This window comes from Trematomus bernacchii, unplaced genomic scaffold (assembly GCF_902827165.1).
Source record: "Trematomus bernacchii unplaced genomic scaffold, fTreBer1.1, whole genome shotgun sequence".
NCBI classification, from domain to species: domain Eukaryota; kingdom Metazoa; phylum Chordata; class Actinopteri; order Perciformes; family Nototheniidae; genus Trematomus; species Trematomus bernacchii.
This window is the reverse complement of record NW_022987641.1, coordinates 491,915-564,003: the sequence shown is the minus strand read 5'-3', so window position 1 is coordinate 564,003 and position 72,089 is coordinate 491,915. Positions and strand designations below refer to the sequence as shown.

Here is a 72,089-nt window from a genome sequence, read left to right as displayed (position 1 = left end):
AGTAGTTCTTTTTTTCTCTCTGTTTTCGGGAGATATTACCCTTGAAGAGGCCCTATTATGCTTTTTGAAAGTTTCTTTCACCCTCCCCCCTCCTTTGTTTACTTCTGGAACATAGTGACATCACTATGTTACACTCCAGTGTTAATTTTGGCAGCTATTTTTGATGTAGCCTTAGTCTTAGTCTTTAGACGAAAATGGTTATTAGTTTTAGTCACATTTTAGTCCTTTTTATCCTTCATAGTTTTAGTCGACGAAAACTCAAAACGTTTCAGTCCAGTTTTAGTCGATGAAAAATCATTACATTTTAGTCAACTTTTAGTCAAAATGTTTTCTCTCTTTAACCTAATTCAGTTAGGCAAATACAGGTATCTGACATTGGAATCAATGTGACAGCATCAAGTGTTGAAATTTGTAAATCAACATTTCACTCTCTTAACACTTTACTTGTGTAATATCTAGGGATGGGTATCGTTAAGGTTTTTAACGGTACTACTACTCTTATCAATGCTGCTTATCGATCCGGTACTTTAACGGTATTCTTATAGGTACTTTTAGTTATTTTTTAAAGGGAAAAACTAAACAAATTGCGCCCCTTAAGCCCCGCCCCCCGAGCTCCCACTCTCGGCTCACTAGAATGAATGGAGACAGAAAATAAATCTAGATTCGACTTTTAGTGCATTTTACAACTTTAAGGACCTAATGATTCTAATAAGGGCTATAAAATAGTTCATACTGGGTAGTTTATTTAGTTAAAAAAAAATTATCCACCGATTTACAGACGTCTCTTTCCCAATGTTAGTCAATGGGAAAAAGTTGTTTTGGGCCGGGTGACGTCACGGACTGATACGGAAGTTGCAGTACCGCCGTTTGGACACAACGAATGTTGGGCACAGAGTCCGGCGCACTTCCTGGGGGCTTGAGTTACACACGCCTCTGCTCTGTAGAGTTGCTCAGGACTGACTGAGGAAGATGCTCTGAGGCTGGCCTTTTATATGTCCACGTTACCATGACACATGGGAAACGCTTGAGCTACTCAAATTCGGCTGTCTTCGCCGACACCATGGTCCCATCTCGATGTCATCGTACTATAATACGATGGCTACACGACGGCATTGCTAGGGCTTCACATAGTCGTGTTGCCTTCCTAAGACAATCGGGCAGCTTCTTATTTCCTTCGTATTGTCTTCGTGAGGCGAAAAATGCCCGATGGCACCGGTGATCACACGAAGTAAAGACGAAGATGACACGATTTGACAGGATGCCCTCACGATGGCCTTACGAAGGGCAAAATGGACACACGAATTCAACACGAAAATGAACCTTCGCAAGGTCTTTCGGCAATTTTTTGGCATGCCAAAGATTTTGCCACCGCTCAAGAAGTTACTGCCGGAGCCTGAGAAACTCCACCGGCGGTCGTACGATGGCTTAAGATGCCCTCACGAATGGCCCGATGTTGTTACGATCAGAGACGAATTTGAACATTTCCTTTATCGTGTGTCCATCTGGTGTCAATTTCGGGACAGTGTGACGCGGGCTTATACACTGATATGAACCTGAATATGAACATTATATGTCTCTTTGAACAACATCGCAGTTTGAATGGTTTTGCCTCTCTGTCCAAACCCAGCGTACCCGGGCAGTGCCACACGGCGCCATGTGTCTGCTTCAGACCCCAAACCTGCCTACACACAATCGCAGACAGACACTGCCTGTCTTTCATTCAGGGCCCGCGTTTCTCCTTTTCCTTCATCATGTGTCACCATCACCCTGGCTGACCCTCTTAATGCACACACACACACACACACACACACACACACACACACACACACACACACACACACACACACACACACACACACACACACACACACACACACACACACACACACACACACACTCCCTCCAGGCTGCCATGTTCCACCATGCCAGCCTCTCTCCTCTGTCTTGTGGTGAGTGTGTGTGTTTCACAAGCCTCACCCTGGCTCTTTTAAAATGCCTGGCACTCTGTAAAGCCATTAGGATCATACTAAAAGAGCATGTAAAACACACATGGACAGACACACACACACACACACATGGAAACCTACACATCTCATGCCCACATGTGCCTGATCCTCAGCAGTGAATTCAGGCTGCATAGTGAATTGTCTGTGATTTCTAAGGATTTCTGATGAACTGCTCAGCTGCTGTGGGTTTAACATCACTGTCAAACTTTTTTCGTTTTTAACAAACAAAATGAAAAATAGACCAAAATGTATCCACATTCTATATTGTTAAGGATGAAATGTAAGTGGTTTCATCAACTGACATACTTTTAACACAGCCAAAGTAAGAAATAAGTAGGTGTAAATTATTTTACATGTTTCGTGATATAATATGCAGACAATGAAATTAACTACCCAAGCAGGAACAGTCAGTTGTCGTGGCAAAAATATAAGATATAATCGCAGCACAATAATCACAGCACAGCATCCATCGGTCAGCAGATTTTTAACAAAATGCATGTTTGAATCTGTCATGTGATCTAAATCAAGAGCATTTTATTGAACAATGCAATATCTTGTTATGATCCTCCTCAATTCGTGCAGATTGTTGTTGATTTAAAGTTATGATCTGGGTTTGGATTGGCATGTTATGGTCCGGTTTTTTCATTTCTTCACCCCTCCTATGTCACTGAAATATTTTGGTGGTTTTTTTTAAACAGAGCTGATTGATGACTTATTAGTGAAGATAAAGTGTGTCTCTTTTAACCGCAGTAAGGCGGTTCTGCTCTGCCAAAGCATTAGGCTATTCAGATTTAAATGTAATCTACTGACGTTTGCTTAAACTAGACTAATACTAAATGCAGCGGGTCCTTAGATGGCACGCCTTTGATCAGAACTAAAGCACCAAAGAAAAGTATAGAGTGGTATGCTTTCAAATTATGGATTTGCTGACAATATTTTTTGGGCCGCCTGTTCTTTTGTATTTGTTTCCATGTCTCTCTTTAACCTCAGATGAACTACAAAAGTCAAAGAGATTCCAAAAGTGAGGTTTTGGTAAAAGAGCTGTTTTGTGTGCCAAAGTCATAATAATAACCTTTTGGCTCAATGACGCCTCTAATGAGCACTGAAGAGGACTGGCATCATATTCCACACACACACAGACACGCACACGCACACACACACACACACACACACACAGGAAGTCTTCCTCTCTCCCTCTGTTGCCCGTATTAAGGTGATTAAGCTATAACAAAATGGCTGTTAGTGTGTCTATGTGAAAATCCATACCTGAAAAGCCATCAAAACAGCCGTAGACATTGTGCATTAGTATGCATGAACGTATGTGACTGTGAGTCTATAGGGTTCAAGGTTCAAGGTTCTTTATTGTCAAACTGACATACTGTAGCTACAGAGTAATTATGTTGTTGAAAATCTTATGTCACAGGCTTCTCCAACAATGCAACATAATAACAATACAGATAGCAAGAGCAATACAAAAAGAAAAATAGTTATAAATACACAAAGACATCTGCGTGCGTTAGGTATTGTAAAAAGCATATGAAGTGTTATTGGCTGAGTCGGATGTTATATCGCTGCTCTTATGAATCCAGTATTGTCGAGCCATGTCCCTCTATCTGCTCACTTTCTGGGCCAAGTCAAGCCGGAGAAACCTCAGTGAAAACGTGGGACATATATTTACAACTCGTGATGGAAAATGCCAAACAATTACAGAGGAAAATACATATTTTGCCTTTGGCTTGCTCTGCATATATTTTTTAAGTAATACAATAGTTTACAGGGCCTTTTCAGTCAACTCAAGTGAATCAAATGACTTTACTGTATAACAAACCTCTAATGCAGGCGTATAACACCACTACGCTGCTGCAGTGACTTTAAGCTCTGCTCTGTGAACCCTTGCTAATATCAAAACACTATGAAACAGATTCAACGTAATAAATATCTCAGAGCAATTATTGATTATTATTTTAGTTTTAAGAGAAAACCAGTGCAGACTGTGAGGACGTTGTGTGGGACATGCAGAGACACTGAAACAGAGACAGTATTTGGTCAGATTGGGATCATACTGGTTATTTGCACAGGGAAATCTAACTAAATATTTGACATAATGACAAAGTGAAAACTACAAACATGTCTGAAGTGTTAAATAAAGCTTGCCCTGCATATAATACAAAAGAACACAATCAGTGTTGTTTCAGCTCTGCAGCCTGATGCCCTCTGCACAGACTGGCAGACTGCAGGGGATCTGTGTGTGTGTGTGTGTGTGTGTGTGTGTGTGTGTGTGTGTGGTGTGTGTGTGTGTGTGTGTGTGTGTGTGTGGTGACCCCTCACAGCTTCAAGGTCACTGATTGGGTACATTTTGATTGACAGAAGATACAACAACAGGAAGGGGTGGAGCTGGAATTTCAACATACAGCTGATAGTGAGAGGGCGACTACAGTACTACAACTGTACCAGTGTGTGTGTGTGTGTGTGTGTGTGTGTGTGTGTGTGTGTGTGTGTGTGTGTGTGTGTGTGTGTGTGTGTGTGTGTGTGTGTGTGTGTGTGTGTGTGTGTGTGTGTGTGTGTGTGTGTGTGTGTGTGTGTGTGTGTGCGTGTGCGTGTGTCGTTATAGATAGTTAAAATATTATTATACACATTACATTTATTGCGCTTATATATTTTAATAGTCTGTGTGTAGGTACAGACTTGTCACATGTAAGCTGAAAACATAACAGAATATGGTAGTAGGGAGGGGGAGATCATAGTGGAGAGAGTCGGACCGATTCATTTGTACTGTTGCATTGTGGTCCAGGGGTCTCTCTTGGCTTCCATTAGGCAGCTCTGCTTCCTGCTCCAAGGATGATTGTTTTCTAAATGGCTTAGCTCCTCAACGACAATACGTTATACACAGAGACAGTCAGATGCACCCACCCACATGTCCCACCCCTCAGTGCCCCTTACACACACACACACACACACACACACACACACACACACACACACACACACACACACACACACACACACACACACACACACACACACACACACACACACACACACACACACACACAGGTCTTCACTGGTCATTACAGAAGACTGGGGTTTTTATGCAGATGTATTGAATCCAGGTTTAATGGCTTTACCAGTCGAACTCGTTTTACATGCATTTGTCTTTCTTCCTTGATCTCTCCCTCTGTCTCAGGTTATCACCCCCCCCTTCTTGATTTCTCTCCTCTTTCACTCACCTCTGTTCCCTTTCTCTTTCTTATAAATCTTTCTGTCTGTCCCCCTCTCCACCTCCTCGTAACTGTTGTCACTCACTCTTGATCATTTTGCTTCCACTTCCTCTCCGACTCTCTGTCACACTCTCTGTCGCCCCCCCCCCCCTGTTGTCTGTAATGGAAAGACAAGCTGCTGATGGTGACAGGTGAAGGCCATAGCTTTAAGTTAACTCACAGAGGAGAAGCCCGCAGAAACCTGCTCCCCACTCTCACACTTTGCTGCTCTGAATCTGAAGTCTGTAAATCTGTGTTCACTGTGGCAGCCATTGTGGAAGTCCAGCTTTAAATGTTTCTCCCTCCATATAGCTGCAGAGGTTTCCCTTGACTAGTTTGAGTTCCTTGTACTGGAAGGCCGTTCATTTATTGTAGATTTTACAACCAGAAACAGAGAGAAACTCCCTCTGGAGGGAACACGGGGATATTAGCCTTTGCAGACCAGCTTGCACACACACAGGAAGTCTTCCTCTCTCCCTCTGTTGCCCGTATTAAGGTGATTAAGCTATAACAAAATGCTTGCAAAACACTACAGGGAAGGAAAACGCACGATAGAGCCTCTTTAAATGTTTGTCCTCTTGTTTATTGTGTCTACTATTCCATAGTAATGTATTCCAAGATGAGGTTTGATGATCATGTTGGAGACTGTGGCCCCTTTAACACTGAATCAGTTTCTCTACTGACTGGGAGGTTCCCCTCTACACAGAGCATGCTGCAGTCTGTCTGCTGGTTGTTCCTGCAGTCATCAGTGTGTGAGTCCAGCCTCGTGTGGTCCCTCCAAGTCTTTTTCAAACACTGTATAATCCTCTGTTCTCTGTGAAGGTGTTCCACTATAGTTACTACACTTACATTTAACAGCCCACCTCTATCTGGAGCTTACATTTAATCAATATGTGCTAAAGTGAATGTTAGTGAATTAAACTATTAGATTGAACATCCTAGACTTTTATAAAATGCTGACGAACGAGCTACACATCTCCCCATTCTCAATAATTACTTGTTCTGTGTTCCTACAGTCAATTTGGCTGAATGACCTGTTATAATAAAATGGTCGTATTGCCCGTGCACGACACACACTTCCCTTGTGTGTTTCTTCTTAGTGCTAAAGCAGAGCAGTGTTTTTCAGTCCTCCAGGAGCAGTTTTATTCCTCAGACTTTATTCCCACTGCAGCTCGTTAGCGAGCATTTTGCCTGGACTACCACTTTACATGACCGCGACAGAGCACACACACATTCATTCACACACATTCGGTCACAGGGCTCAGGCACTTTTGGACTTGGCGCAGTACAGGCGGCCAACTTATAAAGCAGTCTACATACGCTGTAAGCCTGTATAAGAACCTAATGGTTTAAATAGAGACAGGAAGAGAGACAGGGATTATGAAAGCCAATATAGGCCTATTATACTTTATCCCTTTGCTCTTACCCATAATGCTGTTTCTATAGCAGCGCTCCGGGCTGCTGTCGAGGAGTCTGGAGCCTTTTCAAACCTCCTGATCGTATCTTTAATCATGGTGTGCTGTTACTGAGGAATATTAGGTCAAACTTTGCCCTCCAGACTTTTTCTGTGTTCAGACCCTATGTCTTCCTGCTGGTTTTGTTTAAATAAGAGTCTGTCTTAAAGGTTTTTCTTTGTTCAGAAACATTCAACTTGTTCACCTTAGACTTTAATTGTTGTACCCTCCACATTTTTCACCAGGCACTGCTGCTTGCACTTTGTTCTTTAAGCTTTTACGTGCTTATTTTCCGTCAGTTATTGGAAAACTGTTAGGACTGTGTAAAGGCTAGTGAACACTTTTTATTTTCAGACAAATATTTGATGTGCCAAAATTGTTTAAGAGTGGATGACAGTTGTTGACATATTTTGTTTAATGCACCCTATGGGTAGGATAGGAATGGAGGGGGGAAAAAGTGCTTCTTTGATTCATTGTCCATGACGTAAAGCGTATTTCTTTAAAAATAAATTCTCACATGGTGGCTCCTATTAAAGCCAAAATTATTCCTTGCTCCATGAGCTAACTTTTCAATATATGAAATATTTTTGTCATATTAAAGTAAAAAGGTGAATGTAAACCATTTAATCCAATTGTAACATTTATGATCCAACTCTCTTTTGGCTCTCAAAACGATGTGTTTCATAATTGGCATTCCATACTTTAATACGCCATATTAATCATCAGTATTTTTCTCACAATTACCTGTTTTCTGTCCAAGTAAAACAAAATCAGAATCTGGAGTAAGTACATTATGTGTGCAGCCCTGATCTGTTGAGAAATGGGCCTGACCTCATGATTCACAGAACATCATTTCCCGTAAACCAATCAATACCAAGTGAAGTTAACTGTTTGAAATGCACATCCATAAAGTGAACAGAGACAGTTTTCTGATAAAAAGAGACCTCTGGCCTCAGAACAATCTGTAAATGGAGAAGCTGTAAATAACAGTGTGAGATGCGTGTGTGCACCAGGCAGTTGACTTTCACAAGAGCAGGCTAATGCACCTTAGTTAAATCATGTATTTATACTCTGGTACCCCTGCACTGTACCACCACCTCCACCCGTCTGCCCCCCCCCTCTCTGGTAATCTTTGCGCCTCTATCTCTCTCTACTAACTTATGGTTTCTTTAGAAAACATTAGCATTCCTCTGCAAAGAGGGTCAGAGTGTACACACACACACACATTAACCTCATCCTCATTCTGAAGCTGATAACCTTGTGTGTGCATGTTTGTGTAAAAGTGTAAGGCGTGTGTGTGTGTGTGTGTGTGTGTGTGTGTGTGTGTGTGTGTGTGTGTGTGTGTGTGTGTGTGTGTGTGTGTGTGTGTGTGTGTGTGTGTGTGTGTGTGTGTGTGTGTGTGTGTGTGTGTGTGTGTGTGTGTGTGTGTGTGTCTCCAGGCTCCTGATACGGCAGATAATGATCCATCACGATAATGGAGCTTTAATGGCTGCAGTAAAAATCATCTTCTACAAACCCTCTCTTACTCTGACAAACACACACACACACACACACACACATCTTATCCATTCCCTCTGTCTATCTCTCCGTTTCCCACGATCCTCTCTGTCACTCACTAAATCAGAACTTCAGCTTGCAACATACTCTTTAGCGCCAGGACGTGCACTCACACACACTTGTCATATCATACACCCAAACCACTGTATCACACACACACACACACACATTCGCCACACAAATACTACCAATCAAACACACGCACTTTTACAGAAGTCCTGAATCTGGCAATGCTAATTCCCACATTTCTCTACGACCACCCACACTGTGAATAAATGAGACATGATCCATTGGAACCATCCAAACGTATACCTCATAACTGGGAACTGTATAATGCAACATTGTTTATATTTAATTTCATCAGGCCATAAATGAGCCATGAAGTGAGTGTAGCGAGAGGGGAAGTTTATTGCTCAGCAACGTGGGGACGAAGGATTAAATTATGATTACTTTCTCAGGAAAACCGGGTCTTATTTTTCTTGTTTTGGCTATAATTCATATCAGTTATGAGATCGTTTTTCCCTCCAGGTTAATTGTAGTGATTTACGGATGTAGCGACTCTGTTCGACACAGCTTCGCAATAAAGTCCATTAGTGTAAGCAGTCGGCCAAGTGTTTAACATGTCCTCACTTTAACTACATTATCTGAAAGAAAACAACCTTTCCAGAGCTTTTTGCAGGACTGCTCTGTGGTCCAGCCCCTGACAGCACCAAGCACCGAAGGCAGTGCAGCAGACGCTGAAGCAAATGTTCATAGTGACCAAACGTTGGAACTACAACTTCTGTGTGAGTCCATGACGTCATTGGGCCCAAAAATACTATTTCCCATTGACTTACATTGAGAAAGAGACATCTGTAAATCAGCATACAATCTCTTATGGCTAAATCAACCACCCTGTACGAACACTTTTGTAACCCTTCATTAAATCATTAGGGTCTAAAAGTTGTAAAATGCGCTAAAATCCACCGTTTTTTTCTCTCAATTCTTCTGACTGAGCCGAGAGCAGGAGATTGGAGGCGGGGCTTAAGGTAAACTAAAGTGTGCATGCTCTATGGGCATAAGTTACTGGATGATGCGGGCACCTTTTGTACCTCCAATCGCTTCATTGTTTGCTTCCTGCGCCACTGAGCAACTTTTCATAGGAATAAACGGCCCTCCAACGCTGTATCCAGTTCTCTTTATAGATCCATGGGCAGCACCATGACTGTGACCAGAAATGTAGAAATAGATATTTTGACATTTAATTTCGCAAAAAAATAAGTGGTTTGAATGACCACTTTGGCACATGGTGAATGTGTTAGATTGCAAGATCAACTAGATGGCATAGCTCTGTTAATGCTGATTCCACAAGTGAAAAATCATATGTATATCCAACCCGTCATTTCAATCTGCTCCAAAATGTAATGGGTTCCTTCTTGGCACACGCTCCACCAGGTTTAATGAATGAGTACCCAACAAACCAATCGGAAATCATCACCTGTTTTGCAACAATAGTTATGGGATAGGAAAAACAAACACTTTAAGAAGTGCATTGGCAGGGCAGTCTCTCATGTCCTGCACCTTCAGTGCACACGATGCTGTCTGAGATATCTTTGACACGTTTTTCAGCGCCTTTCTGGAGCGTCCTCCGGCTGCAGGTCAAGGCTGTGTGAGTCAGAGAGCAGGAGACAGCAGACAGATACCGATCCGTTTATCTCTTCTCAATCGTCTTAACACCTTATCTTTACTGCCCTGTTTTTCTGGGGGATTGCAGCTAAGATGCAGTCATTAAGTTAAATGACCTGCATAAACACATAAAGGGACATGTGGGAAATAAGCCAGTATGTGTGATTGCTGCACAACAAAATAGGAGAATGGCCAGAGGATGTTTAGGCATTAATGATAGGGAAATCAAATATTGCAAACACACTTGAACAGGGGAGGGCGGAGTGCCAGAGCTCTCCTCACAGAGCTTCATACTAATTCTTCTCAGATCTTGTGGTGCCAGAACTTGATATGACGGTTAATCAGGTTTTATGTCAGCGTACAGTGAGCAACACCGCTGTAAGGGTAGTCCAGAATCCAAGGGGATTTCAAACAATTACATAAATATGAATTCAAATATTAATTCTACAGTAAATAAAACTGTTTTTATTGTATGAAAAATATAATTGAATGTAATATTGTGTATGCATTGACTACTCTTTGTAAACTAGACTGCAACATTACATTTAAATAAATAAATCAAGGCTTTATTGAGAACAGTCAGTCCCATATTGAGTATTAAAGGGATTTCCCTCAGTGTCATATTGAATTTCCATTAAGTTTGGGTATTTTATTGTATGTAATAAATGTAATATGGGCCAAGCTTTATAGCATATTTAATTAGACCCTGCCTGCCTTGGAAACATCGACTTTCTGTTACAAATCTCACACAAACAATTCAAACAGTATTGCCAAAGTAAAATACGAAAAGTAAATTGACACGTAACAAATACAGTAATATATGGATAAAAGGCTTTATTTGAGATATCATTTGGATTGATGATTAACAGTATTATTTCTAACAGCAGTTCCACACATGGATGAAGCTACTGTAATGTAAAGTGCCAGAGAGATTTGCTGGAGATGAGAGCAGAGGGAAGAGGTTAAGACTTAACGAGGAAACATTTAGCCAATATCTGACCCAGGCCTCACACACACACACACAGACACACACACACCATACATGTGGGTTTGTGTTACATGACTGTTTGAGTGGTGCTCCTATTGATACAGATGTATTGGTCATTAAGTCAGTTAGGTTTGACGTCTCAGCTCGGCGGCAGCCAAAGAAAATCAAATCAGCGCTGTCTCACAGAAATGTTCCACTCTGTATGGGCAGAGAGAACCGCACTGTGGTGTTTTCAGATTATAGTCTGATATGTGTGTGTGTGTCTGTGTGTGTGTGTCTCCCTAATCGTCCATGGGGCTACGAGGGGAGTGTGTCCTTCTGCCTGTGTTTGAGTGCTTGACTGATATTGGATTTAAAAGTGTTTCATCTTTTCTTTATGTCCATCTTTCTCATCTTAAAGGAACAACATGAAAACATGGAATTTAAAGGACTAGTTCTACATTTTAAGGAAATGATTAGGCTTGTTTGTGTTCTTCCCTGTAATTAGATGAGAAGATAGATATCACATCATTAAATATGAAGCTGCTGCCAGTTAGCTTAGCATAGCATAAAACTGGAAACAAGGGTAAACAGCTCTTCTAGCTCCGTCTAATGCTAATTAAATCCGCCTATCAGCACCTTGAAAAGCTCGCTAGTTCACTGATCAATTGCATTTGTTTAATTTGTCAAAAACCCAATTATAAAACAATGAATTGCACTTTTCTAAGGAGAGATATGTGGAAAGTAGTGTGTTACGTAACCCCACATGACATCTTGATTTTAGATGGATAGGTACTTTATTGATCCCAAATTGGGAAATGATTTTGTTGCAGCAGCAAAGTGTACAGACATTAACATCTTCAAATCTTTCAAGGTGGAAAACTCAATTTAAACTCTGTTAAAGCCTGTGAATTTGTGAGCTTAAACACGATACACAGATTCTGTTACCTGTGGCCGGATTAAGGCTAGTTGTTTCTCTCTATTTCCAGTCCTCAGGCTAAGCTAAGATAAGCTAACCAGCTAGCTTACTCTGAGCAAGAAAGCAGAAGGGTGTATTTCTCCAAAATGACCAGCTATTCTTTTGAATTCCTTGTCATTATGTTGGCAATATTGGTAACACATGGTTTACAACATGTCTAAATCTCCCCCCTGTGTGTATGTGTGTGTGTGTGTGTGTGTGTGTGTGTGTGTGTGTGTGTGTGTGTGTGTGTGTGTGTGTGTGTGTGTGTGTGTGTTTCTTCTCTCTCAGATGGAGGCGGAGTTAGAGCAGTGTGAGATCGAGGGGGCGGAGCTTCAGGACTACGCCAATCAGGTCCTGCAGCAGATCGCCGAACGATGCCCCGACATTCTGGAACAAGTGGTGAACGCTCTGGAGGACAGCTGCTGACACATGAACACACACACACACACACACACACACACACACACACACACACTTATCCACACACAGAAAAGCTTGTCCATTAGTTAGCGTGAAAATCAAGGAAACACACACATAAAAAAACATCAGGGGTCTCCAGCTAGCCCCCGTCATCTCCTGGTACACACATAAAAAGGACGAAGACTTTTTCTTCCCCCACACTTCAATTTTCAGAGGCACAGAAAGGAGATTCACCAAAAAAAAAATCCTTTCTGAAAAGTATTCTTCCACTGTGTCTTCAGCCGCTCTCATTTCAAACAAACAGTGCCGGCTGGGGGAATGATGTTCATTAAACACAGAGCTGTGTTGGCATGCTAGTTAATAAGAATTGATGATTGAGACATTTAACACATTCATTTCCTAACATCTCGGAAACAGAAGGAGCCTCACTGCACCCCCCATGTGTGACACTTCACAGCGGCCATCTTGTGTCTTTCCAGGCAATCAGCAGACTTGTAATCGTGACTTGATGTATTTTATGGGGGGGGGGGGAGGATTAAAAAGGGTGAGAGTGAGTGAAGCTTGCCAGTTTGTGTCTGATGCCAGACTTACACGCTGTTACCACATTGTGATTTGATTGGTTACAGATACAAAAGAGTTTATTTCAACCGCCTTTGATTCTTTACATCATTTGCTGCTATCTTTTTAACATTAAGCTTCTATTTCTACCATGTCTCTTTTTTTTCTGATGAAATGTCTAAACTTCTTTCTGCAGTAGTCTCTAGGTAGTTGTGTATATTGTAAAGAGAGCATTTGAATTAACAGGAGCTTTCATCATGGGGACGTGACACTTTCATTTTTTCCCACCATTGTTGATGAAAGGCACAAACTAGAATAAATCTCGCAATACTCCCTTTATTAAAACACACCAGTAGATGTTTTGAGTTTCTTTTGAACCTAAGAAAGCTATGCTGGAAGTCGGTTGTGTTCAGAAAATCCCTCACTTACCGTGTAGTGACAATCCCTTTAGAGTTAACATGAGGAGACTTCATTGCCCTTATCGAAGCATCTTATTTTTTCTTGGGAGGTAGAGAATATAAAATAATTGCTATATATTTTTTTGCTTTTGGTAATATATATACAAATCTTGTTTAATTGAAAAAGTTGTCATGTATTGGTTGGTATGTTACATAATGTGTCAAACGTTGTTTTCTGTGTTTGCAAGTCACCACAGAAGTGTTCCAGAGCAGGAGACTGTTATTAGGGACGTGTTGCACCTACATGAGGCTCTGTGTCCACCGGGAACATTGTTTTTCTTGTTGTTGTTTACAGCCCAAATGACACTCTGACGCATGTTTCCCACACGCTGACAGCCTTCACAGGATGTAAACACTAACATCACCGAGCACTAGAGGTTCCACTCGTTTCATACTATACTGTAGTCGTGCTGAAGGCCACATGCAACGGTTTAGCGCTGCTCCATAAAAGAAATACCTGGTGGAGACAAAGCCTAAAGATGGGGATTTAAAATGCATTTTTTATTCTGAGTTTACACCTTTGTGAGGCCCTCTGAAGAAGTGTGTAAGCACTTAAGCTGTGTGTTTAAAAAGGCTGAGAGTCACATGGGTGTAAATGAGGAGTTTCATTCAAAAATATCCTTAATATGGAAGTCTCAGTGTTTGTCGCAGGTTCATTAAATGTCACCAGTTTGAATTTGCTAAAATCTTCAATAACTTATTTTGGAATGAAACTCCATCAGATATGAGCTTCTGTTGTAAATCCAGTATTTTGTTTTATACTGAATATGTAATGAAACGGCGATGACTGGGACTCTGTTGTCGATTGAGAATTGAGAGAATGGAATAAAAAATGGATTTATCTTTTATTGTGAAAGGGTTCTGTCTGTTATTTCTATATCTCAGTCAAATGTGAGAGCTGCTTCCTTTTGACCTGGGACCCCTCCTCAGTGAGGACGTGAATTATACATTTTCACCTGATTTTTCTCTCACATATTGTTTCTTTTGAAGGATCTTTATACACTTTTAAGAGGTGAACGTTTTCAGCTTTTCATGAGACAAAAGGATAAGAAGATACCAGAAAAAGTCCCTCAACTCGTCTGGAGACAGGATTATTCCTCACACCTTCACACAGCGGAGAGTGGTTAATAGACATTTGAGAGGCCAGAATTGTTAAAGTTTTTAGTTTTAAAATCTTAGTACAAATAATAAAGACAGAGGTTAGAACATCTTCCCTTTTCTTTCATTTCCTTACTTTTTTCCGACCTCTCCCTCCTTCCTTTTGCCTCACTTGGATTCTCTCTCTCGCCCTCTCTAAAATCGTCTTCTTATCTTGTCACTTAGTGCTTTATTTTCCTATCCGCCCACAATAATGACATTATTCCACAGCCCAGGGCCTCATCCTGTCCCAGTTCTTCACACACACACACACACACACACACACACACACAGAGAAGCCATACCATTACTATTGTCTTAAATGTCCAACAACTTTATCCAAAATCACACTATTTCCAATAGCATGGACTCAAATGAATAGTGTGGACGGTTGAACTAAACAGGTTCTGGTGAGGAATGATTTAAAGAGGCCTTATTGGCTTGGGGGTTTCCCTCTCCTGTCGTGTGTTATGTCGTTTTCTGTCAAATCCTTGTTATCCCAGAGGGAGTTTCTCTCCCACTCCCCCCTGAAACGCCTCCATTGGACTCCTTTGTTTAATTCAGGAACATAGTGACATCACTCTGTAACACTCTGTGCTTCTATTGGCTCATGCTCCAACACATGTTACGTGATAGGCTAAGGGGCGGGACAGCTCTAAACGATTGACGCAACAGAGCCGGCCAGCTGACCAATCAGAGCAGACTGGACTCTGGTTTCAGACAGAGGGTGAAAAGAGGTGCTGCAGCATGAGAAAAATAAAGAGCTTTTAGAACATTAAAGAGACATGTCACAGTAGAGACACTACATACTGATATACACCTGAACATCAGCAGGAGAGGACTCTTTAAAGTAGAGACACTACATACTGATATACACCTGAACATCAGCAGGAGAGGACTCTTTAAAGTAGAGACACTACATACTGATATACACCTGAAAATCAGCAGGAAAGGACTCTTTAAAGTAGAGACACTACATACTGATATGAACCTGAACATCAGCAGGAGAGGACTCTTTAAAGTAGAGACATTACATACTGATATGAACCTGAACATCAGCAGGAGAGGACTCTTTAAAGTAGAGACATTACATACTGATATGAACCTGAACATCAGCAGGAGAGGACTCTTTAAAGTAGAGACACTACATACTGATATGAACCTGAACATCAGCAGGAGAGGACTCTTTAAAGTAGAGACATTACATTCTGATATGAACCTGAACATCAGCAGGAGAGGACTCTTTAAAGTAGAGACACTACATACTGATATGAACCTGAATATCAGCAGGAGAGGACTCTTTAAAGTAGAGACATTACATACTGATATGAACCTGAACATCAGCAGGAGAGGACTCTTTAAAGTAGAGACACTACATACTGATATGAACCTGAACATCAGCAGGAGAGGACTCTTTAAAGTAGAGATATTACATACTGATATGAACCTGAACATCAGCAGGAGAGGACTCTTTAAAGTAGAGACATTACATACTGATATGAACCTGAACATCAGCAGGAGAGGACTCTTTAAAGTAGAGACACTACATACTGATATGAACCTGAACATCAGCAGGAGAGGACTCTTTAAAGTAGAGACATTACATACTGATATGAACCTGAACATCAGCAGGAGAGGACTCTTTAAAGTAGAGACACTACATACTAATATGAACCTGAACATCAGCAGGAGAGGACTCTTTAAAGTAGAGACATTACATACTGATATGAACCTGAACATCAGCAGGAGAGGACTCTTTAAAGTAGAGACACTACATACTGATATGAACCTGAACATCAGCAGGAGAGGACTCTTTAAAGTAGAGACATTACATACTGATATGAACCTGAACATCAGCAGGAGAGGACTCTTTAAAGTAGAGACATTACATACTGATATGAACCTGAACATCAGCAGGAGAGGACTCTTTAAGGATAAAAAAGGTGGGTTTTCTGCATGTTTGTGTTTTAAAGGAAATGTAAGTGACACAGGAAAATGACGGTACAAAGTGCAAACACACATACCCTAATGTTTGCATCTTGTACTGGCAGCACATCAGTGTATTGTGTTCATTCAACTAGAACACCTGTTCAACAGAGCTGCCCAGCTTTAGACCTTGAACCTCGACCCTGAGCCGACCTTTGACTTAAAGTATTTTTGAGCAGAGTGGCTGTAGGAGTGAAAACCTCAGAGGGAGCTCACTGACGGTGTGTTGATGTAACATATGTGCTGCTTGGCTCAGTGTGACGGTACCTGGGTTTGTGCAGAAGGGTCCTCTCTGCTTTCTCCATCTTCTGTCCTAATAAAAGCCGGTGGAGGGAGACAGAAGAGATGGACGGAGCGAGAAAGAGGAGGAGGGAGAGATACGCTTGTATGGCTTCCTGATTTATGTGAGGTATAGAAATAGAAAGAGGGCGGGAGAGATAGAGAGGAAAGAGTGGAGACACTTCCCACTGAGCACCAGACATCATTTCATCTTCGGCTGTAACTCATACAGTTCAGAATGCACCACCAATACATACTTACACACCGAAAACAACTGTCAAAGAGGACATATGTATCGCATATCTTTCGAAAACTGGTGAAAGAATGTAGCATAGGGTGTGCTCTATTAGTGCCCTTTTATTTTGTATATGTCATGAAACAAGTATCAAAGTCTCCAACACATCTCTTATTGACATGATTCGCAATTGTCACTTAATTGACACTGCACTTTACATAATTAAACGCACAACATGAGTACATTGATTATAAATTAAGTGTGCTATAAAAATGAGCATAAAATACTATCAATCAATCAATCAATCAATCAATCAATCAATGTTTATTTATATAGCCCAATATCACAAATGTTACATTTGTCTCAGTGGACTTCACAGTTTGTACAGAATATCAGTATGACAATACGACACCCTCTGTCCTTAGACCCTCACATCGTACAAGGAAACACTTCCAAAGAAAAACCCCTTAGTTTAAAGGGGGAAAATGGGAGAAACCTCAGGGAGAGCATCAGAGGACGGACCCCTCTCCCAGGACGGACAGATGTGCAATAGATGCCGTGTGTAAATCGAAGAGATAATACATTTGCAACATAGGTACTCCAAATGTTTGGAAATGCATGTGTCTATAATAATAAGATGAATCCACGAGGATATCCATCCAGGACTTATGATCCAGGACCACAGCAGCAGGCACAGCCACGACTCAAGATCCAGGGCTTGCGATCCAGGACTCAGGACCACAGCAACACGATCAGCCATGACTCCGGATCCCGCCGTATATAGACACCAAAAATAAATTTGGGGAAGCTGGGTTATTCGGAACATGAGAGTACACAGGTAATACTACGGGTTAAACTTGTTTGAGACCAATCAGGGTAAAGCACATTGTAGACTCAGTATGTTAATTTATGTACTGATGTCTTTTGAAATTGTTTTAACGTTTATTTTCATGTTTGGAGTTGGTTCCCTCCCATATGCATGCACACACACCACACCTTCCTCTGCAGAGATTCATTACGATAAGATCTGCTGATATTGGTGGTTTACAGCAGCTCTTACTCACACTGAGCAGTTTTTTCGTAAATGTCCCCTCTGTGGGACGAATAAAGCTATTCTGATTCTGATTACAACACCAGAGACACAGACGTCCTTGAGATCATGTTGGGGCATGTCCATACTGTACGTCCCTACTGGAGGACCAGGACACAGGAGGAGAAACAAAACACTGAGTGACTGCAGAGGAAGTAGGGGGGCTTGCGTTGGCTTTGGGTCGATGTGGTTTCAATCATCACACATCACATCACACATGACTGCAAAGAAAAGAAAGAGAGTGTGATGGAGAGAAAGAGAAAACAGAGAGAGGGAGAGCGGAGACCAAAACAAACAGCAGCTCGACTTCAAACACTCTCAGCCTCCATCACATGTTTTCAGGCTTAATAATGAAAGCTTTTAGTTGTGCTTTGAAGGCGTTACACGTGTTGTTGCTGTTTGCTTTTTGCATACATTATTTTCTCCAATAAGTGGTTTGTAAAGTAAATGAATTACTGACCTGTAGGCTACGTGGGATGAATGGAGGAAAAAGGGAGGGGGAGAACTGGCTGGGAGAAGGAGGCGGTGAGCAGTAGGAAAAACTTTTGAGAGGAAATAAAAACAATGTGAGAGGAGTAGAGCTCCTAAAATAAGCTGTTAGCCACTGACAGTCCAAACATCCAGCAACACGGAGGACAGCTTCCTTATCTTTAGTTCCTCCTCCGTCCGCGCATTCCTCTCAGTTTTATTGCTTTCAGAGAAAACTTCTCCCCTAGCTGCTAAGACCCTACCTCTGATAGGGACTGAGAGATCCAGGGTCACAGTGAGTAATGAGGGAATCGCTGTGTAATGCAACCAAAGCCAGCATTGATTCAACATGGCAGCACCTGTTTTTCTACAGATTTACCTTTCACCGTGCAGACCAGTGAGGATGGCCTAGCGGTCTAAGGCGCCAGACTCAAGGTTGACTCCTTCCTGAGCAATTGGACTTCTGGTCCCCACATGGAGGCGTGGGTTCAAATCCCACTTCTGACAGTGTTTTACCTGGAGGGTACATCTCTTTTGTTTAGCGATACCGGCACCTCTTTCGATTGCACACAGACTGAACAAAATCATGAGAACATATAAAACAGAATTGCTCTAATGTGTGATTTGTCTTTGACTGAAAACACTTATTTTCTCAAACCAAATTTTGCTTTTGGGGTTGGTAGGCCTTGTTCTTGTTATGAACAGCATCCTCTTCTCCGTCACTGCCTTCAATTTCAGTTTGCAAGTCACTGATGAAGTCTAAATTGAGTAATAATTTCATGTGTTTTACCTGCAGGCTAGGTTTTCCTTGTATGGCTCCTTAAAAGAGGTCATCAATATTATTATTATTATAATTTACAAATACTATCACACCAGGAGAGGTGAAAAATTGCCGCCCACTTCACTTATGCGGCTTTCACACCAGCGCTTTTCCCTTTCTAGCTCCTAGCTAGAGCTTTTCTGGTTCAGCTCCGGTTTCCCTTTTCAGCTCCCGCTCTGTTCACACCGCCCAGAGCTGCCGCTGCTGCGTCATGACGTCACCGTTTACATCGCTGATTTTCTCCCCAACGGAGCTCAGATCAACAACAACGGGCCGGGGACTGCGTCGGGTCGATGATCGTGTTGCTTTTAATCATACGAAGCCAGATTAAATTAAATAACGACTTCTCCAACCTTATACTTTTCTCCAGAGTGCCGTGGTTCATTGTTTATTAATGTGTTTCAGCGGCATTTACCGACCGCTGCAGTGCTGGCTGCTCTTCCACGGGAGTTTATTGTCCCGTTAGCTCCGGGTTAGCTCACAGTATTCACTGTCTGACTGTCACACAAGCAGCTGATACATATCCCCAGTTCCCCTTAAGTGAATGTGTGTCAGTCTGAATTGACGCTGTTTGGCATCACAACGCTGTTATGAAAGTTTCTCTGGTATAACATGGGTGATGTTAGCATAGCAACCGAAGCTAAACTGACTACTTGCTAAGCCGTTTTCTACAGGCACATTTTACCGGCGTATTTTTCATTATGATTCTACTTGTGATAGTCGGACATGACAACCTAAATAACAAACAAAACGTCTGCCTGCTCTCCACAATGATCAATAACAGCGAACGGATGGTCAAAGTAAGGTACAAATAAACAGAATCACACGAAGCCTGGTTAGTGTTGCCTGACTTTATAAAGTGTGTTTTTTTTTTATAAGTGTGTGGTTGCCTTCTAGTCACTTTGCTCAGCGCTACTGCTTGTAGGCAGGCATGACGAGACTCTTCAGTCGACCCATGTTCAGGGGAGGTGGGTTTAATTTCCTGCACGCCTCGACGTAAGAGAGACGTAAGCGACACCGCGTCATAGCTCCGAAGCTCTTGCCTCTAGACCGACAATTTTTTGGAGCTGGAAGTGAACCGCATTCCGGAGCTATGACGCGGCGCCGCTGCGGTGTGAACAGGAAAAACTGGCGCTTTTCCAGTGTGTCGGCGGTGTGAAAGGGGCATTAGTGACCAGCCTGGCTAGCTCAGTCGATAGAGCATGAGACTCTTAATCTCATGGTCGTGGGTTCGAGCCCCACGTTGGGCTCAAATATTTTATGATGTATTAATCCTAGATCTTCAGATATGTTGTTTCGGAACTTTGAACCTTTTATGGAGGACGGAACATGACATAAGTATAAATAAAGAAAGAAAGGTGTAAATAAATGTATGAATAAATACAGGAATAAATACGGAAATAAATACAGGAATAAAGAAATACAGGAATAAATAAATGTGGAAATAAATACATAAATAAATAAATGTGGAAATAAATACACAAACAAATAAATAAAATAAATAAATGAATGCATAAATAAATATGGAAATAAATAAATTAATGTATAAATAAATACATACAACTTGAGAATTAAACACAACACACATTATTATAAATCTTTAATATATTTCTACATTTACGTTCACTTACATTTATTTATTTATGTATTTCTGTGTCCATATGCTAATGAGGTCGGCGGTCCTAACCTGAAGCAGGATTGGTTACAGGAGTGTGATCATTTCTGGCAGATTGGGTTTAGCAGAAGTGGCATGATTTTGTTCTCAGGAGGAGACTTTGAGAGAGTATTACCCAAAAAGTACACAGTAAAAGTACTTCATTTTATTGTTGGTAGCAGTAAAACTAGGACTGAGTCCAACAGTGTCCGTTTTATTAAGAACTTATGGTAAAAATAATTTGTATCGCTCCGCAAATAAAGCAGAAAAAACATGCATTATTTTACTCTTTTACTAGCGTCAGAGCCGCTTCTCAGCGATTACCGTAAAGGCGCGATTTGACCAAGCAAACGCGAGAGACGGCTGAGGTGACCGCAGTAACGAACGTGTGCTTCAATAACGTTTGGGGATATACATCGTTCCACACGAAACTGGACATAGTTTTTTGGTTCTCCGTTCTCTAAATGGTCCACTAATGATCGTAAATGATCGTAAATGATCTCCAATGCCTCTTAAACCGATATCCATAAATAAACCTGAGTACATTTGAATTGTCAACAATTACAACTGTGGTTAAACCATGGATGTATAAAGATAAGGGCTAAATAGTAATGCTCCTGCATTCGAATCAGCGCCGTTAGCCAGAAATGATCCCACTCCTGTAACCAATCCTGCTTCAGACTGAGGTTAAGACCGCCCACCTCATTAGCATACGGACACAGAAATACAGAAATAAATAAATGTAAGTGACCGTAAATGTAGAAATTAGGGCTGTCAAGTTAACGTGTTAATAAAAAAAATTATTAAAAAATTAACGCCACTAATTATTTTAACGCGATTAACGCATGTGTATTTTTTGTCCTCGGCCGCCCCGTAGTTTCAGAGCGCATCGAGTTTAAAATACCATCTACAAGCTGATGCTGACAGCCCCGCTCCTGCCGCCCGCTTGTGGCAGACCACACTTCCACGCTCACCGGCAGGCCCGGACTGGCCATCGGGAGGACCGGGAGGGTGTGTGTATGTGTGGCGCGAGCGAGGCACACCTTACGTGTTGTTGTTGTTGTTAGCATCTGGTGCTAGCTAGCTGCGCTAACGGATATATAAGGAGCTGTTTCAATGAAAACAGAGGAGCGACATTTCGCCGACAACTGCGTCCAGGCAGCTCCCGTTCGAGCATATATGCCTTGAGCTGCACATAGCTCCAACGATCCATCACAGTGTCTCCACATTCACACACACACACACACACACACACACACACACACACACACACACACACACACATACACACACACACACACACACACACACACACACACACACACACACACACACACACACACACACACACACACACACACACACACACACTTTGTATTGTATTATTGTATGAGAGAGGTTCCAGGTTGAATTGAGGTGAATATTTGTAATGTTCAGAGGTTGTTGTGTTTAATATTAATGAGAATATTTGTCATTGTTCAAATGATAATAAACAAACATATAAAGCATATTTGTCCACTCATATGTTGATAAGAGTATTACAAACTTGAAAAATATCCCTCTAAGGTACATTTAGAACAGATAATATTGACAGATAACGTCACGGGGTTAAGGAAAAGTGGAGAATTCAAAAGGACTTAGGAAATGAGACTATGGTGCTTTGACAATCCGACTGTATTGACACTATCCAACATTTTATTAATGTGCGTCTGCTGTGGAGAAACTACAGTTCTCTGTACAGCGGACTACTTTGAATATTTTAATCGACTGACAGCCCTAGTAGAAATATATTAAAGATATATAATAACGTGTGTTACCCTTCAGGTTGGGTTCGATTCAGCCAAATGTGATCATGGCAGTATTCCTTCAGATGCAGGGCTAAACAAGATCCCCGTAAAACCTCTAGTCGCCTCTGAGGCCTGTACTACGAAGCTGGATTTTCGCTTAGCCGGCTAACTTCAGGGAAATCTCGGGCTTTCCGGTCCTACGACGCTGGTTCTCTTTTTAGCAGGCTAGATTTCCATGGTAACTTATGCTGAGCGGCAAACCTGCTCCGGAGCAGGTTAGGTTGCAGGCTAAGAGATCAACTCAGTGAAAGCACCGCCTGCTGACCAATCAGAGCTCCGTGTGCGGAGTTTAAAGCGATCAATTCATATTACAGGATAGAGGAAATACAGAAAAACTGCCGTTGCAGGAAAGACAGCCGGCAACAATCAACTGACTGTGTGAACGTGAAAATTAATAGAATATCCCCTCCCATCTTCAGAGCAATCTGACTATTATAATATTAGCGTTAAGAAAGCTTACTTAAATATCTGCCACGACATAAGTAACCGGATCAGAGTAACATTAAGTACAGTCCGCGGCACTGTGAGTGCAGACGTCGATGTGTCCCATTATCATTCATATCATATCACATCATAATGTATCATATATTTCCTTATCTGAGTCAGCTGAGCCGTATCTGGCCGTGCAACACTCACAGTGTCACATACTGTATGCAGAAGTATTATTTTAAGCAACACATTAAGTTGACGAAACACTCGAGTCAAATGTAATTAAAGTCAGATCGTGTCTTGGACGGGGCAGTGATTTCATAAACCTGTTAATGTACGCATTCAAATGCTTTTTCTTTTACCAGCTGTATTCACCTTGCAGGTGCAGCTATGTGGCTTTGATCCTGGATAAAGTGTTTAAGTCATGGATGTTTAAAGTTTAACTTCTTCATATTTGACTAATATTAAAGTTCACTTTTCATTCAGGAAGTATGACGCTGCGCTGTCAGTACGCTTGTCCATGTTTGAGATTGGTCGAATGCTCCAAATACCACCCCTTTCATGTGAACGCGCACCTAACTAGATAGGACATGGCTGGCTTGAGCGATCCACTTGATAACCAGCGTCGTAGTACAGTTTAGCCAGAGGGCGTATGTTTTGGATTGGGCCAACCGGCTAACTCAAACATATCCAGGTTAGGTTCAACCAGCTTCGTAGTACAGGCCTCTGGTCACAGGTTGAAGCTCTTTGTTTGCATTCGTAACGCCATGGACATTTAGGGTGTACCACCAGCTCATTCAGATCAGTTGTTTAAAAAATCGAGCTTTTCCAAATGGATGGTTTGGTTCTAATCCCACTACTGACAGATTTTTTAACTTGCCAATAATATGACATATTGATGATAAACAAGTGTCTCCTATAATGTCTGGATGCAGTAGTTAAAAAAAAAAGCATGCTAACAGTATTGATTTTAGGTAAGTATTGACTGCAAAGATAAAATCGATTAGGTTTATTGTCAATTATTCTATGTAACATACAGTAAGTCTGACTAAGTCTAAAACAAGGTGTAGGCAACATTTTGAATTTGAACCAAAATGGATAAAGGTGGTGTTGTAGGAGCAGTGTTTCTCGACTTAAAGAAGGCCTTTGACACCGTTAATCACAAAAAACTCATATCTAAGCTATCCAGCATTAACTTCTCCTCACAAACACTTAAATGGATAGAATCATATTGGTTCAACCTTTCTCAGTATGTCAGAGTACAGAATAATCAATCATTTAACCTCCAGCTTTCCACAGGTGTCCCACAAGGGTCAATTCTGGGTTCATTGTTATTTTCATTGTATATAAACGACTTACCATCGATATGTCCTGACACAAACATCCAAATGTATGCTGATGATACTGTAATTTATGTTCACGGAGGCAGTCTGACACAAGTGGCTAATGAACTGACGAACAAGATGGTTCATGTAACAGCTTGGTTGGAGCAATGCTGTCTGCAACTAAATGTCAGTAAAACTGTATGTATGTTCTTCACCAAAACCAAGTCCTCCTGCGTTGAGCCAGATGTGTTTGTGTCCGGGGAGAGGCTACAGGTGGTCTCACAGTACAAATACCTGGGGGTCTTAATTGATTCAAGACTCAATTTTAAGGCTCAGGTGAAAAAGGTTTGCAACAGGGTCAAATTCAGTCTGTCAAATTTGAGGTTTACCAGAGACTGCATGTCAACAGAGGCGGCTCTGATGTACATGCACTCTATGGTTCTATCTCACATCACATACTGCTTAACAACCTGGTCACATGCCTGTACAACCACTCTTAAACCCCTGGAATCATTATACAAACAAACACTTAAAATAGTAGATAAGAAATCAGTTTATTCTCATCATTGCCCAATACTCACAAAATATAACTTGTTGAGTTGGGAAAATGTAATGAGATATGCAAATGTTTGCCTCATGTACAAAATAATACACCTTACCTCACCTCCGCTAAGACATTTTATCACCATACGCACACCTGTAACTAGGTCAACAAGAGCTGCAACAAGAGGAGACTGCGTTGTTCCATTAAGGAAGAGTTCATTCAGCCAATCTTCATTTTCTTTTAAAGCTGCACAACAGTGGAACTCAATCCCAGTAAAGATTAGAGAACAAAACACCTGCAGTTTATTTAAATCTAACTTAAAAACATGGTTAGTGGAAAATCAGCTCTGTCAACACTGACACAATCTGCACTTTACAACGCTCTGTTTGTACATGTGCCTTGACCTGTTGCTATCTGTCTGCTTTGTGAATATGTATTTTAGTTTTGTTTTTATGTTTTTATGTTTTTATAGATGCTTTTATCATAATATAAGCATCTATGTTGTTTTACTGATTGTATTTACCTGTCATTTGAAGTGAATTTGTTTTTAGGATGACTTTCAACATCTGTCCAGGGACTGCAGATGAAAAATAGCCTGTTGGCTAACTCTGGCGCATTTACAGAAATGTCAATCAATGTGCACTGTCCCTGTCAAATAAATAAATAAAAATAATAAATAAATAAAAAATGGTCAGCCGCATCCCGCAGAAGGTCTACCAGTGGCAAGTTACGGCATAAGTTGTAAAATACTCAACAAGCACCATAACTTTCATGATACGCATTTCTCGGTCACGATCAGTTGTTTCCGTGAACTGTAAATGTAAATGTTGCGGCCGCAAGGTATTGTGGGAAACAGTGGTGACTGGTCATTAGGGGCAGCCCCACCTAGTGTCAGCAGAAAGTATTAAAAATAATGATTACAAAAAAATGCAAAAAAATAAATAAAATATATTTTAAGATCATGTTTAATCATCTGATTCGTCTGTACATTGCTGTTTTAGTCTGTGTTCTTCTAATTAGTGTCTACAGTGTGTGCCTATTGAGCTGTTTAGAGCCATGTGGGACAAAACCTGATCATGCCCCTCCCTCTCACTGTCTAAGTGAACGGTGACTGTAAAAACTACACTGCGCATGCTCAGAGTATTTTCCTATTTAATGTGTGTGGCAAAAAAATAATGACCATAGGGGCACTGAGCTGCCATCCCCACCATACATCATCTCACATAATTCAGAACTGATTGGCTGTAAGTACGTGTGCCACGAAAAGTGTGGTGTGTGAAGAGGAGACGAGAGAGCTGCAGTGACGCGTCCTAAAACCCGGAAGTAAGCTGCGCTTGGCTTCCCTCGACAAAAAAGCAATGAGATTTCTCCATAGGATTTTAGAAAATAGCTCGAAATAAGATCTGTGGGAAACGTACCTGTTAGATAAATGCACGTTTTGTTTAGCCGGATAATATCCACATGTCTACCCTACTTTTATAATTTTTTTATCATAAATCTATCGATTAGTTTTATGTTTCGACTTTTGAAACTACAAGTAGATAAGGAGGTAATAGAGATTTTTGTCCAGAAGGATAGACAAATGGACTTCATCTTCAAGTCAAGGTAAGACCACCATTTTATTGAAAATGGGATCTTACTAAGAGAGAACAATTCAATATTTAAATGATAAAATTACATTTTTTGGGTATCCTTTTGTTGAACTGTCTGTTTAAAATTAATGGAAGCATCAGACTAAAAAAGCTTTTGAAAATAATATTATATTTTGATTTAGGTCAAAATATAATATTTGTAAACCTGAAGAGTCAGTGCCAGTGCCTCACCAGCCATGAACCTCACTGCACGTCACTGCAGAAGCTTATATATATACATCTAAGTTTTTTGTGCTTCACCACTTTTGTACGCCACTGGTGGGAAAGCATTTTTTCCTTTCCTTTTGTAAAGCAAGGTCCAGTGTTTCCTAAGCTAAAGGAGGTTATAAAGGAGCTCCTTTCCTATCATCTAGAGAATTCAGCTCTTATCATGGCTGTGACTTGGATACTTACAGGTCATTTCACTTCGTTACGAACCTTTCTTAGCTAAACTGACAATTCCATCGCAACCAATGGATGTAGTATGACTCTCTACGGATCGCTTGCTTCTGCCTGGCTCCAACATTAACCAATCCTGCTTCAGACTGAGGTTAGGACCGCCTACCTCTTAATAAATAAATGTAAATGAACATAAATGTAGAAATACATTAAAAAATATTAAAATGTGTGTTCTGTTTTATTCTCAATTGTTTTAATTATTCATACAATCATTTATTTATTTCGAAATGTATTTATGCATTTATTTATTCTTGTATTTATTTAATCCTGTATTTATTTCCACATGTATTCATTTCTGTATGTATTTATTATTTTATTAATGTAATCCTGTATTGATATATTTGTTATGCATTTATCTATACGTGTGTCATGTTCCGTCCTCCATTGTACGTCTGAAATAAATCTATTGCCGATAAGCAATGCGTGTGGAAAAAAGAGGTTGGACATCTTTGTAGGTCAAATTAAAGGCGCCATAAAACACACAAATGTGAGTTGTCAATAAGTCTGTGGAAAGGAAATTACAAAAGGAAAAGTTGTAAACGTTAAATAACTAAGATGACTTTCTGTAGTTGTACAAATATCTAGAATGAATTCATTCTCCCAGCTGTCAGGATGGCCGAGTGGTCTAAGGCGCCAGACTCAAGGTATCACTCCTTCCTGTGAAACGGGACTTCTGGTCTCCGAATGGAGGCGTGGGTTCAAATCCCACTTCTGACAAAGTTTTAAACTTGTTTCTCTGTGAACATATACATATAGTAACCTACAAGCCGTACAACCAAAAAACAGAAAACAAGTACTTCAAATAGCCAAATTCACTAGTTTAGCTGCTAGTAAATATGGAGGACGCAAACCTGACTTAAATATAAATAAATCAATGAAATGTATACATTTTATGAACTCCGCTACAAAAAAAACTGTAAGTATCTTATGTTAAGGTCTACCTAAATATAAGATACTTAAACTTTTCAATCTGGTCAGCCGCATCCCGCAGAAGGTCTGTCAGTGGCCTTCTAGTAGAAGCCATTACTAGAGAGTTGCCGTGTGTACAGGGATGGTAGAGCCAAAAATCAGCTCCTATCGTCTCTCTATCCACTATTCCTTGACCTCTGTGTGAAACGTCACGGGGTTAAGGAAAAGTGGAGAATTCAAAAGGACTTAGGAAATGAGACTGTGGTGCTTTGACAATCCGACTGCATTGACACTATCCAACATTTTATTAATGTGCGTCTGCTGTGGAGAAACTACAGTTCTCTGTACAGCGGACTACTTTGAGCGCATCTAGACTTTGCACCGTGCGCTCATATGGTGTGGTTCTATGAAGGCTTTATGAACGTGGAAAGCCATTACTAGAGAGTTGCTGTGTGTGTACAGGGATGCTAGAGTAAATACAAATGTATTTATTATAAACTTGTTAGGCCTTAACCTATCACTGTGTATATCCCTATTACACTGTGAAATGTTGAATTTAGTTGATCATTTCAGTAAAAAGTTGTAAAATGCTCAATAAGCACCGTAACTTTCATGATATGCATTTCTCGGTCACGATCGGTTGTTTCCGTGAACTGCTGAATGTTGTTTCACGGTAAATGTTGCGGCCACAAGGTATTGTGGGACGGCAATTTCTCCTTTCCTTTCGTAAAGGAAGGTCCAGTGTTTCCTAAGCTAAAGGAGGTTATAAAGGAAGTTTCAAAGCTCCTTTCCTATCATCTAGAGAATTCAAACAGCTCTTATCATGGCTGCGACTTGGATACTCACAGGTCATTTCACTTCGTTACAAACCTTTCTTAGCTAAACTGAGAATTCCACCGCAACCAATGGATGTAGTATGACTCGCTACGGATCGCTTGCTTCTGCCTGGCTCCAACATTAACCAATCCTGCTTCAGACTGAGGTTAGGACCGCCTACCTCTTAATAAATAAATGTGAGTGAACATAAATGTAGAAATACATTAAAAATATGTAAAAATCTGTGTTCTGTTTTATTCTAAATGTTGGTATTATTTATACATTCATTTATTTATTTGGATATTTATTTATGCATTTATTTATTATTGTATTTATTTAATCCTGTATTTATTTCCAAATGTATTCATTCTGTACTGATTTGAACATGTATTTATTATTTTATTAATGTAATCCTGTATATATTGATATATATGTTATACATTTATTTATTTATCTATACGTGTGTCATGTTCCGTCCTCCATTGTGCGTCTGAAATAAATCTATTGCCGATAAGCAATGCGTGTGGAAAAAAGAGGTTGGACATCTTTGTAGGTCAAATTAAAGGCGCCATAAAACACACAAATGTGAGTTGTCAATAAGTCTGTGGAAAGGAAATTACAAAAAGGAAAAGTTTTAAACGGTAAATAACTAAGATGACTTTCTCTCGTTGTACAAATATCTAGAAAGAATTCATTCTCCCAGCTGTCAGGATGGCCGAGCGGTCTAAGGCGCCAGACTCAAGGTATCACTCCTTCCTGTGAAACGGGACTTCTGGTCTCTGAATGGAGGCGTGGGTTCAAATCCCACTTCTGACAAAGTTTTAAACTGGTTTCTCTGTGAACATATACATATAGTAACCTACAAGCCGTACAACCAAAAAACAGAAAACAAGTATTTAAAATAGGCAAATTCACTAGTTTAGCTGCTAGTAAATATGGAGGACGGAACATGACATAAGTATAAATAAATAAAGGAAATGTATACATTTTATGAGCTCCGCTTCAAAAAAAACTGTAAGTATCTTATGTTAAGGTCTACCTAAATATAAGATACTTAAACTTTTCAATCTGGTCAGCCGCATCCCGCAGAAGGTCTGTCAGTGGCCTTCTAGTAGAAGCCATTACTAGAGAGTTGCCGTGTGTACAGGGATGGTAGAGCCAAAAATCAGCTCCTATCGTCTCTCTATCCACTATTCCTTGACCTCTGTGTGAAACGTCACGGGGTTAAGGAAAAGTGGAGAATTCAAAAGGACTTAGGAAATGAGACTGTGGTGCTTTGACAATCCGACTGCATTGACACTATCCAACATTTTATTAATGTGCGTCTGCTGTGGAGAAACTACAGTTCTCTGTACAGCGGACTACTTTGAGCGCATCTAGACTTTGCACCGTGCGCTCATATGGTGTGGTTCTATGAAGGCTTTATGAACGTGGAAAGCCATTACTAGAGAGTTGCTGTGTGTGTACAGGGATGCTAGAGTAAATACAAATGTATTTATTATAAACTTGTTAGGCCTTAACCTATCACTGTGTATATCCCTATTACACTGTGAAATGTTGAATTTAGTTGATCATTTCAGTAAAAAGTTGTAAAATGCTCAATAAGCACCGTAACTTTCATGATATGCATTTCTCGGTCACGATCGGTTGTTTCCGTGAACTGCTGAATGTTGTTTCACGGTAAATGTTGCGGCCACAAGGCATTGTGGGACAGCATTTTCTCCTTTCCTTTCGTAAAGGAAGGTCCAGTGTTTCCTAAGCTAAAGGAGGTTATAAAGGAAGTTTCAAAGCTCCTTTCCTATCATCTAGAGAATTCAAACAGCTCTTATCATGGCTACGACTTGGATACTCACAGGTCATTTCACTTCGTTACAAACCTTTCTTAGCTAAACTGAGAATTCCACCGCAACCAATGGATGTAGTATGACTCGCTACGGATCGCTTGCTTCTGCCTGGCTCCAACATTAACCAATCCTGCTTCAGACTGAGGTTAGGACCGCCTACCTCTTAATAAATAAATGTGAGTGAACATAAATGTAGAAATACATTAAAAATATGTAAAAATCTGTGTTCTGTTTTATTCTAAATGTTGGTATTATTTATACATTCATTTATTTATTTGGATATTTATTTATGCATTTATTTATTATTGTATTTATTTAATCCTGTATTTATTTCCAAATGTATTCATTCTGTACTGATTTGAACATGTATTTATTATTTTATTAATGTAATCCTGTATATATTGATATATATGTTATACATTTATTTATTTATTTATACGTGTGTCATGTTCCGTCCTCCATTGTACGTCTGAAATAAATCTATTGCCGATAAGCAATGCATGTGGAAAAAAGAGGTTGGACATCTTTGTAGGTCAAATTAAAGGCGCCATAAAACACACAAATGTGAGTTGTCAATAAGTCTGTGGAAAGGAAATTACAAAAAGGAAAAGTTTTAAACGGTAAATAACTAAGATGACTTTCTCTCGTTGTACAAATATCTAGAATGAATTCATTCTCCCAGCTGTCAGGATGGCCGAGCGGTCTAAGGCGCCAGACTCAAGGTATCACTCCTTCCTGTGAAACGGGACTTCTGGTCTCCGAATGGAGGCGTGGGTTCAAATCCCACTTCTGACAAAGTTTTAAACTGGTTTTTCTGTGAACATATACATATAGTAACCTACAAGCCGTACAACCAAAAAACAGAAAACAAGTATTTAAAATAGGCAAATTCACTAGTTTAGCTGCTAGTAAATATGGAGGACGGAACATGACATAAGTATAAATAAATCAATGAAATGTATACATTTTATGAGCTCCGCTTCAAAAAAAACTGTAAGTATCTTATGTTAAGGTCTACCTAAATATAAGATACTTAAACTTTTCAATCTGGTCAGCCGCATCCCGCAGAAGGTCTGTCAGTGGCCTTCTAGTAGAAGCCATTACTAGAGAGTTGCCGTGTGTACAGGGATGGTAGAGCCAAAAATCAGCTCCTATCGTCTCTCTATCCACTATTCCTTGACCTCTGTGTGAAACGTCACGGGGTTAAGGAAAAGTGGAGAATTCAAAAGGACTTAGGAAATGAGACTGTGGTGCTTTGACAATCCGACTGCATTGACACTATCCAACATTTTATTAATGTGCGTCTGCTGTGGAGAAACTACAGTTCTCTGTACAGCGGACTACTTTGAGCGCATCTAGAGACTTTGCACCGTGCGCTCATATGGTGTGGTTCTATGAAGGCTTTATGAACGTGGAAAGCCATTACTAGAGAGTTGCTGTGTGTGTACAGGGATGCTAGAGTAAATACAAATGTATTAATTATAAACTTGTTAGGCCTTAACCTATCACTGTGTATATCCCTATTACACTGTGAAATGTTGAATTTAGTTGATCATTTCAGTAAAAAGTTGTAAAATGCTCAATAAGCACCGTAACTTTCATGATATGCATTTCTCGGTCACGATCGGTTGTTTCCGTGAACTGCTGAATGTTGTTTCACGGTAAATGTTGAGGCCACAAGGTATTGTGGGACGGCATTTTCTCCTTTCCTTTCGTAAAGGAAGGTCCAGTGTTTCCTAAGCTAAAGGAGGTTATAAAGGAAGTTTCAAAGCTCCTTTCCTATCATCTAGAGAATTCAAACAGCTCTTATCATGGCTGCGACTTGGATACTCAGAGGTCATTTCACTTCGTTACAAACCTTTCTTAGCTAAACTGAGAATTCCACCGCAACCAATGGATGTAGTATGACTCGCTACGGGTCGCTTGCTTCTGCCTGGCTCCAACATTAACCAATCCTGCTTCAGACTGAGGTTAGGACCGCCTACCTCTTAATAAATAAATGTGAGTGAACATAAATGTAGAAATTAGGGCTGTCAGTCGATTAAAATAGTTAATCGCGATTAATCGCAAATTAATCGCACATTTTTTATCTGTTCTAAATGTACCTTAGAGGGATATCTTTCAAGTTTTTAATACTCTTATCAACATATGAGTGGACAAATATGCTTTATATGTTTGTTTATTATCATTTGAACAATGACAAATATTCTCATGAATATTAAACACAACAACCTCTGAACATTACAAATATTCGCTTCAATTCAACCTGGAACCTCTCTCATACAATAATTGTGTGTGTGTGTGTGTGTGTGTGTGTGTGTGTGTGTGTGCGTGTGCGTGTGTGTGTGGAGACACTGTGATGGATCGTTGGAGGAGCTATGTGCAGCTCAAGGCATATATGCTGCAACGGGAGCTGCCTGGACGCTGCAATCATGTTGCGCGTACTATCCGTGCTGAGTGTGCTGACTTTTCGTACAATGTCCCACTGTCTGGCTACCTGCATAAAGTCAAGTGCTCGGCGCAGTTGTCGGCGAAATGTCATTGAAACAGCTCCTTATATCCGTTAGCGCAGCTAGCTAGCACCAGATGCTAACAACAACAACACGTAAGGTGTGCCTCGCTCGCGCGAGTCGCACCACACATACACACTCCCTCCCGGTCCTCCCGATGGCCAGTCCGGGCCTGCCAGTGAGCGTGGAAGTGTGGTCTGCCACAAGCGGGCGGTAGGAGCGGGGCTGTCAGCATCAGCTTGTCGATGGTATTTTAAACTCGATGCGCTCTGAAACTACGGCGGCCGAGGACAAAAAATACACATGCGTTAATCGCGTTAAAATAATTAGTGGCGTTAATTTTTTTTTGCGTTAACGCGTTATTAACGCGTTAACTTGACAGCCCTAGTAGAAATACATTAAAAACATGTAAAAATCTGTGTTCTGTTTTATTCTAAATGTTGGTATTATTTATACATTCATTTATTTATTTGGATATTTATTTATGCATTTATTTATTATTGTATTTATTTAATCCTGTATTTATTTCCAAATGTATTCATTCTGTACTGATTTGAACATGTATTTATTATTTTATTAATGTAATCCTGTATATATTGATATATATGTTATACATTTATTTATTTATTTATACGTGTGTCATGTTCCGTCCTCCATTGTGCGTCTGAAATAAATCTATTGCCGATAAGCAATGCGTGTGGAAAAAAGAGGTTGGACATCTTTGTAGGTCAAATTAAAGGCGCCATAAAACACACAAATGTGAGTTGTCAATAAGTCTGTGGAAAGGAAATTACAAAAAGGAAAAGTTTTAAACGGTAAATAACTAAGATGACTTTCTCTCGTTGTACAAATATCTAGAATGAATTCATTCTCCCAGCTGTCAGGATGGCCGAGCGGTCTAAGGCGCCAGACTCAAGGTATCACTCCTTCCTGTGAAACGGGACTTCTGGTCTCCGAATGGAGGCGTGGGTTCAAATCCCACTTCTGACAAAGTTTTAAACTGGTTTTTCTGTGAACATATACATATAGTAACCTACAAGCCGTACAACCAAAAAACAGAAAACAAGTATTTAAAATAGGCAAATTCACTAGTTTAGCTGCTAGTAAATATGGAGGACGGAACATGACATAAGTATAAATAAATCAATGAAATGTATACATTTTATGAGCTCCGCTTCAAAAAAAACTGTAAGTATCTTATGTTAAGGTCTACCTAAATATAAGATACTTAAACTTTTCAATCTGGTCAGCCGCATCCCGCAAAAGTCTGCCATGGCCTTCTAATAGAAGCCATTACTAGAGAGTTGCCGTGTGTACAGGGATGGTAGACCCAAAAATCAGCTCCTATCGTCTCTCTATCCACTATTCCTTGACCTCTGTGTGAAACGTCACGGGGTTAAGGAAAAGTGGAGAATTCAAAAGGACTTAGGAAATGAGACTGTGGTGCTTTGACAATCCGACTGCATTGACACTATCCAACATTTTATTAATGTGCGTCTGCTGTGGAGAAACTACAGTTCTCTGTACAGCGGACTACTTTGAGCACATCTAGACTTTGCACCGTGCGCTCATATGGTGTGGTTCTATGAAGGCTTTATGAACGTGGAAAGCCATTACTAGAGAGTTGCTGTGTGTGTACAGGGATGCTAGACCATGGTAAATACAAATGTATTTATTATAAACTTGTTAGGCCTTAACCTATCACTGTGTATATCCCTATTACACTGTGAAATGTTGAATTTAGTTGATCATTTCAGTAAAAAGTTGTAAAATGCTCAATAAGCACCGTAACTTTCATGATATGCATTTCTCGGTCACGATCGGTTGTTTCCGTGAACTGCTGAATGTTGTTTCACGGTAAATGTTGCGGCCACAAGGTATTGTGGGACGGCAATTTCTCCTTTCCTTTCGTAAAGGAAGGTCCAGTGTTTCCTAAGCTAAAGGAGGTTATAAAGGAAGTTTCAAAGCTCCTTTCCTATCATCTAGAGCAGGGCTCTCCAACACGTCGATCGCGAGCTACCGGTAGCTCGCGGGCAGCTTTTCAGTAGCTCGCCGCTCGATTATCGATTATAGCGTAGTAAGGTTGCTTATTGATTTTTCGGCCGCGGCTGGACCATAACGTTTTTTTATTTTAGAATTTTTTCTGTCACATGAATATCAAATGGTCGGTGACGCAGAGATCAAGGAACAGACGTGACAGCAGCACAGCGACATCACACACGGAGCAGTCTGCTTTCTCCACCAACACCAGTCCAGAACCAACAGCAGAATGACCCGCTCTGAATCAGGCCCTGTCGCTGCGCCTCAGAGACACACAGGGAGGGATTTGTGTTTTTGAAAAACACTCGTTATCGTCATGTCAGGTTTTTGGTGGATTTAATCAAGTCTTGGATTGCAGAGTATGAATGTCCTCTTGCTATTTTCAGTTGATAAATACTTGTGTAAAGTTTGTGAAGGCAGGAGGAAAGCTTCCGCGATCACCGTCTCCTCTCCGTTCCTCCAAACCCCGCCCCCTCCCTGAAAATAATGAGTGACAGGCTGATAGTGACCCGATAGAAACTTTATTATTCACTTAATCACTGATTGAGATATGATGAAGCTAACTTAATCTCATACATTCATGGGATTTATGTAACAGTAAGACAGATAATGTAAGTGTGCACCCACATGCACTATTTTTGTTTTTATAATGCTATTGTAAATACTCCTGCTGTTTTCAGACTCAAGTCATGTGTGTGATGCCACATTCAAGACATTCAGTGTCTTTTTTTTAACAGAAGACCGTAGCTAGAAGCTGCAGCTAGACTGCAGAGCAGAAGTATTAGTTTTTTGTTTTTGAGAATGGAACCATTTTCACACACAGATATACGGAGGCTAGACCTATACAATTGATTTATTATGGTTTATAATTTAATGTCAAGACGAAGAAGAAGAAGAAAAAGATGGCTGAACAACTGTTCAGTGTCAATCCTGTGGAGATCTCCAAAATAATGTTCAGCTTAAGTCTCAGCAAAACTCACAACATTTCTGGAGCCTTGTAGACCCAGAAAACTATAAGAACATTCACCAAGCAGCACTGAAAATGTCTGCTTTATTTGGTTCTGTTCTACATACCTTTGTGAAGCAGCTTTTTCTGACATGAATGAAATCTAAATACAGAACAAGACCGACTGATGAACATTTAAATGACTCTATTAGTGAACCTAAGTGGGTCCAGCATACACCTCTATGGTGGACTGCATGCAGTGCCATTCATCTCACTAAAAAAAGAGTGAAATGCTTGTAAGGTGGTGATTAAGGACACTTATGTGAATGTTCAGTGATGTACTTATTATGTGGGCCATAATAATATGTGAGAAATCTTCGTTTTCTTGGACCTTATTTTTGATAAGCTTTAGGTATTGCAATTTCACACGTGTACAAAAGTATAGCTTAATTCAACTGATGAGGGCTATGTGAATAAATGTAAGCAATGTGATGCAAGTAGCTCTTGGCCACTTTCATTTTTTGAAAGTAGCTCTCAGATGAAGAAAGGTTGGAGACCCCTGATCTAGAGAATTCAAACAGCTCTTATCATGGCTACGACTTGGATACTCACAGGTCATTTCACTTCGTTACAAACCTTTCTTAGCTAAACTGAGAATTCCACCGCAACCAATGGATGTAGTATGACTCGCTACGGATCGCTTGCTTCTGCCTGGCTCCAACATTAACCAATCCTGCTTCAGACTGAGGATAGGACCGCCTACCTCTTAATAAATAAATGTGAGTGAACATAAATGTAGAAATACATTAAAAATATGTAAAAATCTGTGTTCTGTTTTATTCTAAATGTTGGTATTATTTATACATTCATTTATTTATTTGGATATTTATTTATGCATTTATTTATTATTGTATTTATTTAATCCTGTATTTATTTCCAAATGTATTCATTCTGTACTGATTTGAACATGTATTTATTATTTTATTAATGTAATCCTGTATATATTGATATATATGTTATACATTTATTTATTTATTTATACGTGTGTCATGTTCCGTCCTCCATTGTACGTCTGAAATAAATCTATTGCCGATAAGCAGTGCGTGTGGAAAAAAGAGGTTGGACATCTTTGTAGGTCAAATTAAAGGCGCCATAAAACACACAAATGTGAGTTGTCAATAAGTCTGTGGAAAGGAAATTACAAAAAGGAAAAGTTTTAAACGGTAAATAACTAAGATGACTTTCTCTCGTTGTACAAATATCTAGAATGAATTCATTCTCCCAGCTGTCAGGATGGCCGAGCGGTCTAAGGCGCCAGACTCAAGGTATCACTCCTTCCTGTGAAACGGGACTTCTGGTCTCCGAATGGAGGCGTGGGTTCAAATCCCACTTCTGACAAAGTTTTAAACTGGTTTCTCTGTGAACATATACATATAGTAACCTACAAGCCGTACAACCAAGAAACAGAAAACAAGTATTTAAAATAGGCAAATTCACTAGTTTAGCTGCTAGTAAATATGGAGGACGGAACATGACATAAGTATAAATAAATCAATGAAATGTATATATTTTATGAGCTCCGCTTCAAAAGTAAGTATCTTATGTTAAGGTCTACCTAAATATAAGATACTTAAACTTTTCAATCTGGTCAGCCGCATCCCGCAAAAGTCTGCCATGGCCTTCTAATAGAAGCCATTACTAGAGAGTTGCCGTGTGTACAGGGATGGTAGACCCAAAAATCAGCTCCTATCGTCTCTCTATCCACTATTCCTTGACCTCTGTGTGAAACGTCACGGGGTTAAGGAAAAGTGGAGAATTCAAAAGGACTTAGGAAATGAGACTGTGGTGCTTTGACAATCCGACTGCATTGACACTATCCAACATTTTATTAATGTGCGTCTGCTGTGGAGAAACTACAGTTCTCTGTACAGCGGACTACTTTGAGCGCATCTAGACTTTGCACCGTGCGCTCATATGGTGTGGTTCTATGAAGGCTTTATGAACGTGGAAAGCCATTACTAGAGAGTTGCTGTGTGTGTACAGGGATGCTAGACCATGGTAAATACAAATGTATTAATTATGAACTTGTTAGGCCTTAACCTATCACTGTGTATATCCCTATTACACTGTGAAATGTTGAATTTAGTTGATCATTTCAGTAAAAAGTTGTAAAATGCTCAATAAGCACCGTAACTTTCATGATATGCATTTCTCGGTCACGATCGGTTGTTTCCGTGAACTGCTGAATGTTGTTTCACGGTAAATGTTGCGGCCACAAGGTATTGTGGGACGGCATTTTCTCCTTTCCTTTCGTAAAGGAAGGTCCAGTGTTTCCTAAGCTAAAGGAGGTTATAAAGGAAGTTTCAAAGCTCCTTTCCTATCATCTAGAGAATTCAAACAGCTCTTATCATGGCTGCGACTTGGATACTCACAGGTCATTTTACTTCGTTACAAACCTTTCTTAGCTAAACTGAGAATTCCACCGCAACCAATGGATGTAGTATGACTCGCTACGGGTCGCTTGCTTCTGCCTGGCTCCAACATTAACCAATCCTGCTTCAGACTGAGGTTAGGACCGCCTACCTCTTAATAAATAAATGTGAGTGAACATAAATGTAGAAATTAGGGCTGTCAGTCGATTAAAATAGTTAATCGCGATTAATCGCAAATTAATCGCACATTTTTTATCTGTTCTAAATGTACCTTAGAGGGATATCTTTCAAGTTTTTAATACTCTTATCAACATATGAGTGGACAAATATGCTTTATATGTTTGTTTATTATCATTTGAACAATGACAAATATTCTCATGAATATTAAACACAACAACCTCTGAACATTACAAATATTCGCTTCAATTCAACCTGGAACCTCTCTCATACAATAATTGTGTGTGTGTGTGTGTGTGTGTGTGTGTGTGTGTGTGTGTGTGTGTGTGCGTGTGCGTGTGCGTGTGTGTGTGGAGACACTGTGATGGATCGTTGGAGGAGCTATGTGCAGCTCAAGGCATATATGCTCCAACGGGAGCTGCCTGGACGCTGCAATCATGTTGCGCGTACTATCCGTGCTGAGTGTGCTGACTTTTCGTACAATGTCCCACTGTCTGGCTACCTGCATAAAGTCAAGTGCTCGGCGCAGTTGTCGGCGAAATGTCATTGAAACAGCTCCTTATATCCGTTAGCGCAGCTAGCTAGCACCAGATGCTAACAACAACAACACGTAAGGTGTGCCTCGCTCGCGCGAGTCGCACCACACATACACACTCCCTCCCGGTCCTCCCGATGGCCAGTCCGGGCCTGCCAGTGAGCGTGGAAGTGTGGTCTGCCACAAGCGGGCGGTAGGAGCGGGGCTGTCAGCATCAGCTTGTCGATGGTATTTTAAACTCGATGCACTCTGAAACTACGGCGGCCGAGGACAAAAAATACACATGCGTTAATCGCGTTAAAATAATTAGTGGCGTTAATTTTTTTTTTGCGTTAACGCGTTATTAACGCGTTAACTTGACAGCCCTAGTAGAAATACATTAAAAACATGTAAAAATCTGTGTTCTGTTTTATTCTAAATGTTGGTATTATTTATACATTCATTTATTTATTTGGATATTTATTTATGCATTTATTTATTATTGTATTTATTTAATCCTGTATTTATTTCCAAATGTATTCATTCTGTACTGATTTGAACATGTATTTATTATTTTATTAATGTAATCCTGTATATATTGATATATATGTTATACATTTATTTATTTATTTATACGTGTGTCATGTTCCGTCCTCCATTGTGCGTCTGAAATAAATCTATTGCCGATAAGCAATGCGTGTGGAAAAAAGAGGTTGGACATCTTTGTAGGTCAAATTAAAGGCGCCATAAAACACACAAATGTGAGTTGTCAATAAGTCTGTGGAAAGGAAATTACAAAAAGGAAAAGTTTTAAACGGTAAATAACTAAGATGACTTTCTCTCGTTGTACAAATATCTAGAATGAATTCATTCTCCCAGCTGTCAGGATGGTCGAGCGGTCTAAGGCGCCAGACTCAAGGTATCACTCCTTCCTGTGGAACGGGACTTCTGGTCTCCGAATGGAGGCGTGGGTTCAAATCCCACTTCTGACAAAGTTTTAAACTGGTTTCTCTGTGAACATATACACAAGGGTGTAACTTTGGTTTGAGAAGTGGGGGGGACACAAAACAGGGGGTCCTCCGCAATGAAATATTTTCTCAATTTAATTCCATTTCCTGCCTTTCTACAAATATATTAGGGACTATAGTGTTAACAAATCCAAGAAAAATGTGTAGTGTATATAATGAGTGTGCACACTTATCTAGTATCCTATCCATGTGAACCTGTTTTATTTGTGATTACCTGACATCCTCTAGGGGGGTCCGGGGGCATGCACCCCGGGAAGATTTGTTTCTTTAAATTGAAGTTGAATGCATCAATCTGGTGCACTTTGAGGGCAACATTAAGAGATTTATGGATACAGTTCTCAACACTCATATGAAACAGAACTGTATATATTTCAATAATCAAAAGCCATTAGAATATGCTCACAACCAATAACAAATCATTGATAAACTCCTCACTCCTATCTTTATCTTACCTAGTCTGCATTTTTTCTTTTTATTTATGCATATTTGACTAATCACTCCCCTTTCAAACTGTGTTTTTTATTTTTGTACTGACCTATAGTACACATTGGAAGGATTTCTTAACTTATTTTATATACAACTATATATTACATAGATGGAAATATTTGTTTACATAGATGACCAAACCGTTTGAGACCCACTGAGATAACTAGACTAAAGTTTACAACCTAATCACTCAGAGAGTCCTTTACCTCCCTGAGCTGACGTTATCTCTCTCAGTCCGACACGAGAGGACTCTCCCTCTCCTTATTGTTGAAACAGCTTCTAATCTCCGTTAGCTCCGAGCTAGCACCAGATGCTAACAACAACCCACGTAACTCTCTCAGTCTCTCTCTCTGTCTCTCTCTCTGTCTCTCTCTCTCTCTCTCTCTCTCTCTCTCTCTCTCTCTCTCTCTCTCTCTCTCTCTCTCTCTCTCTCTCTGTCTCTCTCTCTCTCTCTCTCTCTCTATCTCTCTCAGTCTCTCAAAGTCCGACAGGAAAGAGCTCTCCCTCTCCTTATTAGGCGCGTTCACACCAAGTACTTTTCCCACAGTAGTTCCTGAGAACTTTAGTTCATGAGAGTTCTTTTAGTTCTGACGAACTAAAGCAGATCGCGTTCACACCAAAATGAGTTCCTGGGGGTGGATTAGGCAAATGAGCCGCTGACGTCACTTCTTCTTCTTCTACTTAGATTTTCCTGGCAGGCTGCAAACAACTTCACGGCGAGTACAGTAGGTGGCGGTATGCACCTTAAAGTTGCAATCCGCCAAAAAACCGAGAGAAGAAGAAGAAAAGCTTCCGCTTCCGCTGTATGCTTCTGTTTACCTTCCGACCTCAGACACGGTATGGAGTTGACGTCGTAACGGAGTTATTTAAGCCAATAACTCAGCCACAAATAAAAATACAGATCGACCATTCAAATGCAATAGAAATGCTGAGTCGGAGGCGAAGGCGGTTAAGAAGCCTTAACAAAAGGATTGGACCACGAAAAGCACACGCTATGGACATGTTTCGATAGCTGAGGATGATGACCGTTATCACGCCCAAAGAACAGCAATGGTACGTTCATTAAATCACATTAATACTATCTAATGTAGGATTTATGGAGTTATGTAGGGCTAATTTGTGTCTTTGTATGTATTCCAGATATGCGAATACTACGGAACGCGTCGTGTCCCGCGCTCTCTCTGGGTGAACAATAGAACCTCGGCCTGGTGTGCAGTGGATCTTATGCCCCTTTCACACCAACGCAACTCTGGTTCAAGCTCCGTGCTAGAGCTTTTCTGGTTCAGAACCGGTTCTTCGGTTTAGCGCCGGCTCTTTTCACACCGCTCAGAGCCCGACTGGTGCTGCCGCTGCTGCGTCATGACGTCACAGTTTACGTCGCTGAGTTTCTCCCCAACGCCGGAGCTCACCTCACAACAACAACGGGCCGGGGACTGCGTTGCTTTTAATCATACGAAGCCAGATTAAATTAAATAACGACTTCTCCAACCTTATACTTTTCTCCAGAGTGCCGTGGTTCATTGTTTATTAATGTGTTTCAGCGGCATTTACCGACCGCTGCAGTGCTGGCCGGCTGCTCTTCCACGAGTGTATTCTCCCGTTAGCTCCGGGTTAGCTCACACGGCTCTAAAGTATTCACTGTCTGACTGTCACACAAGCAGCTGATACATATCCCCAGTTCCCCTTAAGTGAATGTGTGTCAGTCTGAATTGACGCTGTTTGGCATCACAACGCTGTTATGAAAGTTTCTCTGGTATAACATGGGTGATGTTAGCATAGCAACCGAAGCTAAACTGACTACTTGCTAAGCAGTTTTCTACAGGCACTTTTTACCGACGTATTTTTCATTATGATTCTACTTGTGATAGTCGGACATGACAACCTGTGCAGCCCATGTATTGATTCCATCCGATAGCTGCTATAATAACAAACAAAACGTCTGCCTGCTCTCCACAATGATCAATAACAGCGAACGGATGGTCAAAGTAAGGTACAAATAAACAGAATCACACGAAGCCTGGTTAGTGTTGCCTGACTTTATAAAGTGTGTTTTTTTTAACAAGTGTGTGGTTGCGTTCTAGTCACTTTGCTCAGCACTACTGCTTGTTACAACTTTTATTTGCCGTACTCGCCTTAAGTGTTAGCTCAGGTTAATCTCGCCCCCCTCCGACGTAAGCGTGACGTATGCGGTTCTTGCTTCTCGACGGACAACTTTTTGGTGCTCGAAACGAACCGGATTCCGGAGCTATGACGCTGCTCCGCTGCGGTGTGAACAGGAAAACCCGGTGCTTTTCAAGCACCAGCACCGAACCGGCCCTGAAACACCGTTGGTGTGAAAGGGGTAAAAGTGGATCTTTTCAACTCCTCTGTATTCGCCTGGAAGCAACCATTGGGGAGACGCAACCTAAACAAATCGCCACGGGGCAAGACACGCGCACAGCCCTTGAGGCATCTGAACAGCATGGAAATTGTAAATTGACAATAAAGCTGATCTTTTGTACTGTGCATTTGGTTCTCTCTTTTATTTACCACAGTCAACAGACACAATTACAATAGTGCAGACACACCTTTGTGCAAAGATTAAATGTCAGTATCAAAACAGTACTCGTACTGTATATTTGTATATTATTATAAGTATATTATTATGTTAAATGTGTGTTAAAGACAATGGGATGAGGTTGAAAGCTCTTTAAAAGCTTTTGTATACCATCTTTACTGTGATAAATACATACATGTTAAGCATACACATCTGAAGAACTACGTTACACACACACACACACACAGGTTAGTCTGTGTACCGCTGCACTGCTGCTGGTTTAAACAAAGACAGTCATGATGCTAGTGCCGTGCATGTAGGTTCTCTTTTATTTATCAGAAGCAGATCAATAAGTGTCAGTAGTATCAAAACAATATAATAACAGTGGCAATATATATATATATATATATATATATATATATATATAAAATCACAATAATACAAAATTAACTGTCCCAGGTGTAGGCAATTTGGGGTGAAGTGTCTTGCCCAGGGACACATGACATCCTGACTGCAGTGGGGTTTGAACCTGTGCTCCCCTGATCCGAACACCAACGCACCAGACCACTGCATCACACGCCTCCCAACAAGTCATTGTACAGTTTATCAACGACAAGTTTTTCTTAATTTTTGTATTGAAGGCCTGTTGGATTTAATCAGCTCGCTTAGCACTGCCAGAAGCCCAGCCAGAAAGGTATTTTGTTGCTCCACCTAGATTCCTGGGCCTTGTGTGAATGCAGCAGCCGTTCGTCGTGCATCTCCTTGGCACGCAGGTCCTCATTCTCCTTGCTGACCATGGCACGGCGGGCCATCGCCATGATGGTGTCAAGGAAGCTGTCATCGCGTGCCCACTTTCCTAAGGTGAAATATGCAAGATACAAGATCAGTTTAATCGCAAATAGATACAAATTAAACGTTTTACAATTTTAATGCAAGCATTAATGATGCTATGAAGCTTTGAATGATTCATACCGTAATAGAATAAGCCACATAGTCTTTAAATAGCCTTAGACACTTGACAGTGACTTTATTTAAAAGTTATTTCTGTCTGTAATGCATCTTTGCACCACATTGACATGATAAGCTGCAACAATCACATTTAAATTAAATAAGTGGAGGTGGAGTGTGACTGTGTGTACGTACCATTTGACGATTGACCAGACGATGTGGACCCCATCTGCAAAGCAAAACAAGTTGATCTTACAAACACTTCCTAACATGTAAACAACGCTCTGTATGAACGTGTGAAGCAGAGTGTTAGCCCACCTTGGGGGAGCGTGTCTGGGGTAAGTTGACGGAGTGTTTCAGCCTTTTGACGGCCTCAGTGATGGCCTGGGTCTCCGTCTCGTCCAGAGCACAGCACAGGTTCTTCAGAGTCTGCACCACCCGCTCCACCGTCTTATACTGGGTGCTCTGAATATAGAGATACACGTTGGTCAGAGGTAGGAAGGAGCGGAGTACAAATACCTCGTTACTGTACTTAAGTACATTCCATTACTTATTTTTCTGATCACTTTTTACTTCTACTTCTTACATTTTGAACACAAATACCTGTACTTTCTACTTCTTACATTTTGAACACAAATACCTGTACTTTCTACTTCTTACATGTTGAACCCAAATACCTGTACTTTCTACTTCTTACATTTTGAACACAAATACCTGTACTTTCTACTTCTTACATGTTGAACACTAATACCTGTACTTTCTACTTCTTACATGTTGAACCCAAATACCTGTACTTTCTACTTCTTACATTTTCCAAACAGGCTGGTTACTTTAGTTTGAATGTGTGTTTGGTGGCGTGATCATTATTATTTAGAGTCATTGCGTGCCTATTGATTTGAACACGATCCGTGTATCCATCATTTCCTGGGGCCTCATTTATAACGCCTTGCGTAGGATTGACGTAGGAAGGTTGCTTACGTAGTACAAAGCACAAAAATAGGTACATACATTTTCCGCCATTTTCCGATTCACAAAACATTGCGTACCGGCGAGGGAAGTGCGTACGGCACTCCCTACGCCTGTTTCCCTTGATAAATCACAATCGACTCGTAACGCCCATATTTGCCTATACATAGTCAAAGAAACGCCCATTCATTCATTCATTTTTGACTGACTGCATGAAGAAGATCGCAGGAAATTACGATAGAACAGCTAAAAAAGACATCTCACACCGTGTCAGATTTTGGTTATTGTGGGGAGGTCGAGATAAATCATATTGTTTGGTGGATGCAGTTTGAACCAGAGTAGCAGCATGGAGGTCGGATCGTCACCAAAATAAATAAATAAGTGGTCCGAAAAAAGTTAATGACAAAAAAAATACACATAACCTTCCTCAGGCAGTGTGTTTGTCCCGGGGACAGGAGACACCCCCTTGATGAGAAACTGTAAGAAATGATCGGGGAATCCCTCCGGAGTGGAGTCATGACGACTGGATCTGAATTATTTTTGTTGTATTTGGTGGTTTGTGTTCCAGCTGTCGATCAGCAACTATATATACATAATCCACCAGTTAAAGGAAATACAACTAATGGATTGTGTTATATTAGCTGTACAATTTACCACATATGGTGTTCTTAGTTTCCATACCTCCTGTGTTTTACGAGCGACTTATCAAGTCTTGGCAAACGGCATAAAACACGATTAAACGTGATAGTATATAAAACCATGCTCGTATCTACAACCTATAGAAATGCAAAACGGCGTCAGTTTAGACGTAATTCTGTCCTCCTGCTTACCGCATCATTTATGAGAAAACATTTCATAACATTAACACAACATATTCGAGGTGGTTTTAAATAGCATATCCGTATTTATTTATTTCTCCAAGTTATGTTTTGTGTGCACTGAGGAGTCTCAAACAGGCGTTTGTTTAATCATTTTAAGATTGGCTTTAATCAATGTTTGAAAATGAATTCTTCATATTTGATAAATGAGAGGTAACATTTTATTTATGGTATTATTTCCACATATTTCTCTCCATTCTTCCTTCTGCCAACGGTGTCGCAGTTTCTCGTCTCTCCCGTTTGTGTGCTTAGTGCGTACGCATGGGTTAGAGTTTGCGTGGAGGACAGCACATTTTCCCGTCAAGTTAGTATTTTATAAATCGCAAACATTGCGTAGAAACTGGCGTACGCCATTTTTTGAGCGTATATCCCTTTATAAATGAGGCCCCTGGTCTTCTCTAAAGAAGAGGGACCAATGAAAACGTTGTCATGTTGCCGTTGTTCAGCATGGAAACATTCATTAGCTAACAATGACATTATTGTTCTAATAATATAAAGGGAGGTCAGGTACTCTTTAAAACAGCTGGTAGTTATGGGTACTTTTTACTTAAGTACATTTCAAAGCCCTCTTTACTTTTACTTAAGAAGTTTTACCAGAGTATTTCAAACACGAGTATCTGTACTTCTACTTGAGTAAAGGATGGAGGTGTGTGGCGCAGTGGATAAGTGCATTGGTGTTCGGATCAGGGGAGCACAGGTTCAAACCCCACTGCAGTCAGCATGTCGTTGTGTCCCTGAGACACTTCACCCCAAAGTGCTCCTGTGGGGATTGCCCACAGTATTGAGTATGTAAGCTTTGGATAAAAGCGTCTAACAAGTGACATGTAATGATTCAAAAAGCTTTTGAATATTGAATAACAAACCAATGTGGTTTACTTGTTATCCACAGTTTAGCTGCTAAATGTTTTTTAGCAATGCTTTTCTTTGTGCTCCACATATCTAAATGTATAAAGTGTGTTTTCACCTCCGTTCCCTCCTGTTTGCTGCAGTATGGCAGCAGCGGTCAGGATGGACCGGGCACAGGGTGTGGAGCTGCCTACTCTCAGCGGGGGGGAACTGAACGTGGAAACTGTGTTTCTCTGAGGGATCCTCCATGTAGTCTGAGAAGCCTTCTGAGGAAACAAGGTCAAACTATTTAGGATAATACAAGGAACAATGTTTTAGGCAGTAAATAGAATTTCAATTACATTTCTACTTAAATGTGCAAAAATATTAGAACATCAGTCTTTGTGGCATGCAGGTAATCAACTGTTTAAGCTTTTACCATTAACATGTAGAATGAATGTTGCAAATTACTTGAAATTAGAGCAACTACAATATATTGTTTACCTCAGTGTAGCCACACAGGTCCAGCTAGCATGCTAATTGCTAACGTTATATTATCGAGTTATCCCGGAGGGGAAAACTAGTTTCTAATCCTGAGAGAAACACCTCGCCTGAAACACACGATTAGTGCCATGAGTTAGTGAAGCAAATTACAGAACATTGCACACTTATTCACAAGTCAAAACGTGTTCATAGCGGGCATGGATGAGAATAGCTAGCTAGCTAGATGTTATTAGCCAGCTTGGACCTAACGTTAGCAAGTTCTACCGTGGCTAGCTCGATCTACTGAGCAAATAAAAGTACATCTAAGACCAGTATTGTGCAGATTAAAACAGTGCAGTGCATGTATTTTATTTTACCTTGGTAGTCGTCCCGACATGACTTTGCCAGGTCTGCTAACTTTGCTGATCCACGGAAACTGCATTCAGTAGAAGCTTCGGAATGTGGCGCTTCGCGTCCTCCGAGTCAATCGCCAGAAGCGCAGACACATCCTCATCCTCATCCTCATCCTCATCACTCCACCGCTCCAATTGATTTATTTAGTGTTGCTATAATAACTGCTTTCACAAAAGGAATCTCTTCGTGTGTGCTGCGAAGCGAGGAAATACAATGGCCGCTTACAACAAAAAATTCTGAGTCAAACGGGCGTGGTTTGCATTCCGCACAGCCAATCAGACGTACGAACTACTTTATCCCACGAAAGACCCTGCTCTGTGGCAGGGACTGAATAGCGAGTCTCGCGAACTAAGTTGAGCTACTTTAGTTCCTGGGGCTTTTTGGTGTGAACGCAAATATATCGTAGTTCTGATGAACTATTGTGGGAAAAGTACACCAAAGTACTCCGGTGTGAACGCACCTATTGTTGAAACAGCTACTAATCTCCATTAGCTCCGAGCTAGCACCAAATGCTAACAACAACCCCCGTAACTCGAGACTCTATGTCTCTCTCTCTGTCTCTCTCTCTTTCTATCTCTCTCTCACAAGATGCGCTCGTGCCACACACACACACACAGACGCTCCTCCGTGACGATGACCGCTTGCGTAAAAAAAAAAAAAGAAAAATTCAAAAGTGGGGGGGACACAAATGGGATTTTGAAAAATGGGGGGGACATGTCCCCCCTGTCCCCAGTGGAAATTACGCCCATGCATATACATATAGTCAGGGGTGCACACAACTTTCTCAGTGAGGTACTCAGATGAGTACCTGGACTCACGGACCGTCCACACAGCAGCGTTAAAAAATCTTGAAACGCTTCTGCCCATTCACTTTGAAATGGGGTGACGTCACTTTGCCTCACTTTTCGCCAAACTGCATTGTGGGCAGGCGAGCGGAGATTTTCAGGATTTTCAGGATTCAAAGTTGAGCAATGTTCAACTTTTGAAGCTGAGGTGGAAGCGTCAGCCAATCAAATCCCGTGTATGCAAATCTGACAGTTCAAGTGCTAGCCAATCAAACCGCGTGTATGCTGGGAGAGACATACCGCAGGTAATTTCCTCATATTCCAAAAAATGGAGGAGAAATTAATTATAGCGGTAGGGAATCACCCGGTGCTTTATGACCAGTCCCTATTTACCTACCGGGATATAAACCGGAGGAGCCAGGCATGGAGGGAGGTGGCAGAGACAGCGGTATGTTTTCGCCTGTTTGGGGAGTTTATATCCAGTTTACTTCAAACTTTTTTGCTTCGTATGTCGGGGGCGGGAGATTCATGTGATTGGTTGTTGGTGCCTTGCTCGCAAAAAATCCCCAAGCTTCAAATACGCCCACCTCCAAGATTTTTTTAACGCTGCTGTGTGGACGGGCCGTCAGTGTTTGGTACTCCAACTTCTGGCGATTGTCAAAGGGGGGGGGGGGTGGCGTCAGTGGAGTACAGCGCTTCGCGATTGTCAACAGGGGGGGGGGGGGTGGAGTACAGCGCTTCGCGATTGTCAACGGGGGGCGGGTGGCGTCAGTGGAGTACAGCGCTTCGCGATTGGGTGGTAGTGGAGTACAGAGCTTCGTGGCCGCAGAGCGTGTGAACGTTGTGATCAGCTGTTTTAGCGCAGGGCTGCTGTACAGACCGACGTTAACAACAGCCCTGTCTGTGCACACGGAGACCGACTCTGTCGTCCGGTGAACTAACCGCCTTCTAGAAAAGCTTCACATTTACGTCGGTACGCAAATGCGCTTTGTGACACAAGTGACAGTACGCATTTCAGATTGTTGCCGCGCATGCGTACCTGCGTACCAGTTATGTGCACCCCTGCATATAGTAACCTACAAGCCGTACAACCAAAAAACAGAAAACAAGTATTTAAAATAGGCAAATGTACTAGTTTAGCTGCTAGTAAATATGGAGGACGGAACATGACATAAGTATAAATAAATCAATGAAATGTATACATTTTATGAGCTCCGCTTCAAAAGTAAGTATCTTATGTTAAGGTCTACCTAAATATAAGATACTTAAACTTTTCAATCTGGTCAGCCGCATCCCGCAAAAGTCTGCCATGGCCTTCTAGTAGAAGCCATTACTAGAGAGTTGCCGTGTGTACAGGGATGGTAGACCCAAAAATCAGCTCCTATCGTCTCTCTATCCACTATTCCTTGACCTCTGTGTGAAACGTCACGGGGTTAAGGAAAAGTGGAGAATTCAAAAGGACTTAGGAAATGAGACTGTGGTGCTTTGAGAATCCGACTGCATTGACACTATCCAACATTTTATTAATGTGCGTCTGCTGTGTAGAAACTACAGTTCTCTGTACAGCGGACTACTTTGAGCGCATCTAGAGACTTTGCACCGTGCGCTCATATGGTGTGGTTCTATGAAGGCTTTATGAACGTGGAAAGCCATTACTAGAGAGTTGCTGTGTGTGTACAGGGATGCTAGACCATGGTAAATACAAATGTATTTATTATAAACTTGTTAGGCCTTAACCTATCACTGTGTATATCCCTATTACACTGTGAAATGTTGAATTTAGTTGATCATTTCAGTAAAAAGTTGTAAAATGCTCAATAAGCACCGTAACTTTCAAGATATGCATTTCTCGGTCACGATCGGTTGTTTCCGTGAACTGCTGAATGTTGTTTCACGGTAAATGTTGCGGCCACAAGGTATTGTGGGACGGCATTTTCTCCTTTCCTTTCGTAAAGGAAGGTCCAGTGTTTCCTAAGCTAAAGGAGGTTATAAAGGAAGTTTCAAAGCTCCTTTCCTATCATCTAGAGAATTCAAACAGCTCTTATCATGGCTACGACTTGGATACTCACAGGTCATTTCACTTCGTTACAAACCTTTCTTAGCTAAACTGAGAATTCCACCGCAACCAATGGATGTAGTATGACTCGCTACGGATTGCTTGCTTCTGCCTGGCTCCAACATTAACCAATCCTGCTTCAGACTGAGGATAGGACCGCCTACCTCTTAATAAATAAATGTGAGTGAACATAAATGTAGAAATACATTAAAAATATGTAAAAATCTGTGTTCTGTTTTATTCTAAATGTTGGTATTATTTATACATTCATTTATTTATTTGGATATTTATTTATGCATTTATTTATTATTGTATTTATTTAATCCTGTATTTATTTCCAAATGTATTCATTCTGTACTGATTTGAACATGTATTTATTATTTTATTAATGTAATCCTGTATATATTGATATATATGTTATACATTTATTTATTTATTTATACGTGTGTCATGTTCCGTCCTCCATTGTACGTCTGAAATAAATCTATTGCCGATAAGCAATGCGGGTTGAAAAAAGAGGTTGGACATCTTTGTAGGTCAAATTAAAGGCGCCATAAAACACACAAATGTGAGTTGTCAATAAGTCTGTGGAAAGGAAATTACAAAAAGGAAAAGTTTTAAACGGTAAATAACTAAGATGACTTTCTCTCGTTGTACAAATATCTAGAATGAAATCATTCTCCCAGCTGTCAGGATGGCCGAGCGGTCTAAGGCGCCAGACTCAAGGTATCACTCCTTCCTGTGAAATGGGACTTCTGGTCTCCGAATGGAGGCGTGGGTTCAAATCCCACTTCTGACAAAGTTTTAAACTTGTTTCTCTGTGAACATATACATATAGTAACCTACAAGCCGTACAACCAAAAAACAGAAAACAAGTATTTAAAATAGGCAAATTCACTAGTTTAGCTGCTAGTAAATATGGAGGACGGAACATGACATAAGTATAAATAAATCAATGAAATGTATACATTTTATGAACTCCGCTACAAAAAAAACTGTAAGTATCTTATGTTAAGGTCTACCTAAATATAAGATACTTAAACTTTTCAATCTGGTCAGCCGCATCCCGCAGAAGGTCTGTCAGTGGCCTTCTAGTAGAAGCCATTACTAGAGAGTTGCCGTGTGTACAGGGATGGTAGACCCAAAAATCAGCTCCTATCGTCTCTCTATCCACTATTCCTTGACCTCTGTGTGAAACGTCACGGGGTTAAGGAAAAGTGGAGAATTCAAAAGGACTTAGGAAATGAGACTGTTGTGCTTTGAGAATCCGACTGCATTGACACTATCCAACATTTTATTAATGTGTGTCTGGTGTGGAGAAACTACAGTTCTCTGTACAGCGGACTACTTTGAGCGCATCTAGAGATTTTGCACCGTGCGCTCATATGGTGTGGTTCTATGAAGGTTTTTTGAACGTGGAAAGCCATTACTAGAGAGTTGCTGTGTGTGTACAGGGATGCTAGACCATGGTAAATACAAATGTATTAATTATAAACTTGTTAGGCCTTAACCTATCACTGTGTATATCCCTATTACACTGTGAAATGTTGAATTTAGTTAATCATTTCCATAAAAAGTTGTAAAATGCTCAATAAGCACCGTAACTTTCATGATATGCATTTCTCGGTCACGATCGGTTGTTTCCGTGAACTGCTGAATGTTGTTTCACGGTAAATGTTGCGGCCACAAGGCATTGTGGGACAGCATTTTCTCCTTTCCTTTCGTAAAGGAAGGTCCAGTGTTTCCTAAGCTAAAGGAGGTTATAAACAGGTGTGCACATAACTTTTTGAGTGAGTTACTCAGATGAGTACCAGGAGACAGCGTTTGGTACTCACCCCACATGAAGCGTGGTGTTAATAAGTGCAGTCTTCCTCACTGTCCTCCTCAGTGTCTCCTTCACTGTCCTCTATTTACACTTCTTGCATGCTAGATGATGAAGATGCACCTCCCTGTCTCTTTGTAAGCCTCCAATTTGCTTTCTCCAAAACTTGTTGCCAAAACTGTGAAGTCCTTGCATTTCCTGAGGCCAAGTTGAAGGATCAAATACTAAGAAATTATCACATGACTTGAAGTCATATCTGATTTCAGAGGTGGGAAGTAACAAAGTACACTTATTCAAGTACTGTACTTAGGTACAATTTAAGATACTTGTAGTTTACTTGAGTATTTCTATTTTATGCTACTTTGTACTTCTACTCCACTACAGTTCAGAGGTAAATCATGTACTTTTCTTCCACTACATTTATTTAATACCTTTAGTTACTTTACAGATGTGGATGAATGATGTGAAAATATAATCAAGTGTTAAATCAGACTTTAGTTCCACCTGGAGTAAATCCACAAGCTACCCTGCAGTATACAAAGTCATTCAAACTAATTTTTAAACACTTTAATGATCAATAATTATAAAACATATCATATACATTATTATGAAATGGACCAATCTGCAAAATGACTACTTTTACTGTCGCTACTTTAACTAGATTTTGATGATAATACTTTTCTAATTTTACTTGAGTAACACTTCTTCCACTTCTGTCTGATTTCAAACTCTTCCATTAACAGCCTGAGTAAGTTTGCAGCTGTGTGTTTTACTCCACTTTGTTGTAAATAAAACTGCAGCAGCTTGACCACAGAGCGTGAACGTTGTGATCAGCTGATTTTGCGCAGTTCTCCAGTGTGTGCGCGGGGCACAGAATGTGCACAGGGGAGTCTCCCACCGCAGCCAGTTGACGTAGTTTTGGTACAATTCTGTTGTACACACCGACGTTAACAGCAGCTCCGTCTGTGCACACGGCGACCAACTCTGTCGTCCAGTGATCTAAGCCTCTGCCTCCTGTGAAGCTTCACAGGTCCGTCGGTTGTGCCCTGCGCGGCACGGCCAGCACCCAGTTCAGTCATAGAAAGTCTGAAGATTTTAGCAGGGAGCGAAACGGCAAAGTGGCTGCTTAATGTCTTTGTTTTTTTTGGACATGTCTAATAATTTACTCCACTGAGTATTGACAAGAAACATGTGTAGGCGAAATATGTGTTTTGTTTTGATGACCTATCAGGTACGCAAAGGCGCGTTGTGACCGTTGTGACACAAGTGACGTTACGCATTTCAGATTGTTGCCGCGCATGCGTACCTGCGTACCAGTTATGTGCACCCCTGGTTATAAAGGAAGTTTCAAAGCTCCTTTCCTATCATCTAGAGAATTCAAACAGCTCTTATCATGGCTGCGACTTGGATACTCACAGGTCATTTCACTTCGTTACGAACCTTTCTTAGCTAAACTGAGAATTCCACCGCAACCAATGGATGTAGTATGACTCGCTACGGATCGCTTGCTTCTGCCTGGCTCCAACATTAACCAATCCTGCTTCAGACTGAGGTTAGGACCGCCTACCTCTTAATAAATAAATGTAAGTGAACATAAATATAGAAATACTACAAAATATATAAAAATGTGCGTTCTGTTTTATTCTCAATGTTGGTATTATTTATACATTCATTTATTTATTTGGATATTTATTTATGCATTTATTTATTATTGTATTTATTTAATCCTGTATTTATTTCCAAATGTATTCATTCTGTACTGATTTGAACATGTATTTATTATTTTATTAATGTAATCCTGTATATATTGATATATTTGTTATGCATTTATTTATTTATTTATACGTGTGTCATGTTCCGTCCTCCATTGTACGTCTGAAATAAATCTATTGCCGATAAGCAATGCGTGTGGAAAAAAGAGGTTGGACATCTTTGTAGGTCAAATTAAAGGCGCCATAAAACACACAAATGTGAGTTGTCAATAAGTCTGTGGAAAGGAAATTACAAAAAGGAAAAGTTTTAAACGGTAAATAACTAAGATGACTTTCTGTAGTTGTACAAATATCTAGAATGAAATCCTTCTCCCAGCTGTCAGGATGGCCGAGCGGTCTAAGGCGCCAGACTCAAGGTATCACTCCTTCCTATGAAATGGGACTTCTGGTCTCCGAATGGAGGCGTGGGTTCAAATCCCACTTCTGACAAAGTTTTAAGAATATATTTTTCTCTGCTGTCCACGTTCATAAAGCCTTCATAGAACCACACCATATGAGCGCACGGTTTAAAGTCTCAAGATGCGCTTAAAGTAGTCCGCTGTGCAGAGAACTGTAGTTTCAGCAGACGCACATTAACAACAACCGCTGGCGCATCATAAATATGTTGGATAGTGTAAGTGCAGCCGGATTCTCAAAGCACCACAGTCTCATTTCCTAAGTCCTTTTGAATTCTCCACTTTTCCTTAACCCCGTGACGTTTCACACAGAGGTCAAGGAATAGTGGATAGAGAGACGATAGGAGCTGATTTTTGGGTCTACCATCCCTGTACACACGGCAACTCTCTATTAATGGCTTCTTCTAGAAGGCCATGGCAGACCTTCTGCGGGATGCGGCTGACTAGATTGAAAAGTGTAAGTATCTTATATTTAGGTAGACCTTAACATAAGATACTTACAGTTTTTTTTGTAGCGGAGTTCATAAAATGTATACATTTCCTTTATTTATTTATACTTATGTCAGGTTGCGTCCTCTATATTTACTAGCAGCTAAACTAGTGAATTTGCCTATTTTAAATACTTGTTTTCTGTTTTTTGGTTGTACGGCTTGTAGGTTACTATATGTATATGTTTACAGAGAAACCAGTTTAATGACTGGAACTGAAATAAAATGGTGAAGTGAAACTTGTGCTTGTCACCCTCACCCTCCGGTCCATGAATCGTTTGATCGTATGATTGTAGGAAAATATTATAAAACAAATACAAATGTATGTATAAGTTACTGCATAAATTGTAAAATGCTCAATAAGCACCGTAACTTTCATGATACGCATTTCTCGGTCACGATCGGTTGTTTCCGTGAATTGCTGAATGTTGTTTCACGGTAAATGTTGCGGCCGCAAGGTATTGTGGGACAGCATTTTGTCCTTTTCTTTCGTAAAGAAAGGTCCAGTGTTTCCTACGCTAAAGGAGGTTATAAAGGAAGTTTCAAAGCTCCTTTCCTATCATCTAGAGAATTCGAACAGCTCTTATCATGGCTGCGACTTGGATACTCACAGGTCATTTCACTTCGTTACGAACCTTTCTTAGCTAAACTGACAATTCCACCACAACCAATGGATGTAGTATGCAGGGCCGCCCCTCCCTATACGCAGAACACGCGCCTCGTGTAGGGCCTCATATTGCGCTGGGGGCTTCATCCTATGCGCAAATGCAGCTCAATTATGCGCCACAGTTTCCTCGTTGTAAGGAAAGAGGCGCCCCCCACCCACCAGTAGGGGTGGGCGGATCGATCCCAACATATCAATACTTCCGATATTACGATACGTTTCAAAATATCGATACTAGAGCCAATAGGATCGATACTTTTATACTTTTTTCCCCCCTCTCCTCTACTCGTCAATCAATTTCATCAAAAACTATGTGCAGAGTGCAGACGAACACAAGTATACACACACACACACACACACACACACACACACACACACACACACACACACACACACACACACACGTGCATGATGGCAGAGGGAAAGAGGATCGTTGTGTGGAGCTATTTCACTACTGTCAATGAAAACTTAGCGAACTGTGATGTGTGCAAGAAGGCAGTTCGCTACTGTGGCCAGTGCCACTTTGTATTGTTATAAAGTATCGGTATCGGCGATACTGGCCCTGAAATACTTGGTATCGGATCGAATCCAGATTTTGTGGTATCCCCCACCCCTACCCGCCAGCACTCGCAACTCGCAAGGCCCACCGCCACGCGCTCGACGTCAAGTGAGGGTTTGAGAGAGAAAGGACGTCTGTCATCTGATACCTATGTCTCATAATTATTTGTGTGAACATAAAAATAATTTGTGTGTAAATATGTGATTTGTAAATGTAAAACACCATCAACAAATGCATTTAAAAGATTTGCAAACTCACAAATGAATTTGCAAATGTAAAACGGATCTGCAAATAAGCAAAATATTTTTACAAATAAAAAAAATATCTTTGAATATCTCTTTAACATTTACAACTTTCGATCAGGCATTTGTGAATCCATTTTGTATTTGTCGACCAAAAATGCGCTTGTGGATCTCACATTTCTGCTTGTGGATCTCAAATCTCTGCTCGTGGATCTCAAATCTCTGTTTGTGGATCGTCTTTTTACACACACAGAGTTTTGAGACAAACTTTCCGCCGGTCTCGGCTAAAATCTACTCCTGTCACTCGGTTATTTTCGGAAACCACGTGATGGCCTGCAGATGACGACATTTCCGCATGGTTTTCAAAGTAAGAGCATGATGGTTTGTTTAATGCGCTGTTTTTTTAATGAACAGCGGAACGTTAGATGCATTCTTTATCACCATCATCATCATGTTATAGTGATACAGTTAGTTTGTGTTTATTGGTTCAACTTTCTTCATTGTTTTTTGTGTATTCAGTCAAGCGGGTCAAAGTTACAAAGCACTTCACATCTTATTAATCGGCCTAGTTTTACCTTACCAGTGCATTTGTGGATGGTGTTTTACATTTACAAATCACATATTTACACACAAATTATTTTTATGTTCACACAAATAATACATATCTAAGCCAAAAGATATCGTTGCACACATTGCTGCAAATTGTAATGCAACGTTTTTATGGGGGGGGGGGGGGGGGGGGGAGGGTCCTCATCTCAAAATCTCGCATAGGGCCCCAATTTGGCAAGGGACAGCACTGGTAGTATGACTCACTACGGATCGCTTGCTTCTGCATGTCTCCAACATTAACCAATCCTGCTTCAGACTGAGGTTAGGACCTTCTACATAAATGTAGAAATACATACAAAATATATAAAAATGTGCGTTCTGTTTTATTCTCAATGTTTGTATTATTTCGATATTTATTTATGCATTTATTTATTCTTGTATTTATTTAATCCTGTATTTATTTCCACATGTATTCATTTCTGTATGTATTTATTATTTTATTAATGTAATCCTATATTGATATATTTGTTATGCATTTATTTATTTATCTATAGGCTACGTGTGTCATGTTCCGTCCTCCATTGTACGTCTGAAACATAGGGTCTGAAATAAATATATTGCCGATAAGCAATGCATGTGGAAAAAGAGGTCCGACATATTAAAGGCGCCATAAAACACTAACATGTGAGTTGTCTATAAGTATGTGGAGAGAAAATAAAAAAAGGGAAAGTTTCAAACGTTAGATAACTAAGATGACTTTCTGTAGTTGTACAAATATCTAGAATGAAATCAATCTCCCAGCTGTCAGGATGGCCGAGCGGTCTAAGGCGCCAGACTCAAGGTATCACTCCTTCCTGTGAAACGGGATTTCTGGTCTCCGAATGGAGGCGTGGGTTCAAATCCCACTTCTGACAACCTTTTTTTACACGAACGATTTATCTTTGTTTCCCGGTAACGGTGCTTCTGTTTCCGTGTTAGACATATTTCTCTCCCCACTGTAGGACTGGCGAGCAGATTCCAGATCAGAGCAGAGAGGCGTCACGCGCAGACACAGTTTAACTTCTTTTGTTTCACTCCGCGCGCGCTCTCTCCCTCCGTCTCAAACTTTTTCGCTCTTGTTTCTCGACGCTGAAGGACTTTGGGAGCACGCTCTCTTCCTCCCCTTTCTCCTCCTCCTTCTCCTCCTAATTTTCCCTGTGTGCTAAGTGCTTGATTCGTTTTTGTATCTTTGGAAACTTGTGATGGACGTGAAGAGATCTCCCTTTCTTTCTGACACCTGTTGCTGAAGACCCCGCGCGCACAGCCAGTACACACCGGGGAGCGCGTGTCATTCATTTCTGACTTTATTTCTACATTTCTACAGGACAAATTTGAAACTTTTTGGGGCACTGACAGCTCCACAAAACGCCGGGAGGCTGCGATACACTGCCAACAATGTACAGACAGGAGTGTGTTGCATGTCTCTTAAGGTGATCGAGCAGTGAAGGACAGTTATAACGTATTGTGTCCAGGAAGTGACACATCTGTATCTCTCTGTGAGCCGCAGGCTGCTGGGATCTGTCTGGAGGGTTTCCCTTTCAACAGAAACACCGACCTGTCTAAAGTCTCCCAGCCGGACAGAGAGCCACTCGTTTCGGACTTGAGCACCTCGGATGGTAGGAGAGGAAACTTTTCTTGAAGAGCTGAGCAACAACTGCAATCGAGCAAAGCAGGTAGGAACTATATTCAATTTGTAATTACGTTTAAAGAAAAAACATTCATTACATCTTTAAAAACACTTCTCAGACACTCGAATTATGTTCGAGATGTCTGTAATGGGAGGTCTGATTTATGATACAAACGTGTAATACTAGTTTATGGTAGTTTTCAGCTGCTATCATGTGTGTATGTTAATTTTCTCACCGTTTTTGGCTCTATAATCTACTGCCGTTCTCGATTATAGACATTTTTAGTAGATTCAATAAATCTTAGCTGACTAAGACTCGAAGCACCAAATAGTTGACTAATGGACTGCTTTCATCGTTGTCCTCAAGTTGTAAGAAGTTAAATAAGTGTGTTATTGGATTAAAATAAATAGATTTGAAGTTGAAGTAGTTTACATTGCTTTGCACGTTCTGAACAGAAGTCATGGTTTAAAAAAAAAAAGTTCCACTGAGTTGAGGACTCACTGCTCCATTTGAACTTGTAGACGTTTTGTCCCCATAATGTTTCCGTTGTCACAGTCTACTTACAGAATGGGCTTATTTCATGATTTTGGCTCATTATGACAGTGGTGAAATGGAGTGTGTGTGTGTGTGTGTGTGTGTGTGTGTGTGTGTGTGTGTGTGTGTGTGTGTGTGTGTGTGTGTGTGATCTGCTTAAATGAAGGCAGCCCTCTCGCTCTGCGGTGGAGAGCAGGACTATTTCTGGTCGAAATGTTGCACAAATGTTTCTCTCAGTATAGAGGCTGCTCTGGGCTAGAGGCTGTGTGGCATCAAACTGCACACCGACACACATCTGACTCTTGGCAGGACCAAGAGATCAATTACGTTTTGACATGTATTATCAACACAAGGGGGGAGAACTCAACTTAGTGACCAGGCTTGGGGAGTAATAAAATACTTGTAACGGAATAATCAGGATACAAAAAAAAGTCACTGGGTTCCCTTCAGTTACATAAAAAAAGCAGTCATCAGATAACTAGCAAGATTACAATGTTACAATACATTTTTAAATAAAGAGAATTGTAATGAGAAACACATATGCACACATTTAAACACTTCATGACTCGACATGATTGTGAAACGAGTCTGAAGTAAAACCATATAATCCTTTAGTTCATCATCATGGCCTCTCTTCCATTTAAGGTCACACTTAAATTGAAGCTATCTAATTGATATTAATTGTCTTGTATTTATTTGCATAGCACTTGATATTTAGGTAATGCGAAAGAAACAACAAACAATCACCACTTTTATATTGTGATACCTAAACGAGGTTAAAATGTTTTGAACCGTAACACTACATATGAGTTTATTGGCCTGTTTGTGGCTTGTGAATGTCATTTGAGGTCAAAGGTCAGCTGTGCAACATTTTGCAGTTCGTGACACTAAAGTGGTGTATTGTAAAGACATTTGCAAAGACACAGCAAGAAATACAAGATGAGATTACAATGTTTTCTGGGAAAAGCAGTAACTCCACTTTAGTGTTGTTTGTTTTTTCCATAACTATAATGTTTTTTATTGACAGGATGTATCGGAATGCTCTGTAAATGTCATCATGACAAATACAAGTATTCAAATGCATTTAAAGTAGCAGCTATCAAGACAAAAAAGATGGGACTTGATACTAAAACATATATGTATTGGCTGTGTTTGTTTACTATGGGGGGGTATTGTCATGAAGGAGCATGTGTGTGTTTGCTCCTGTTTGGCAATGAGACATCTGCACATCAGTTTAACTCAACAAGTCTGTATAGTGACCTTTGACCTTGGCTAGATCTAGGAACAGTCAGTTTTCAAACACATTTCGCTCATTCTGTTCAACAATATCCTAGAGAGCTAAAAACATTCATAAAAAGCAAACGTATTAACACCGTAACACTTGAGTTATCATTATACATGATCAAAACATGTGTAATTAACTTGATACCAACGTCTTTCCCCACATTTCCCTGTTTTTAAAAGGCAGACATAGCAAAGAGATGTCCGTTAGCACATGTGAGAGCGGAGTGGAGGTCGTCTCCGGCGGTGACGTCTCCGGTTCACTTCTTCATGGTTTAAAAGTCTGAAACCCACCTGAGCTGCAAAGTGGACTGACAGCTGGACTGATAAACCTTTGCAGGAAGAGCGTGTGTGTGTGTGTGTGTGTGTGTGTGTGTGTGTGTGTGTGTGTGTGTGTGTGTGTGTGTGTGTGTGTGTGTGTGTGTGTGTGTGTGTGTGTGTGTGTGTGTGTGTGTGTGTGTGTGTGTGTGTGTATTGGGAGGGCAGATAGCTAGATAGTAATGTTAGATGTGTAGATAAAGGTGGTGAAAAGTGTAGCTGTCAACATGTTGGCCATTAGAGAGACATAATCTCTCTTCCTCCTCCCTCTCTGTCTACCTCTGGTCTTTCTCTCCCTCCCTCCTGCTGTTTCAGTCATGACATCAATTTTCTCTTCCGTTTCGGCCCCGCTTTGTTCACTCTTCCGGTCTTTCCTTACTTTCTGTCAGCCCTGTATCATGTTTAATTTGATGTTCCGGATGTTTGTCAGAATCTCAGATTGTGTTGATGTGGTTTGAAATTGTGTGTGAGCATGAAACGCTTGTGACTGGATATTTTCACTTCAATGATTTGGGGCGTATATTGCTCTTTAAAACCTGTTAGATAAACTCATGAATACTTCTAGCTTATTATGTGGTATTTGAAAAGTTATTTTAAACAGATAAATAGTCCTTTAACTGTTGAAAAATACCTTTTCCTTAACCAAACTATGAAGTGCTGCTTTAGTGTCTTTTCCCTCGAGATTGGTAATTAGGGATTGAGAGTGAATGTGTGTGTGTGTGTGTGTGTGTGTGTGTGTGTGTGTGTGTGTGTGTGTGTGTGTGTGTGTGTGTGTGTGTGTGTGTGTGTGTGTGTGTGTGTGTGTGTGTGTGTGTGTGTGTGTGTGTGTGTGTGTGTGTGTGTGTGTCTGCTTGTTATGTCTCCACGCTCCATGTAAGAGAAGATGGGATGTCAGCAAGCATCGATGGATCTTCAAGGTCATTCAAGAGGGTATTGTAAAGTCTGTGTGTGTGTGTGTGTGTGTGTGTGTGTGTGTGTTCCCTATGTTCAGACACAATTAAATTGAAAGTTACTATTATATTATAATTTTCTATTATTTAAGTTGACATCTAAGTATTTCCAAAAACTTTAAATCTGCATGAAAACAAACACTCAGACAAAGCAAGTGTCTGTGTTAGGGCTGCTCGATTATGGCAAAAATCATAATCTCGATTATTTGGGTCAATAATTGATATCACGATTATTAAAAACGATTATCCATTTACTTTGAAAACATCAATTTATTGGAGAATTTTTTTTTTTAACATTATGTTTTTAACAGTTGATTACCCTGAACTTTAAGTATAATTCAACTGAAAAACCAATAAAAAAAAAAAAGTAATTTAAAGAAAAAAGTAATAATAATAAAAAAATAATCGTTTTATTTCGATTACGTTGTTTTCGTAATCGTTGCAAGCCATAATCGTAATTGCGATTAAAATACGATTAATTGAGCAGCCCTAGTCTGTGTGTGTTTCTTTGTGTAAATCTGAGCATTTCAAGTGTCTGAGGAGGGGGGTCTTTAACATAGTGTGTGTTGGAGAGAAACTCCCCCTGGAGGGAACACAGGGATTTTAGCCTTTAAAGACCAATTACGTGCACAACAACAACAACAACTATAGAACACAAAAATAGTACTTAAAGGTAGGGTAGGTAAGAATGGAGAAACCAGCTCGAGTAAGCTAGAATTTGAAAGTACACAACCGAAAAAAATCTGCCGCTTCCTTCAGACTTCCTTACAGAGCCCCTCCTCCAACACACACGAACGCGCACATGACCAATGAGGGCACGAGATAAGTTTGTGCACGAGATGGAAGGCTGACAGGCAGGTAGGCCATCCAATTATCTGCCACGGGCCGTTGCAGATAATTGGACTTGCTTTTTACAGCGCCACGGCTTCCACAGTCAAAGCATTTAATGTATTCATTGCTATCGGGATGTTAAGAGCATTCCATGGAATATAACAAAAAGTGTTTCTGAAGTGAATTACCTACCCTACCTTTAAGAACAATACTTGAGTAAATATATTTGATACATTCCACCACAGTGTGTGTGTGTGTGTGTGTGTGTGTGTGTGTGTGTGTGTGTGTGTGTGTGTCGGTTCGAGGCGATGCAGTGATGTCATCAGGGCGGCTGGGTGGGGTCACATGGGGTTAGAGTCTGGTAGAGGTCCTGACTCCAGCAGTGCTCAAAATGTGTCTGACCAGGAAATATGTGACCGTCCCACTCATGTATGTGAGTGAGTGAGTGTGTGGCTGTGTGAGTGTGTGGCTGTGTGACTGTGTGTGTGTGTGTGTGTGTGTGTGTGTGTGTGTGTATGTGTGTGTGTGTGTGGTGTGTGTGTGTGTGTGTGTGTGTGTGTGTGTGTGTGTGTGTGTGTGTGTGTGTGTGTGTGTGTGTGTATGGTCAGTGGTAGTGGTCAACAGCTGTGTGCGAGCAGTGTCCTACACTAATAGTAAAAGTGGTTTATTGGACACTTTATAGAGCCTGAAACCGTTTTATAAATCCGGCAGGCTGGTACCAAACAGCCACATGACACACAACATCCCACCAGAGGAGAGAGTTACTGAGCGCTGTGTGTTAAAGGCTCCCCACTGATTTTTATCTGCATTATATCCACTATTCCAACACCATATTGGCAATAAGAAATAGCCTACAATTAAAAATAGGATTTACAACATAAAGGGTTCTACAATTGTAACCTTTGAAGAGCATTTCACACGACTAAAGTTATTTACATTGTGTTGTCAAGTCAGGCACCAAGGTTGAGAAAACGTGCAGTGGTGAAATGTAACTAAGTACATTTACTCAATTACAGTACTTACAATAGGTATTATTTTGACATCATTTTAACTTTACTTGTGTATTTCCATTTTATGCTACATTTCAGTGTCAATATTGTACTCTTTTACACCACTACATTTGTTAAACACTCATAGTTACTTTTTATAAACCCCATGATAGGCCTATATGATGCAATACTGTACTGCTTATCAATCATGTAATTTACAATGTCCCTAAAATTGGCTCCTCATTGACAAAGATTAAAATGTACAAGTCATAAAAAACATGATAAATATAATATATTTTTTTCTTTTTAAACTTTGAAAGAGCCATTCTGTATACATTTAGTTTAACATTCAAGTACATTTGGCTGATTTGTACTTAATTTTACTGAAATGGACCATAGTGCAGAATGAGTACTTTAACTGTTTGTACTTTAATTACATTTTGATGAAAATACTCTTGTTCTTTTACTTAATTGAGTATTATAGGGCCCTAGTATTTCTACTTTTACTTAGGTACAGGATCTGAGTACTTTATCCAGCTCTGCGGAGATCTGATTACACATGTTCTGCGATCTAAATCTAGTTGTGCAAATTATTTAGCACGTTCTTTTCCCAAGCTTTGCACAAACATCATCACACAAGGTAGAGGGAAGGTAGGGAGAACTACTGGGAGGAAAATTTGACGTGGTAACATAATATGGAGAGCATGCAATCAGTCTTCTGGCTCTGCTCCGTGGTATAGGGGAAATGAATGGAAAAGCCCATATAAACACAAAAATCATTACAGAAGCTGGCTTCCTCTCTCCTCTCCTCTCCTACTCCTCTCCTCTCAGTAACCCCGATCCAGCGCTGATAAAACTATCAACAGCACACCTGCATCGGGTAGGAAGGCTGTCTAACACACACACACACACACACACACACACACACACACACACACACACACACACACACACACACTAACAGTAGTCCATATATGAAAACACAGATGGGGGCTAGAATATTATTTTGCATGTGCTCACAATAAGCCTTTTCTCCTCCCGCTCTTTTTCTCCTTCCGTCTCTCTCTCTGTCTTTACACCTCATTTGTATTTTTCGGTTGAAGAAATATTTCGGTTGGATGGGAGTAAATGCAGGAATATATATCACTACATTGTTGAGGTAGTTTTTTTTTCCCTCCAAGTTTCCTGTTCTGGCCTTAACAGATACCAGGCTCAGTGTTTTCAGTGAGGTTAGGTTGTAAATATTTCACCATCATTCAGCCAGAAGTAAACATTATACGGTTCAGTTCATTGTCATGTATACTCCTTTGGGCAAAGCCTTGTAAAATAAACAAAAAAAACATTTACGTTGTTCCTGTCACATGTATAACCAACAATGCCCTTCTGACGATTCAGTGTCTTGTTTTTTTTATTATGGGTCATGTCCTGTAGAGATATTACCTACGCGTATAAACACTGAGATTCCCTCGATCGAAAATGTGAGCCCAACGTGGGGCTCGAACCCACGACCCTGAGATTAAGAGTCTCATGCTCTACCGACTGAGCTAGCCAGGCTGATCATAGTATAAACTGGGCGGAAGTCCTTTGCCTGGGGTGATTGTATTTGTAAATATGGAATGGATCATCAGTTTATAAGGAACCACACAAGGAAAACCTACAGAGATGAATCCTGCAGGTAAAACACTCTAGGCTCGTCTCAATACCCCTCCTCGACTCCTCTCTTCCCCTCCTCCGGGACTTGACCCGGAAATCGATCAAGCCACGCCATGTTGAAGGACGTCCCAATAGCTGAAATGCACACGGAGGAGTCGAGGAGGGGTGAGGGAGGAGGGGTGCGGGAGGAGACGAAAGGGAGGATACACGAGGGCAGACTACGCGGAAGTGTTTTCACTACTCGCGTATAAAAGCCCCGCCCCCACCTTCACAGCTGGTCGATTTCAAGAGAGGAAAACGGAGAACTGGAAGAATGAGTGGGAAAGCGTCACATAAATGTATAAGTGCTCACAGCTCCGTGGGAATTATTATGTGCAATTCATTTCTTAAGGTTATACTAACAATTTAAGTCATGTTTAATGATCTTGAACGTCACTAAAACATAGCTATTAAGAAAGCAATTTCATAAATGGCTAGATCTTGATAAATAACAATTATTTGTTTTGTTTTGTGTTAAAATATTGAGTAGTTAAATTATTTAAAATGCACAGTCCTGAATGTGGGTTTGTGGTGAATGTGGGGATCTACAGGACACACATGTTCAGAGTAAAGGCTTTCACATTATTATAATTATCATTTTATTGAAATGTACATTTGACACCAAAACGGAACACAAAAGCAGGACCAACCATCATACATTGAATTCCTTGACTAACAAGAGAAAGATTCATCATTTAAATACATATTTAACAACAAATGGGCCGGTTCTAAAGGTTATTCAGTTAAGCCCGATGAGAGGGGATACAGCTGTGCACATGTCATCATTAACAGACGTCGTTTAAGAGTGACGTTTGAGTGAACGAGGACATCCCAATTAATACCTGAGGACTCCTCTGTCCTCGCGTCACCTCCTCGTGTCTCTCGCTCGCATCTTACGGAGGCGGAGCTAAGACGCAAGGAAGGGACGCGAGTGAGGGAAAGGAGGAGTCGAGGAGGGGTATTGAGACGAGGCTTCTGTCAAGAGAGAGGGATTTAAACCCACGCCCCCATTTGGAGACCAGAAGTCCCCTTTGCCCAGGAAGAAGTCAATCCTTCAGTGTCGCACCTTAACGTCCTTACACACCGAGCCGATTTTCGGCGTCGATAGATGTCGGGCCGCCGATGAGCGTCGTGTCGCCCTAGGCTGCATTTCAGTTCGGTTAAATGGATTCTTTGCGTCCCTCACTTGCGTCGTTTCCCTGCGACTAGTCCCTCCCACCAGGGAAGCATGGAGAGACGCAAGGGCCCGTTCTCATTTCATCAAATGTCTCTCCTCTCCTCCTCTCCTCGACTCCTATCCTCGAGACTTAGTCCCGCCCACAGGAGATGCGAGCGGAGGAGCCGAGGAGAAAGGAGGGGAAGCAGCAGGCGGTTAGAGAAATGAGAACTCCTCTCCTCTGAGCGGTCATTTTAAAGAGACGTCCATTAATGATGACAGAAGTCACAGCAGCCCTCTGTCTGATGGACAGATGTGTTCATGACGACTTATATATTTACTTTTAATTCATTCACAGTGCGGTATAATGAGACAATAACAGGCTACAGATGCGGACATACACACAGACACACACACATACACACACATATATGTATATATTTATACAAATATATACAATTTCAGAATCAAACAGAGCACTCTCATAATAACGTAACACTATCAGAGACTGGATATATCCCCCCCCCCCTCTCTGGTCGCTACAATGAGGGAAATAAATGACGGGCCAAACGTTTTATTTACAAGTATTACAAGTAAGCAGAGGACACCAAACCAACTGAGACCTGTCTGTCCGCTGCATCTACGCACACACTGTACCACACACACCTACACTACACACACGCACCTACACTTCAGGAAGCCCATTTTTTTGGGTTGGGGGGGGGGGGGGGGCGTGGTCAATAACGTAACCAGATGAGTGATTACAGCGCCCGGTATCATTTTACACACATTTGTATCACACAGATGCAGGACTTGCACACGCCTGTTATCTAACCGACATGTCCGCACGCACTCTCCAGCCGAAACTCTCTCGTCTTATTAATTTAAGCATTTTCTTATTAATTTATGACTGCGTGATATAAACAAACAACAAATAGCGTGTGCATTCCATTTTCACTCTACAACGAGAAGCTCATGGGGCTTTCCCGAACCTGTGTCGAGAGCTGGGGTTAAATGAAATCTCAGATTTGCCTTCTGTTTGTTTGGGTCCCTCACTTCCGTTTCGCTTCTCATGCACTGATTCAGAATCAGAATCAGAATACCTTTATTAGTCCCACAGAGGGGAAATTTGCATCGTTACAGCAGGAAAGAGTTACAGACAGCTTAATGTTACATATGTTAAAAAAGTACTAAGTTATGATATAATACAAATATAATAAAAAAATAAAAGTAAAAACAAAACAAAAGAAACATGTTGAATCGGCGGGTTTTCGGCTGAAAAGGCGTCGGGTCGGCTGAAAAGACCCAACGGTGCGGGACACACCAATCCGATTAGGGCGTGTCGACGGTCATCGTCGGCCTGACGTGTTCGGTGTAATGACGTAAAACGGCCTGGACAACTTCTGTAGTCCTATTCAGCCACATGTTAACAACCATCGTTTTTCAGACACGTAAACTCTTCAAAAATCACCAGCTGATGTATCAAAAATCACTGCTGATGTATTTAATGTCGTAGAATAAAACGTGATCTGTCTCTTCAATTTGTGTCAACCACAGACCTTATTTCGAGCTATTTTCCAAAATCCTATGGAGAAATTGCATTGCTTTTTGTCGAAGGAACCGGACGTGGTAAATATGCTAACTTACTTCCGGGTTTTAGGACGCGTCACTGCGGTTCTCTGTGGCTATCCCCTCCGCGGCCGCTTACACAGTAAATTCCAATGTTAATAAAAGCACACAGAAGCTGTATACGTTTTTTGGGAGTTTGATTTATTTTAAATTAACACAAATACGAAATTAAAACCTATAATTGCACACTAAAACCATTATTTCAAAAAAAGAACATTTTCACATAAACCTCTGGTTTTTACTGGGGCTGGGGCAGTTCAACTTGATTTTGGGGGGGGGGGGGGGTGCGCCATAGTTTATGGGCGCTGTACGCAATATAGGCCTAGTTATGTTAGTATAAGATAATAAGATGTACTTTGTTGATCCAAAATCGGGAAATTGTGTTGTTATGAAATTTAAAAAAGATATTTTTTAATTTCTAACTTTTTTTTTTTTTTTTTTCTCCCCAATTTTCGGCGCCCCCGATGGTTGATGCGCCCTTAGCATTCGCCTATACTGCCTATGCCAAGGGCCGGCCCTGCACACACACACACACACACACACACACACACACACACACACACACACACACACACACACACACACACACACACACACACACACACACACACACACACACACACACACACACACACACACACACACACACACACACACACACAACTCGTTGATAGTAAGCTTTGTGTGAGTGAGTTGTGTGTGTGTTTGAGTATTGAGCTGGCTGAGGTTGAAAAAGGGGTGGAGAAAGTTGTAGTTTCAGGCACAGAGAAAGATAGAGTCATGGTAATAAAAAGCGATATATAGAAAACATGTTTTGTCAGTTGAGAGGAAACACTGCCTCTCACTGGTCATTGTCTGCTCCTACAACAGATCAGAGAAAACATGCAGAAACAAAACAGGTGTATCATGTTGGAATAGCCTCATTGTTTTTAACAAGTACTGCTGTCTTTATACTCTACAACAGGCTTCTCCCTCTATGTGGTCGAGGTATTTTTGAATCCTTGTGATTTCTCCTCTCATCGTTTGTTTCGGTGCTCCCCTCAACCATCTTCTTTATTGTCTGATTCCTCTCCTTTCCTCTCCTCTGCCATGTGTGTTGGAGTGGTGGTTATAATATCATATAATGAGATTCCCAGTGCCCAGGTGCTCTTTCTAGATAATTACTCAGTGTGTTTTTCAATTTGCCAATCTCCTAACTGAAGCAATACTAAACCTGTCAGCGCACGCACGCACGCACGCACGCACGCACGCACGCACACACACACACACACACACACACACACACACACACACACACACACACACACACACACACACACACACACACACACACACAGGGGGAGAGGGAGCATCAGATTGAATGTCTTCCCACTATCTTTTTGTGATTGCAAGCTAGCCGCTCTCCTATCCTCTCCAGCTCTCGTTCTTAAAAAAAAATGTCTGTTGTCAATTTGTCTCTTCTCTTTTCTCTCATCTATTCTTTCCCAGAAGATGAATTGACAAAACATTAGTCAACATTGTCTGGGAAAAAAAAGACATAGAGGCAGACAACATTGATTCACACACACATGTTTTTTTATCCTGCAAAACACATCCATCACTGATTGGCTGGAATGATTTATTCATAAGCCTGTAGAGTGTAGACTGGACTGACTGCACTGCGTAAAAGAGGACAGTGACTCTTTGGATAAGGAACCGACTGTTTCTGTTTCACCTCTGTGTGTCCTGTTTCACTGTGGTTTTATGACGCTTAGCAACTTTTAATGAAGAAACTGAAAGGAATTAAGCAAGTACTCACAAACCACTGAGTGTCTTTTAATTCTGATTTCATTAAAGGGCCCATGTCATGGCCATTTCCACTGATCATAATTCCATTGTTGAGGTCTACTAGAATAGATTTATATTGTGCAATTTTCCAAACTCACATTGGTTTCTCATACAGCATCTCTGTAAACTACGTGTATTCACTGAATTTCACTCTCTGCCTTTAACGGCTCGTTGTAGCTCCAATAGCTCCAGCCCCCACCCTCCCTGTGAGCACAGTGTGCTCTGATTGGTCGGGACGTTGTGAATCGCGCTGAGCTCCGTGGAGGTGTTGTTTCCTTGTTAGGGATACTCAGCGAAACACAGCCAAACTCATCCTGAGCACACACAAACTCACATCCGAAGTAAAAACAATAAGAAAAAGGTTGATAAACGCTGTGAGAATGGGTCTGCAGAGAGAATTTCGCCGCGATCCCAACTGTCTGTTATCAGCCTGCAGCCAGGGAGGAGAAATCAGCTGAGCTGCCTGCTCCCTGCACACAGATGTGTGTGTGAGGAAGTCCGTGGATTGGTCAATTTGGACCAATCAGCGGGGGCTTAACGTTACGGCTCCGCGGACGTAACGTAACGGCTCCACGGATTGGTCCATTTCATTTTGGGGAGGTATTTTCTGTGTTAGAGTTTTACTCGCTACAGGGTGTACTTTGAGGGTTTGTGACTCTGCACACCGTTTACATGCATAAAAACCTTCATAACACACAAGGGGACGGGTAATAACCGGAAAAGCATGACATGGGCCCTTTAAGAGAATTTAAGATTTGATTATTTTACTCAACTACTTTTGGCAAAGGGAGAAAATACAACATAATCAGAGAGTTACCTTCAGACATCACCATTCAAAGAACACGGGGGGTCATCATGAATATGAAATCCCGGATCTATTTGGAAATACCCGCCGTTTTATTGCCAATGATAGATGTACAGTATTTTGCGGCTTTCAATCCCGGAACGCAAAAAATAATAATTGTGTTTGTCGTTTAAAGAACTTTTTGTTGTTCTTGAAGAGTGTAAAATGTAATCAAACGGGTGATATACAATAAAATTGTTTATGTTCTAGTGCGCAAAACTATTCGACTGTGAATGGAAGATGAAATATTGAAGTAAAGCTTTGGCGATGTAAGCCTTCAGTGACTAAACACCTTTTATATATAGTTTGTTTTCTGATCAAAATTACTTTAATGTGTAATATTTTATTTATTTATTGGGAGGGAAAAATATATCTCTGAGTGCAAACATTGCCTCTCACCTTGTTTGTTCGAAATTGTCAAATACTGACATTTTCTCGTGCTTTTCTCGTGCTTTGAAGTTTGAAGTGAACAGATTTGACTTTTTGTAAGCTCACTTCTCTGATGTTAAAGGAAAAACACTCTCACTGCCTTTAAGAGCACCTCTTGCTTGAGGAGAGCCAAATAGTAGAGTCAGGAATCAGCCCTTTGTGTCTCAGCAACAGAGAGCACTTTGCATCTCTCCGAGCCTCCAACAAGCAGCATTTTGGTAAAGCTGCTGAAGTCTCTGTCTAGTTGTGTTAGAATCAATGAGGGATGATGGTAAAGAAACTAAATCTGGGATTCAAAGTGAAGCTCTCTAATCCATCAGCAGCTCCTTTCAGACTGTAACTCCACCACGCAGCTGCGCAAAAAGCTTTCACACTCTGCTAATGTTTGGATACAGAAGGGTTAAAAACACTTCTGCGGCACGGTATCTTCTGAATTCATCCTGCATATTTTAACACATGCACCAGCATATATTTCACATTGGCGTCTGCTGCTGTCGAGCTGCTGCGTCGTCTGTCAAACGCGCACGTCGCCTGAATCAGGATCAGATTTGTATTATTCATTACATTCAATAAATGTATAGGGACCTGTCTTGTTGGCATTGGAGCAAGGACGCACTGTAAACCAGCTCTGAGACACATGGGACAGCACGT

At 40.8% G+C, this 72,089-nt stretch overlaps 1 protein-coding gene, 1 long non-coding RNA gene and 11 other non-coding genes across 21 annotated transcripts in view; 11 read left to right on the top strand and 2 right to left on the bottom strand.

Moving 5' to 3' along the window:
- LOC117484967 (ELKS/Rab6-interacting/CAST family member 1-like) overlaps positions 1-14,151 on the top strand; it is a 137,093-nt gene extending 122,942 nt beyond the window's left edge. For 7 of the 9 annotated variants that reach the window (XM_034133499.1, XM_034133498.1, XM_034133497.1 and 4 more), the window contains one exon: positions 12,156-14,151. In XM_034133499.1, the coding sequence (XP_033989390.1) occupies positions 12,156-12,293 (138 nt within the window). In that variant the 3' untranslated portion in view covers positions 12,294-14,151. The remainder of the gene's footprint in view (positions 1-12,155) is intronic. The other 2 variants (XR_004556182.1, XR_004556183.1) reach the window with 2 other exon arrangements.
- Positions 14,152-20,495: 6,344 nt separating this feature from the next.
- Positions 20,496-20,568, top strand: trnak-cuu. The gene has a single exon. It is a non-coding gene; the product is annotated as a tRNA-Lys (tRNA).
- Positions 20,569-27,813: 7,245 nt separating this feature from the next.
- trnal-caa lies at positions 27,814-27,924 on the top strand. The gene is made up of 2 exons: positions 27,814-27,851; positions 27,879-27,924. It is a non-coding gene; the product is annotated as a tRNA-Leu (tRNA).
- A 1,713-nt stretch (positions 27,925-29,637) lies between these two features.
- On the top strand, positions 29,638-29,748 carry trnal-caa. Its single transcript has 2 exons — positions 29,638-29,675; positions 29,703-29,748. It is a non-coding gene; the product is annotated as a tRNA-Leu (tRNA).
- Positions 29,749-31,460: 1,712 nt separating this feature from the next.
- trnal-caa lies at positions 31,461-31,571 on the top strand. The gene is made up of 2 exons: positions 31,461-31,498; positions 31,526-31,571. It is a non-coding gene; the product is annotated as a tRNA-Leu (tRNA).
- A 2,594-nt stretch (positions 31,572-34,165) lies between these two features.
- trnal-caa lies at positions 34,166-34,276 on the top strand. The gene is made up of 2 exons: positions 34,166-34,203; positions 34,231-34,276. It is a non-coding gene; the product is annotated as a tRNA-Leu (tRNA).
- A 3,283-nt stretch (positions 34,277-37,559) lies between these two features.
- Positions 37,560-37,670, top strand: trnal-caa. Its single transcript has 2 exons — positions 37,560-37,597; positions 37,625-37,670. It is a non-coding gene; the product is annotated as a tRNA-Leu (tRNA).
- Positions 37,671-40,276: 2,606 nt separating this feature from the next.
- trnal-caa lies at positions 40,277-40,387 on the top strand. Its single transcript has 2 exons — positions 40,277-40,314; positions 40,342-40,387. It is a non-coding gene; the product is annotated as a tRNA-Leu (tRNA).
- Positions 40,388-44,263: 3,876 nt separating this feature from the next.
- LOC117485051 lies at positions 44,264-47,259 on the bottom strand. Its single transcript, XR_004556191.1, has 4 exons — positions 47,202-47,259; positions 44,712-44,858; positions 44,589-44,622; positions 44,264-44,301 (listed from the first exon to the last, which is right to left on the bottom strand). It is a non-coding gene; the product is annotated as an uncharacterized LOC117485051 (long non-coding RNA).
- Positions 47,260-51,488: 4,229 nt separating this feature from the next.
- On the top strand, positions 51,489-51,599 carry trnal-caa. The gene is made up of 2 exons: positions 51,489-51,526; positions 51,554-51,599. It is a non-coding gene; the product is annotated as a tRNA-Leu (tRNA).
- Positions 51,600-54,712: 3,113 nt separating this feature from the next.
- Positions 54,713-54,823, top strand: trnal-caa. The gene is made up of 2 exons: positions 54,713-54,750; positions 54,778-54,823. It is a non-coding gene; the product is annotated as a tRNA-Leu (tRNA).
- A 3,271-nt stretch (positions 54,824-58,094) lies between these two features.
- trnal-caa lies at positions 58,095-58,205 on the top strand. Its single transcript has 2 exons — positions 58,095-58,132; positions 58,160-58,205. It is a non-coding gene; the product is annotated as a tRNA-Leu (tRNA).
- A 7,137-nt stretch (positions 58,206-65,342) lies between these two features.
- On the bottom strand, positions 65,343-65,415 carry trnak-cuu. The gene has a single exon. It is a non-coding gene; the product is annotated as a tRNA-Lys (tRNA).
- Between the last annotated feature and the right edge of the window lie 6,674 nt (positions 65,416-72,089).